The 72,089-nt window shown below is 38.6% G+C and overlaps 2 protein-coding genes and 1 long non-coding RNA gene across 4 annotated transcripts in view; all 3 read right to left on the minus strand.

Moving 5' to 3' along the window:
- The window catches only part of xaf1 (XIAP associated factor 1), a 3,537-nt gene extending 1,311 nt beyond the window's left edge, over positions 1-2,226 (minus strand). The window contains exons 1-5 of one of the 2 annotated variants that reach the window (XM_007562566.2): positions 2,081-2,226; positions 1,358-1,493; positions 1,187-1,243; positions 258-480; positions 98-165 (exon numbers count right to left, since the gene is read on the minus strand). In XM_007562566.2, coding sequence (XP_007562628.1) covers positions 98-165; positions 258-480; positions 1,187-1,243; positions 1,358-1,493; positions 2,081-2,118 — 522 coding nt within the window. In that variant the 5' untranslated portion in view covers positions 2,119-2,226. The remainder of the gene's footprint in view (positions 1-97; positions 166-257; positions 481-1,186; positions 1,244-1,357; positions 1,494-2,080) is intronic. The other variant, XM_007562567.2, reaches the window with a different exon arrangement.
- A 2,752-nt stretch (positions 2,227-4,978) lies between these two features.
- ecel1 (endothelin converting enzyme-like 1) lies at positions 4,979-58,028 on the minus strand. Its single transcript, XM_007562568.2, has 19 exons — positions 57,838-58,028; positions 49,608-49,776; positions 48,652-49,517; positions 47,396-47,464; positions 45,101-45,211; positions 44,914-45,006; positions 42,660-42,784; positions 27,589-27,811; positions 23,216-23,314; positions 22,682-22,756; positions 20,056-20,159; positions 19,195-19,253; positions 17,482-17,533; positions 14,498-14,565; positions 13,953-14,077; positions 11,512-11,577; positions 10,300-10,395; positions 7,608-7,684; positions 4,979-7,477 (listed from the first exon to the last, which is right to left on the minus strand). Exons 3-19 carry the CDS (start codon positions 49,495-49,497, stop codon positions 7,378-7,380), a joined length of 2,388 nt encoding a protein of 795 aa, XP_007562630.1. The 5' UTR covers positions 49,498-49,517; positions 49,608-49,776; positions 57,838-58,028; the 3' UTR covers positions 4,979-7,377.
- A 3,688-nt stretch (positions 58,029-61,716) lies between these two features.
- LOC103145216 (uncharacterized) lies at positions 61,717-62,271 on the minus strand. The gene is made up of 2 exons (XR_476998.2): positions 62,036-62,271; positions 61,717-61,957 (listed from the first exon to the last, which is right to left on the minus strand). It is a non-coding gene; the product is annotated as an uncharacterized LOC103145216 (long non-coding RNA).
- Between the last annotated feature and the right edge of the window lie 9,818 nt (positions 62,272-72,089).

The following is a 72,089-nucleotide window of genomic DNA, read 5'->3' on the forward strand; positions in this document are numbered from 1 at the left end:
AACTGCATAATCCACATTAGATCAAACTGTGAATTGGACACAGTTTGGTCCAATTCACAATTTCTCAAGGAAATATAATGGAACATGTTTAACATACCTCATGACGGTCTCTCTCTTTTTCCAGAAATGATCTCCCACAGTATCTACAGCTCACTGTGTTCTCCACTGAGACAAAGAAGAAAAGCTCAGGTTAAGCAGGAGGGAAATATATTCTGGGCATTAAGTGAGTTCAGGGCTGAACTGGTCCATTTCAATACTTGTATTTAATGCACTGCTGAGAGTTTGAGTCGAGTCCTCTTCATCGGCAGCTGAGCAGGTTGAACTGTGCTCTGACTGGTCACTCAGTTTGACGTAGCGACCGCAGTCCTTGCAGAGCTCCGTGCGACTCCCACAGACCACACTGTGCTCCTCCAGCTGCTTCCACGGCACCTCCAGCTCACAGAACGTACACATCTGCAGACGCTCCGGACACTCCTCCGCCTGGAAGCAGAGCACAGTTGGAAAGATCCATTTGCTCTGTCGCACACGCTGATACATTTACTCTGTGTCATGATCTGACAGGAAATTGTCTTTTCAAATAACTCCCAACAGTCTGCATGAGCTTTCTGATACTGGTGGCTAAGACCTGCGTCCAGTGAGATCATAATGAAGCGTAATAGTCCATCCATACAGACAAAGCTAACCCTTGAAAAATAATATCCAAGCAGTTCTTTCTGACTGATATTACACTACTTAACTACTTAAGTAGTTGAGGTTTACTTTTTATAAACTATATTTAGGAATAGCATAGTGAAGTATACTTGGCTTACACTGAAAAGCATAAAGAGAGTTCACTTAAATTGGTAAATTCTAGTCATTAACTGGGCTTTGAAGCAAAGTCCATCAGTTTTCAGTCAGTTAAAGTCAATGTGAGCCAAAAGGTTCATGTAGAATTAGAGATCTCAAAGATACAGCTGTTTTTTTTAACCATAGATTTTACTTTTGTTGCGATATCATCTATTTTCATTTCATTCCTGGCCCTAAACTTCTTTAACCTCAACTTTTTATAAATGTTTCAGTCCAAAGCAGCAAGACAGGATGTATTTGAACAAAACAAATGGATGTAGAAAGACATCAAGGTTGAGATGTGAGCTGTTCCTCCACATGACATTGTATTGAACCTTCTTATTAGTTCAAAAGAACTCACCTCATGATCCTCAAGGTGACACCGTTCAATCTTCTTGTTGCATTTGGAGCATTTCACCTTTAGATGGACAGAAATGGTTCAAAAAGAAATAACTACATAAGCGTCATTCTGCAGGGAAAATGTTGGAAAAAAACAAAGTGGTGTAGTTTATACATCTGGGCGGATGATCACCTTGGTGTGCTGCTCCTCTCTGTGCTGGCTCAGCTGGTCTTTGGGGACAGCTTCATCACAGTCAGGACAGACACTCAAAAATCGTTTGCAGTGGGTCTCATGCAGAGGGAAGTTGGCCTCTGCCACCTCCTTGTGGCTAAAAGAAGAAAAAAAAGCACAAGCTCAGGAGAAAAATACTTAAGGATAACTTTAAATTATTTTATGACCTGGTAAAGATTGAGAGTCTTTGAACCAGGAAGTTCTCTTATCAAGGACCGAAAGCTCCACAGGGTTATATCGTGTAAGCCTAAAAGTGGAGTCAGGAGTTATTGCAGTGTCACAACAACATGACTCCCTCTGATCAGAGGGGTAGAAATCATTTAAAACTTGAAAGTTAACTTATTGTTTACTCTGACCAGCTGTTTCACTGAACTACAGAAAAGTTACCCAGCGACTCCAAATATGTCATTTCAAACTTAGGCCACACAGAAGTGAAACCTTTCTTTTTGCACCTGCGCTCCTTTTAGCCCAACAATGCATTTAACTTTCAGAGCATTGAAAGTTAAATGCTCTCAAACATTGAACTTCATGTTGGGCTGAGATAAGATTAAAACGTGAACAACTGGTTCTAAAACCAAGGCGTCTACACCTCAAAGATCCGTATTGTATTCAGGCTATTTATGTTGGTAATAAAACAAAACGTAAATCATTCATCGTTCAATGCAGTTCTGTGTCAGTTCTTACCATGTTTCACAGGTTCGGGTTGGTTCTGTGTTTTCCATCGACAGCTGTTGCTCAGAGTGGGAAGAACTGTCTTGAAATGTCAACGCAAAGTTCAATCACGTTTCTCCGAAACAGAAAGTGAAATCATCTGCTCCGTCAGGCTGCACGTACTCCGATTCACCAGCGGGAGGCGCTGAAGGCTCTTGAGTGGTGGTTTGTATTGACTGCTGTATTTACTCACATATTAACGTTTCAAATACCAAAAAGTCAAATACAGTTGCTGCTTCCGGCTTCACCAGGTGTGACGAAAGAAACAGAAGCACAGAGTTTCTAGCAGACGCCCTTTATGACCAATAATAACTTGTTTTTTTTAAAACAAGAATCAATTCACCAGAATCTATTCTTTAGTTATGGGGAAATTATGGCTGCTTATTAGAACAGCACCTGTTAAAATTCTTGAAGCAAAACTGAAACGGTTTCAGTAATCAGTTTTGTTTTTGTCCAAAGTAAAAACTCAACAGCTGAATACATTCTCACATCTAAAAAGAAAGCAGAGCTTTCTTTTTATCTCTACTGTTTCTTTCTTTTTATCTCTGTCTTAGGTTTTGTGAGTTGAGTAGAAAGATTTTGGGTTTGCTGTTGCACGTTCCTTTTGGCTTCTCTTTTTTGACGAAAAGAATCCTCATGAAACAGTATGAGAGAAAACTGAATTTACATTTTAAAGCAGCAGGTTTCTCAGATAAGATGGGTTGTAATTATTATTATTTTTTCTTGTTTAAAATTAAATTCCTGATTTAAAAGAAACAGTTAATGTCATCTGACTCTGCTGCAAACCAGTTGCTGAGAGGATATTCTCAAATCCAGACATCATCTGTCCTAAAATGTGTTATTGAGTTATAATGGTGCATAATATTCCACAATTCAGTTTAATTAGAGAGCATCATTTCATACGTTGTCATAAATGTTTCTGAATTCATAGTTATGGTGATATTCAGCTCCTAATTCTTCTTAAGTCAATCCATCTCCTTACAGTACAATGCAGTCAAACTGAGCTGATTATAAAATAGGAGCTGGTGTCAAAGGTCACCGTCCGTTCATTGGTGGTTATAGTGATGTGGAGAAATTCATACAAGAACGCAAAAACAAAGCACACTTTATATCTGCATTTATTTGGTTATGGGCTCCAACCTATGAACTACAAAATGATAAACAAGAGGATTTTAGATTTACGTTCAGTTCTGATGAAAAAAGACAAGGTAGCAATAGTCCCGGTTAAAGTCATCAGGTTTCCTCTTTGTATGAAATACCACTTCAAAAGGATGGCACACTTTACCTGCTTCTGGGAGCATCAGATCATTTCTAATTCTGCACACTTGTTTTTTTTAGGGAAATATGAGAAATTTTAGAATCAAAATGAGAAAAATCCCTGCAATTCTTTTCTAGATCAACCAGCTTCCTAAATCTCAATTTCTCAACTATTTTCCAGAAGATCTGAGATGCATGTTCCCATAGGTAAACGTTTTTAATTGGAGCCTGAACAGAAATCAGTCATGTTTCCATTTTAACACAAGCATAAAGAAACAACGCAGGTGTTTTATCCTGGTTAAGAAAATGACAGTGATTTTAGACTGAAATTATGCCACCAAACACTGTTCTGCAAACCTAATCTTCTATACTGGGTCTCTTATTTGTAGGGAATCATTTGCTGAGTGATTTACACATCAGTGTAAATATGCACGCCTCCACAAAATCTATTAAAAATCCATAGTGCTGACTGAGCTGCTTCTTCCTGATGCAGTACACAGATCACTGGAGACAGGAAGATTAAATACTTTTTACCAACTTTTGCTTTGTTTACAATACATGGTAAAAAAAAAATGCTGTTTTTATGTGGCATCGTGTGACAAATAAAAAATAACTAAATGTTTATACTATTGCAAATTGTGTCGCCTTATTTTTGTGCTCACACACTTAATTGTTACAGAATGGCAAATTTGAAAATCTATTTATTTATTAAAAGTGAGGACATTTACTGATTATCAGTCGATCAATGCAATTGTTTTGAATACTTTCCTTTAAGCCCAGGCCACTGGAAAGCCTGGGCTTAAAGGAAAGATGTTACACAGCGACAGTAAGAACAAGTTTATGACGTTACTGCTATGTTATTGTCTTTAATGAATACTCTGATAACTTTGCTCAAACAGAATCATTTTTAATCCAGAAGAATATGAAATATGTTGTCATTCTTAAAGAACAACCACTTTATGCAGTTTTTTTGAGTTTTATAACAAGGCAAAGCATAAGACCTTTGCAAGAAGAGGATGAATACATTTTCTTCTGTGGGATGCTATTTTTGTAGAAACTATATTAAAAACACGTAGATTCCAACCTAATGATAAGAAAAATAGATCTAAAAAAATATGTGCATCTGTTCAACGAATAAAACTGCTAAAACTTGCATTTATTATGTTATTTATGTTTAAAGATATTCACTGGATCTTTGGACATTTCACAATTATTCTTAACTACATGGGTTAAAATAATAAAGAGCCACTCCAGCTCAAATACATTGCAATTTGCTTATGTAATGTTGGAAAAAAAAAACCAAAAAACCCCAAAACAAAACAAATATATATATATATATATATATATATATATATATATATATATATATATATAAGTTCTTGTGGTGTAACAACTTATGCAAGGCTCTGTATGTTGTATAGGACAACATCCTAGCTTGTACAGATTATGTTGTATTGATTTCTGGCAGGTTTTGCACGTCATAAACAACCCAGAGGCAGAGTTGGAGAGGTGAACTTTCAATGCCCGACAATGTTAAGCCAAGTGTTTTAGTTCACATCACTCTGAGCTTGAGAACCTGGATGAAAACGCAGTTATTTAACCACCTGGACACGGTGAGTGAGCCTTTGCCTTTATTAGAACATTAAACAGCGACCAACAGAGAGGGAAGGAGAGCAGCCACACGTGGGTTAGCAGCTGTACACTGAGGCGCATGTGTGATCTTCCATGTTAATTGATCAGAATTTAACGCTGCTCTGGATGGAAACATGCACTCACTTCAACGACCGTTACATCTGATATACGTCTTCACTGTACAAAGAGTCTAATCATTCATCTGTTTTGGCATTAACAAATTCTTCATAGAAAAGTAACACTGTGTACAAATGTATGATTCTTTATAGTTACAGTTGGACTTTATTGTACAGGGTGTTGGGTTTTGTGATGAGTTACATGTAACATGTGACCTCCAATAGATCTTCTGTTTTGGCAGCAAGGACTGAAGAGACGATTTCTCTCTTTGGTGCTGCGTGTTGCTACAAATCCTGAGAAAAGTACTCAGCGTGAGTCAACAGGTTTAAAAAAAAAATCTTACAAACACTCACAGTAACGAAAGACCAATGCAGGCAAACATTAATTACAACAGTCGAGACGAGCTGGACACTGACCATTGCTCTCCGTGGCCACAAGAGGGCAGCGATGCAACACATTAAATTCCAACCCCAGAGCGAGAAAACGCAAATGTTTTCTAAAAACTGCAGGTTCCCGACTCCAGGGCCTTGCAATCCACATTATGTCATTTTCTGTTGTTGTGTTGGAAAGGATAAATCCGTCCAAAGTACTTCAGTACATTCACATACAAATATAAAATAAGAACATCTTTTTTTTATTTTTTTTTTTAACTGTTGTTAAATTAGACTAACCTTTTTCTGGTTAGATCAGTTATGGTTACCAGAATTATTATTTATATTTGCTAAAAACTATAATTATTAAAAAAAACAACTTTAAAATGAAAGGTTTGCATGAATTTGTTTAGTATCTGGTGGACTTGCCTTTAAACTGTTTTAGGGTTTCTTCCCATGAGGCTCTCACAATAGTTTGGTGGAATTTTAGCCAATTTTATTATATCATATTATTACTTATTTACCCAAACACAGTTTTTTAAACTCTGTCTGCAAATCCACTGAAATCAGGGATTTCTACTGGCCACTCCAAAACTTAAACTTTAATGTTCTTTGTAACTAATTGTCAGTATAAAATTAGTTACAATGTCAATTTGAAAAATCCATTTGCTACCAAATTTTAACTTTCAGGCTGAGGTTTTGAGATGTTGCTTTAATATTTACTCATGATGTTCTTTCTACAAAATGCCATCAATTGTGTGAAGTGCACTTGTCTCAATACACACAACATGATGCTGCCACCTCTGTGGTACACAGTTGGGATGGTTTCACTGGTCACAGGACTAAACACTAAAATCTTTGTCCTTCAGTCCATTTGCAAACTATAATCTTTTTGTTTTTTTTTTGAGTTGCTTCTGGAGAGGATTCTTCCTTACTCCCCATGCTGGTACAGGACTCATTTCACAGCAGATGACTCCTCTACAAGCTTCAGTCAGCATCTTTGCAAGGTTTGCTTTTTTCCTGGGGTCGATACAAACATTTTACACCAAACTACACTCATCTTTTGGACACAGAACCCGTCTCTTTCCTAAACAGCATGTTTATACTTATGCCTCCATTTAACTTGGATGACATCGTCTGGGTTTCTTCAAATTCTTTAATATCTTCCACGCTGTAGTGAATTGAAATAAGTCTGTTAATCCTAACTGATTCAAAACAGAAAAAGTTCAGTGAGCTCTAATACCATACAGTAAGAAAAACAAAACAAAACAAACGTGTACGCATCTTTTCATAGTGTATGTAAACATGTGTTTTCTCTGGAGGATAATAAAAATATGAATTTAGCCACAGCAAGGTTACTATGAGGTTTAATTTCCTGGCATGAGAGCAAACAATTTGTGAACTGGAAATGGTAGTGAGCCTGAGAGTGACGCCTGCAGATGGATACTTCCTGATTGTTTGGCTGACACTAAGATGCTACAGATCCATATTCACTCTAAATTGACTATTTTTTCATTACATATGAAATAAGTCTTTTTCATACAAAAAAACCCCCAAACAAACAAGAAAACATAACGCCTAACCTGAAACACAACTCTATGAATCCTAAACATAATGTATGAGATATCTGCCAAATAGAAAAATAGATGATTTCAAAATAAATGTCAACATAGAAAAATATTTATAATCACATGATATTTGTACACAAGCTACAGTCACATGACTCATGCTTGGTGAGACCAGTGGTACGCAGTCACTGACGGTGATGATGATGTGGATCCATATGCAGAGGGTCTGAACACTGCTTCCTCCCTGATGAGCTTCGGGAACGTGTGATGTGTCTGACGAAACGGTGAGTTTTGTTTGGATCTTGAAAATGGAGGGTCACTGGGGTCACCAAACAGAGCACTTTTCCACAGGGTTCATCGGAGAACCCTTGGGACAGTTGAAAACACGGGCAAACTCATCAAACTGGGAAACGCTGCCAAGCACCCTGCAGGGGAAGCAAACAGGACAAAAAAAAAGAAGTTAAAAGTGATCCGGAATGTGTAAAATATCGCATTGTTCATGAATGTTTTATAGTAGAATTATTTTTCAAGACCAACATTTGATAAAAATGTCACCTGCAGTGCTCTGGTGCATGCTTGTCAGTGAGCAGCTGCAGATAGATGGACTGAGATCTTCTCTTCATGCACCAGTTCTGACAGAAAAAAACAACAACACAACAGTGGCTTGAAGGGTTTATATCACTTTGGAGCTGGAAAACCTAAACACAGTGAAAATATGAAAGACTTTTAAATCACAGTCTACCTTTAGAATGATTTTTCTAAATAGTAATTTTAAAAACCATACTAAGATGACAAACTGGCTGTCAACAGAGAACAAGCTGTTTTCTTGATTTAAAAACAAACTTTTTTAAAGACATCTCAAAAAAATCTATGTGGTGGCTTACTGGCAATTCAGAAAAGGGATGAACTGAGAACTCTAAGGGGTAGACCTTTTGCTCATAGAATATTAAAAAACTGGAATCAGGCAACTAAAAGAAAAAAAACAAAAAAAACCGGAGATTTTTCTTTAGCCTCGTGTGGCCATAGTGTGATGCACTGATGTCAAAGGTCAGTGCTCCAAACATCATGTCATCACTCTTCCAACAGCTTTTGTGTCGTTTGTATTTTACGAGCTTTATTTCTTTTTATTTGTGATCATGTAAAATAAATATACAGATCAAGAGCTACAGGCTGGAACAGAATTGAAATGAAAAAGCTATAAAAGCATGTAATTACAGTTAGTTTTATTGCATTGACCTTATGAGCATCCCTGTACCACAATAAATTAGAAAAAATACCAGAGCTTCTGCATCTGTAGTTCTGGTCACTTTATGCTTTTCTTGATATTTTCTGCTGTGCTTTTACTTAACCACTTTTTATGGTGTTTTAAACAGCTTTTCTGCAATCGTGATAAATTCTTATGCCTTTTAAAGATCAGTGGATGATGTTTTTTAAAGGCAGGACTCGAGCAAAAGTTGACGAGAGAAGTGTTCATACATGGCCAAAAGTTAAGGCAATCGCATGTGAAGAGTGGCTAGACGTACATTAACACATGGAAAATTGATTTCTCAGCTTGGAATAACTAAGAAAGACATCAATTAAAGATTGAAACTCTGCAGGAAGTTTAAATCTTCCTGGTTGTGAGGTAGTCTGACACAATGCTGAATGAAGAGTGGGATAAAGACGCCCAGCAGGGCAGACCAGAAACAATCCAGAAGCAATTAGGTGATTATCTTGAGCATCTTCCAGCATAATGAAGCACCACGATGAGAAACACACTTCAGACCCACAGCCAAGTAAGGCCTTAGGTCTGACTTGAAGCTGGAAGATAAGCCAAAGTCAACAAATTGTGATCAACTTTAAAGTGCATCTTTATGGTTCTTTTACATATATATATAAAAAAGAAAACCACAATCTGAGGCAAAACTGTAAATATGTTTAGAAACAACTAGAGAGTATTTCAAAGAGTTAGATCAACAAAAATAGCTTTGTTTCTTCTTTGTTTCTTGAAAGAATACGCACGCCTCGTCCACCTGAGGTGTTTGATGCCTATAAACTAAACTTTAGTCTCATCTAAACTCACCTGTTAGAATTTTGCCAACTTTATACCTTTATTAGTTTGTGAATGATGGCAAGATAAAAACAAATAAGTGTCATCGTTCAGCTTAGCAGCCAGGAGCTGAGAGAAACTGGTCTTTGTGTCATGTCATAATTATACCCCAGAGAAACAAGAAGTCAGGAAACAGTAGTTCCTACTTCGATCTCAGAATTCTGATCAACATAAAATAGTGATAATTTGAAAACAATGCTCATCCAATATTTAAATATATATTAACAAAGGATTTTAGAGATATCAATAACTGTGTGCCAAAAAACTAAAATGTGCTCAAGGGTTAGCTTTAAAGGTAAAGTTTTTATGTTTAGAAATTTCAGAGTGGGATCATGGTACTGTAACATAAAAAATAATTAGTTTAAACGTTTCTTTTTCTTTTTCTAATACTTTCTAATTTTCCTCTGTGTACAGAAATGTTGACATGAAAAAAATGATCTAATACAGCTTTCTCTGGTTCACGGTTTTCTCTTGTTGATGCGGTCGAACGCTGAGCAACTGTGGTTTGACTTTTTCCTTAGGTGACGACAAATCAAATGGAATAAAACTCTGCTATTTGTTTGTGATTAATACTTTTAAGGTCCTCATGTTGTGATGATTACATTTCTCTTAACTTATTTTGGTTTTGCAGCTACACCTAATAAGTCTTATGTTTATAAGACACGTGTGTCGGCCTGCTGTGCAGGTTGGAGGGTCGGATTCATTTTGTTCGAGGTGATTGCATCGCCTCAAGCGTTTTTATTCACACTCGCATATGACATTTCAAATGAATGTAAGCACATATTCCTGATTTTCATAACACTTCCCCCAGGGCAGGAGTTTTAAAAAATGAGCCTAAACACACCACGTTGCATTCTTAAGTGTTTTCAGATTCCGCCTCGGTTACATTAAGCTATGAATTTCAATGAAACCACTGAATTTCAATGATGACACGTAATACTTAAAAGGATCAGGGGTGGTCTAGCGCTCGGAGACACCGTGCTGTCATCAAGGCTCTGCTGATTTAATCCCTCTAATACTTAATGTATCTATCAGCTAATGCTGGTGTGTGACACCTACAACCTGTCCTCTACCTTCCAGCTCCAGCTGAGAGTGGCACCTGATATGATTTGATATGTAAATGTAAAGAAAAACAGAGCCGCAGACAAACTTCCTCACCTGTGCAAAGGCTATGAAGAGCAGCTGTTCGTGGGTGTATTTTAGCTTAGGGAGGGGCCTCTCTGGACCGTTATCCCGCACCCATTTTTGATATGCCTGCAAGGAGAAGTGAAGGGATAATGACTGACAGGAAATAGAAAAACAAATAACCTTCGAGTTAGATGTTAGGATGTTTCTCACTTTTCAAAGGAAAGTAAGAAAATGGATGTAGCAGAAAACATTCAAGCAGGCTACAAAATACATACTAATTTATTTTACTGTGATTTTATATGAGGAATCTGCACAAAGTAGTGCAGAATTGTGAATAGAAAAGCGTGAGATGTATTTGTATCCCGTTTGCTGTCTCATCCACACGGTTTTTAGAAAACCACAAAGAGGGTTTTTCCCCCTAACTATTGCTTTTTTCTTACCACTCTTCCATCTCCGCAACCTTTTCCCTGACCTGTTTATTGTGTACGAAAATCTTCATGATGCCATTTGCTCACCAATGTACTCTAACAAACAAGTGAGATCCATTAATTAGTCACAAGGAATCACATTTAGCTTATCCAACTTAATTTATTCTGATTATTAAGTTGTCAAGTTAAGCAAACACAAATAAAGTAGTTTTGACAAATTACGACTTGTGATCATTTACCACATTTTTTTTAAGTTGGAGGCGCATTCTCTCTTCACAGCATTTAAGCTGAGATTAAATCCTTCAAAAGTGGAATTGATTTAGGAACTAGGTAACTTCTGCAGACAACTGGTATTGCTGAATTTTATTTAGAGGTGTCAAAGTAATTAAAAATGAATAAAAATGCATCCCATTCTTCTGAAAAATCTGTATTTCCTTCACAATTATGTGCCACTCTGTTTATCTGTCACATAAAATCCCAAAGAGCGACATAAGAGTTTATGATATTAATGGAAAAAGAGGTTTGAATGTTTTTTCCACGGCACCGCATGTGAATTATGTAACTGTAGGGGGATTAACTTTTGTTTTTACCAGTATTAAATACTCCTCAGTTCAGTGGAGACCTGATATTCTCAGAGAATTATACAAGATCCACATTTCTCTTTCTAAGGAAATAAAAATATTGAAGGAATGAAATTGAACTAAATCAGATGTTTTATCTCGAGTCTAGTGCAGTTCAGCCTTTCCTCATTTAATGAAACAAACTAGGGTGGTTCATAAAGAATAATTCAATCCAAACGCAGGTTTTTACTTACATAGTACGATAATTTTAGTCCTCCCATGTCGGCTATGTTCTCTCCTAATGTCAGGCGGCCATTCACCTGCACACACAGGAAGGACGGAAGATTAATAAACAGTAAAAAGGACTGTAATATCAAGTTCACTGCGACCAGGAGATCTGTGCTACAAAACACCGGTAAGTGCTCCAGTGGGGCTTGCAGTTTTGTGTGACTCACGTCAAAGGTCACTTTGACTCTACATGTCAAACCTTCATGCTGTGTATAATGGAGTCAAGTTCACGTAGCTACACCTGGAAGCAGGATGAAACAGAGAGCAGATGTTTTTGTTTTGATTTCGTAATTTTAAAATGATGCAATAAATTGGACATCGCTCTTTTGTTAAGTGTCGTCATATTAGTTCTTGGACAAATATTGTGATTTCTTGGAACCACTTCCTGTTTTATTTCCTAAGCTAACACTTGTTAGCTAGTTTTGACTTCATGCAGTCGTGGCTAAAATGCTTGGCAGTGGCACTAATGTTGTTTTGCCAGTTTTGTACAATTTTGTTTTAGATTTATAAGATGAATGCATTTCAAATCATTCTAAGTCAGAGATTTATTTAAAAACATTAAAAAAAAAACACATTACCCTGGTGAAAAATAGTGAGCTAACTATTTACTTGAATTTAATCAAAAGCAGAAATGTAGCTGTAAGACAGTCCAGCTGAGTTCAATTTATCAAACTAATCACTGGTAGATTGCTATAAAAAGAACAGATGTCCTTAAAGCATCATCAGCATCTTCAGTTAGAAATGGGGCAGCGCTGTTGCCTAGCAGCAAAAAGATCCTGGGTTCACGTCTCAGAACTGCCCATGGTCTGCACTTTCTCTCACGCGTTGACAGCTGGAGACATTCCTAAGTAGGAATGAGCAGCTGATGATAATGATAGTTGTTTACAATAGTAACCTTTAAAGAAAAATGTTAAGCCTTCACCACTTCACACAAAAGCTCTCACATATAAAGAAAATGCTGCTACGAATTTAACACGTGACAGAACTTTGTCAAGATGATCAAGAAGTGGAGCAACAACGAAAAAAAAACAAAACATTTCTTCCAGACGACCCCACTATGACAGTATGTTCCCACCAGAGCAGAGCTTGTTCAGAATAGTCTGAACAGAAACTGAAATGAAGGCTTTCAGATAGTTGTCTTGTTTACAACAAGGCAGCATAAACCATGTTATGTCCAAGAAAAACATCAAGAATGGAATGAAACCCTGTGAGACGTACAAAGATGGACAAATCCTTTCTAAATGGGATTTTTGAATATTTACGTATTTTATAGTGGGAACTTGCCTGCATTTGTATAGTACTTAATCAAGTCAGATTGCAGACTGACAGAAGTGAGGCTGCCGTGCAACCGGCGTTGAGTCCTCTGACCAGTGCTCTTCATCATGTTGAATTCAATTCAATGTGAAGTATGTCAGATCAGTCTGATTCAGTTTAGTTAAACTGTAAAGAAATGCAGCTGAATTCAGTTAATTAAAAAAATTAAATTAGTAAAAAACTGTCCTTTGAACCAGCAGATGGGCTCAAATCCTGAGAATCAATATAATGTAGTGATGTCTGAATGTTTTCCAACATGACAGAACATGGTGTCACAAGAAAAAAGTGATAACTAAGAAGCTCAAATAAAACTGTTATTTACCGATACCTGTTATTTAAATATGATATATGTTCAAACAAACTGTGGTTTTTCCTTTAAAATATTTTGCTAAAACTTAGGACAGAATTCAAATAAAGATTATTGGTGTCTAAAAAGTACTTTAATAGCATTAACACGATAAAGAAAGCCAACAGAAAAACAAAACTAATCTCTGTGTGTTGTTTTCTAAATAAAAAAAATTGTCATGAGAGCAAATTGAAGCAAAATAATGTTTACTGTAGAGTTGAGAAAATGCAATACAAAAATAGTGTAAAATTTAAAGAGGGAATCTGAAACTACAGTATGAATCTTATCATGTTAGTACTGATTGCATACTGATATAGACTCGGTATCAATATTATACTGTAATTTGACTGTTTGCATAATTTTGTTGCTGATAAAACACTTTAAACTTCTGAAATGAACATCTTTATCATCTAAAATATTGAAAAACATCTAAAATTACTGAAGCCACAGAATAAGTTCAAGCCGTTTGTCCACCAGAATGCTGTTAACTCTGCACCTCTAACAAATGAATGAAGTGAAACTCAGAACCGGGACGGTCGAATCAGTCGTATCACAAGTTTTAGTCGTATGTTGTGAGAGTCGCCTGCCTCCATTAAACAGGACAGAAATTAAGAATTTACAAGTTATTTCAACAAATAGAATCACTATATCTCAGTGAGAGATATGCACAAATATCAACTGCATTATGAAATAAAATCAAATGCATTTTCAGTCAGTGTTACTTGTGTTGTATGGATTAAAACCCACCTTCTGGTTATATACAGTGAAGTTATCGTAGAGCTTGACGATGCATTCGGCCTTTTTCTGGAACTTTCTGTAGGACTCCTGAGTCCACCACTGTTTGAGGTTGCCGTAGCGATCGTACTGGCCCCCTAGGGACATGAACCATTGCATCACTAAGATGAAGGGCAAAAGTGAGGGTGGATGTTGAATATTAGCATGAAGTCAGCATAATCTATAACTTTTTTCCACAGTCAAAGAGCTGCCAGACATGCTGTCGCTCCAGATTTTGGAGAACAAATTATACTGCAAGTTCCCCTTAGTTTGTTTGTAGATTAAACCCCTTTATACTGCAAGCATAAAATGCACCATCTTAAGAGGCTTATGTTGTTCAATTGATTGCTAGGTGAATAGCAGATATCGAATGAGCGTCATGGTAATTTTTGACTGGGATCAAAAGTTATAAGTAAATAATAAAGAAGCACAGTGAGGATGCAAAGTAAAAAAATGGCAAAAAAAAATAACGTTTGTTTTATGCAATAAAATATGGACAGAGAGGTTTTCATTCTTACCCCAGTCATCATAACCGTGTGTCAGCTCATGGCCGATGATAGCTCCTATTCCTCCGTAGTTCAGGGATCTGGAAGCAGAATGGGAAAATGGAAAATTACTGAGATTCAAACTTAATCGAGCCGCTGTGCTCACAGTGGTAACTGTTGATGAACTTTACAGAGAGTTAGATTTAACTTTTTTAAATTTTGAGTCTGACATTATGAGTTCAGTTTGTCCTGATCTTATTTAGCCAACATACAGACGTTCCTATGTCACGGTTCCAGCAGCCATCTTGTTTGAAGAACGGAGTGATCACATGGTTTTGTTGTCCTTGCATCACACCCTCATACACAGACACACACTGCCACATTATTATATTTATGACATTTCCAATTAGAAATCTAGTAAATAGAGCGGCACTTAGAAATAAAGTGTTTCAATGATTTCAATTGTTCTTTTAATAAAATCTATTGTTGTTTTTGAAAAGTTTGTATTTTGTAAGATTTGCTAGTTCAAAACCCCCTGATGTTATAACCTTGGTATTGAGCACTTTGAGTGTCTTATTGTGACAAATTAATCTAATGTAACTGACTGGTGGTGCAATGGGAATAATTTTATTGATAAATAATGCTGTAAGACATTTATCAATATTTACTAATAGCTACACTTTTTCCTTACACTTTTCTTAAAGTTGCCCTCTAACAGGCATTTCCCCAACATACAATTAATATCCTACTGATTTTTCAAAGTTAATGCTATTTACATGACCTCTTTAAAGCTTCTGGCAAAAAAAGAAGCCATTTGACCGATTTAAAGTGTCTCATTGCTGTCAGTTACTTGGCTTTCTTTGCTTGTGTCCCCTTGTCCTCATTGGAAATTCTGCTTAGCCAAGCAGGATTAAAAAACTGAGCAAATGAGACCTTGCTTGAATCCATGTGTTCTGGATTTGTATTGAATACAAATCAAAGCAATGCCACCTTTTTATGCTTGCATTAATTAGAAAGGATCAAATATATGTTTCACAAGGAATGCACAAATCCATAGAGGGACTTGGAACATAAATCTTAATTTCCCTAGTTGTTGATTGGTAAAAAGAAAAAAAAAAAATGGCACAAATCACGTAAGTACCCAAAGGTTTCCAATGTCCTCCCCAAAAAGCCTCACACTGCCCCTCCCTCTCCCTGAACCCTGTGTGGAGCGGGAGAGGTGTGTGTGTGTGTGTGTGTGTGTGTGTGTGTGTGTGTTGTACATGCAGATCCAGAGAGCGATGAGAGGGCAGACTTAAGGCTATTCACATGGCTACATCTGAAAATGACTTTCTGACAGCTAGTCGATAAGCTGCCTCACACTGGGCCGACTCCCTTGCTAAACTAACAGGCTGTTTGAAGCTTCATTATGCTCAACATCAGTGCAGAGGTGTGAGTGTGTGTGAGAGTCTATATGGGAGGTTGAGGCTACTGCAGTAATAACTTTACGGTGACGTGTCTGTGTGTGTGTGTGTTGGTTCGGTCATTAATTAAAATCAATTCGCATGCATAGCTACCACTAGCAAAAGTAGTGGTGATAACCTCTAATGAAGACATAAAAATGTAAGGAAAAGCTGAATGCGCCAGCCACTAGGTCTAATTAGTTTAGGCTTGTGAGTATCTAGTTGTTCAGGAGAGTTGTAAAACTACAGGTGAGATAGTGTCGGTAAATTTCAGTCAAAATTAAAGCTAAAGTAGTTAACTTTTATAAACAATATGTTTTTGTTTTGTTTTTGTTTTTCATATTTGTTAAAACTGTCACTATGTTGTAACAGTAGAATAGGAGACAAAAGTCAAACTCCTCTGCTTCTTCCCTGTGGTCCTACTGCCATCTGTAGAAATGCACTGCTTGGTCAGGAACAACCAATCAGAACCAGGAGGAGGGTCTTAGTGCTGTCAGTCATTCTCATGTATGCACTGCTCACACCCTGCCCTTTGCTCACTGCTGTGCTACAGCCGTTAATGGGGCTAGTTAGCATGGCCAACAATGATGGCAGATAAACAGCTTTACTGTAATGGTGAGTTGTTCGTCCACCATTAACATATTTAGCAGCGTGTACATGAGCGTGATTGTATTTCTGGAGATGGCAATAGGATCACATGAAGAAGGCAGAAAAGGGTCGATTTTTTCTCAGATTGTATGTCTTATATTATATTGTCATCATGACATAGTGACAGTATTCATAAATATAAAAAAAACAACATAATTTTCTGAAATAAAAGTTATCTACTGCAGCTTTAAAGGTATTACATTTGGAGCAGGGTTTTCTTTCTTGGTCAGCACACTCAGTTTATGGTGCAGTAAAAGTAGAATCACTAGTTTCTCATTCATTTTAGCATCGCTGATCATCTTGGTGCTTCTGCACATTTCTTAGACTCTGCTTCAGCTATTTTATTCTGTACAGTCTTTCATACACTGCATATGTGACCTTACTGTACAGTCTTTGTAGGATTGCTTCATTTAAAATGTGTATGTCTTCTTTAGTCTGCCTTTCACTTTGCTGCTGGCACACCTGGATGTCCTCTCTGAGTGACAAATAGACGATAATTCGACTCTATTCTGTGCTATCTGCTTATAATGACGATACGTTAACCTCTGAACATTACAAATTGTTGTAGCCAATATTTCTGTTACTGTAATTCCTTAGCACTTTATTAGAAAAATCTCATCTGATAGCGAAACTCAAGTGAGAGCATTAGATCAGGCAGCGACAGACAGGGAAGTGATCTTCTTTCATGCACCATCAAATTACTCGACGGACTTAAATTTAGGAGACGACCTTTCAATGACACCTGTTCCATTAGCAGTGGCTTGTTCAGTAATTGAGCTCTTGGTGGGCAGTTAAATTGGTTTAATCAGGTGTGCTGGGACGTCAGGAGAAGCAGAGGGTTTCCAGACTAACGCGGGTTTTAACGACCTCTGCTGCAGCTGCGGAGCGGCTGTGGGTTCTCTGTGGAGAGGCAGTGGGGATACTCACTGTGGAAATTCAGGATTGTAGAGGGTGGGCTGCAGGATGCCAGCAGGAAAAACTGTGAGACAGATAGAAAAAGGTGACATGAGAGAGTTACAAGTGTTTAGAAATTACTCACTCAATAATGAAAAGAAGACGGGGATAATTTGCTCAGGTCAGAACATGAATGAGGTGGTAAGAATACAAAAATTAACAAGAGATGTTTATTTTAATGTTCCCAAAAAGCAAAACTAAAGAAATCCATCTATCCATGAATATCTTTTGGATTAAAGAAAATGTATATTTAATGTGATGCAGTTCTGTGTTGCCTTTAAGCCATATGTGTTTTGCTTACACTTCTAATACATTGTCATACTATTGCACATCCGCCTTACATTTTAGTGGCACAGGAAAAATGAATAGCCTTAGTAAATAACATTCCTAATGCATTAACTTCTAAACTCTGCTATTTACATAAGTTGATCTTCGTCTAATTCAGGGCGTCATGAATTTTTTTAAATATCAAAAACGTCCAAAACATGCGAGCCACCGTTCTCACACACATATTTCATGTAACATAATGGAAATCCAAAGATTTTTTCACTTTGCCCAGTGATACATCTTAAAAGTGAACGTGATTGTTGGTGCTACATTCGGTTTATTTCAGTGACTGATTATCTGTAACTTTTATCAATCATTAGAATTTTACTTTTAGAAGGTCAGCTTAGTATGCATAATTTTGAAAAATAAAAAACAACAAGAAGGTTAAGATATGGAAAAGTAAAATATGCCTTTCTGATTCAGTTGAACAAAATATATTCCACACCATTGAACCAGACATGCACAGACTATTCCAACTAGGAGTACATTAAAAACCACGTAACTACTTCAAAGATGAGAACTTGGTGTTTCACAAAATCCGTTTCATTTTCTCATGTTCAAATATAGAGGTTTTAATCTGCCAGCATACATGGCAAGATAAGAAAAGGTGCTACAGCAGCTTATAGTAGAGCTATCTTCAAAACCGTTCTGGTACTACACCTGGAAGTTATTTTTTCAAAAACGCCCTGCAAAGGTTCACATTGAGAGGCAGAAATCTGTGATACAGCAACAACTTTTGAGAAAGCAGAAATCCTTAGTCTTAAAATCAAACTTGACTACACTTGTAAAAACTGTGAACACAAGGAAGGAAAATGAAAAAAAATGTGGATAACTTGAGAGGAGTAAGAGCTTATCTACTTAGAAAAAAAATATTCCAGTGGACTCTGATGACTGCGTTTGTCAAACTCCTTCTGTCCCCCAGCATCAATCTGTGAGCACGCCATTGATTTTCCTGGAAGAGATTGAATCCTTCAGGCAGACACAGACGGCGGACCGATCCTGGGAGACGATGAAGAGTGAAGGAAGGGGTGATAGCGCTAGGCTAGATTTGTTAAAGCTCAGGAAGGTGATACTGCTTGTTTTTCCTTCAGGGGTGCATTAAACATCCAACTGTTGTAGAAAGGGAGGAATGAGGGGGATTACAGTATGGGGAGATTTACATGTTTTGTTGTTTTGTTCCTCCAGAAGTCATTGTGTTTGACTTGCTGTAAACAGACAGCAACACGGAGTAATTGTCTGTGACTAAACACAGGAAGGGTTCCCTTGTGTGTGTGTGTGTGTGTGTGTGTGTGTGCGCGCTTGTTTGTGGCAGAATCCGGCACTTGTATGGCCATGAACAATGAAAAGTCATGCACTCACCCATTTGATTCTTGTTAGGCAGGTAGTAGGCATTAAGAGCCTGCGGGGGGAGAAGCCACCTGAGGAAAAAAAAAAATTGGACAAAAAAGGTTTTAGAGACAAGATCCCCTCACACTCTATCCACTCCAAACACACCAAACAGAATCACAAACACAGCTGCCTTTATCCCTCCAAACCCCCTGTTGAGATATCCACTCTGTAACATTCCACAGCTGACGCGCCTCTGTGCATACAAAAACATGGATGGTTCCTTTATGGTAATCCACTTAAAGCCAGTAAAATCGATTGGCATAGATCCCCCAAATGACTAACTCCGACAGACTAAGATGCCCTTGTTCCAGCTAAAGGAGTGATGGCTCTGCATGGACTGAGGAGAGACGGTGGAGAAGCGACAAGACAGACGATTTCTGTCTTTATTTAACACCGACAAAACCTAGTGAGTGATGGAACGTCCACTTTTTGGTGATAAAGAGGGCGTATGTGAGTGTGGGCTAACGATACCGTTGTGTCAAGCATGCTGGAATACTAATGCGCCTGTAATGTGTTGTCATAACAGAAATGCACTCAATCCAAGCCGAGCAGGGCTGTATTTTAGAAAAATGAACCGTATGTCCCACAGCACTCTTCTGCTGCCTGGCTGCTACAGATAAGTACGTCAAATGGATTTTCTGCAGCTGTTTATGATGATTTAGGATCTGTGTGTTTAATTTAGAGGTACATCAGCAAACATGGCAATAGAGAGATTTCTGGGAACACATGTTAGGCATGTTCGACACCTGAGAGTCACGCAGCAGGGGAAGGGATGCGTCTGAAACATGCAGGATAATGTTGGGAATCACAGAACTAAAGGGTGACACTCACGCCGTCTTGTCCACTTCTTCGTGTATTTTCCGGACAGACAGTTTGATGTTGAACTTAATGCTGTTGAGGATATTCTTGAAGTAGGTCTTCTTGTTCACATCAAACTGCAAAGCAAGAGCACAAGTTTATATGTAGAAAATAAATAAATATAACAAATTAAGATTTTAACAGTTTCTTCTTGGAAAAATTGCAATGAATTTCCACTGCATAATTACACTAAAAGAACATCTTAGATCTATTTTTATTTATTTATTTTTTTGCATTAGATTAGAAACTGGGATTTTAATATAGATTTCCCATAGAAGAAAATGTATTCATCCTCTGTTTTGCAAATAATTTATGCTTTTAATTATTATGAAACCCATACATTTAAGTGAAATATTATTTTTTTAAAAATGGCAACACATTTCCTACAGTACATTTTAATCATATTCATAATTTCTCTCTTAAAAACATCATGTAACATTTACAGCGCTGAAGTTTTATTTAACCGAACTAAAGACAAACATGGCTCTTTGGATTGTAGTTAGCAGATTCCTGATCTAAGCAGTACTTTGAACTCGACCGATAAACCAGAATCTTTCCATTTTTAGCTTCTTCGGCTCTAACCAATGAATATCCGGTAGGAAACAGAAAAATCTGATCTTTTTCTTGTCTTTGAATGCACCATGTGATCCAGTTTACAACACTCGTTGCTTTTACCAAGTGACACAAATGTAAACATTTAAAGTTTCAGGTGAAGTCAGAAGAAGCACACACATGTAGACAACATAATGAAAACTTGATTTTTGTCAAATGGTCTGTAGTTTATTGAGGAAGAGAGGGGAAATTAGAGAGAGCAAATATCAGAAAGACTAAGATTACACAAAAAAAAAGAAAAAAATCACTTCGGCCGACTTCAGTGGCCCCTGACACATTTTCGCATTTTCACTTATTTGCTAGGTAAATAAAAAAATTGAATTGTGATATAAGATACTAATAACTTTGCTTCATCAGAAACTATTCACAAATAAACTTAGCAACACACAGGAAAAATTTCACAGAATTTCTACTCCACATTTCTAGCAATGCTAGCCCTGCGATGTCAAACTCTGCCTCTTTTTTTTCTTTGATTGGGAATTTTTTAAAACCCTGTCTAGTAGCATCTGGATCCCTTTACTGATTCTAATATAAATACTGATGACAACTCACAGCAGGAATGTTGGGGGAAAAAAAACAGTAAGGCTAGACACTATCTCACTGTGAATCTGCCTTTTCACTTTGGACAGGCATCTCTCCAAGCTTGTTCTACCTGCTTCAATTGGAGAGGATTGATAAAGTGAAGCAGTTTTTTTTTTTTTTTTACTTAGACATTTCAAAACCTGTTGCAGATGTTGTAGGCAGTGCACACCAACTCACAAATTGAAATGTAGATGTCGAATTGAAGGGCTATGATAATGATTGAGTCCCATGAGGGAACTCTATTTGCATAAACTTACTTAAAAACATGCTGCAGGATTTTTGGAGAGGAAACTACTCAGAAAAGTAACAGCAGAAACTCAGGTTTCTCTCCCCTAATAATATCTTCCCCAATGGATGGAAACTTTAGCGGATTTGTGTTGATGTGTCGTTAATAAAATTAGTAGAGCTAATTCTCAAGAAGAAGTACAATGTTTATAGGTAAAGTTAGATTCATGATATTAATTTGAAAATCAAAGCATTTTGCAGAGTTAGCCGGATGTGACACTGCAGGTTGCAGTTATTCATAACAAGTTGAAGGTAAAATATGAACATAATTACACTAAAACAGCTGAGATTGTATGCAATTGTTCTGTAGCTAATGTTTCCACAAGCTTCCATGCTTTTTGCTATTATACTCCATCATCAGGACCAATTCCTATAGCATAATTAGCTTTCAGAAAAGTTCTGCAATCTCTGTATACTTGATTTACATCTACACATTCAAATCAACATTTGTTGACTCGAAACTACACTTTCACAGCAACAATTAATACTACTTATGCAGAGCGAGTATACCCTGTGCTGTAATTGGTCACTACTGTTGCTTCTAGCTAATATTTTGAGTGGAAACCTAGATGGTGTTCCCATGTCAAATTGTTATATCTCTGAGAAAATGTCCACTGTCTTGCAAAAATGATTTTCACAACTGCAAACCTTAAAATGCAATGTGAAAAATCAGAAAATATCCAGGTGTGTAAATATTTAAGTAGCTGCTGTGTCCAACCACTCTGAGTTTGCCTCTCCCAAGGAAATTGTTAATTCTAGTTTTCATGTTTAACACTTTGATGCAGAATTTTAATGAAAATCCTTTATTTCTTTTGAGTTATTTGTCAGCCGTCCTTTATAAGCATATTGTTTGACAAGAGTTTTATTTGGACCTGTCTGAATCAACAATCCTTGTAACTGCTTCTTTATTATAAATGGTCCCATCACGATTCTGTAAATGATGGTGGATTTTTCTCTAACTGAGTTCAATCACGATGATGCATGACGGTTCCACCTGAAGATAAATCCTTCCAGTGCTCAAGAGAGAGAGCTGGATGCAGGGAAGAATGACTGGAAAGGATGATGTGTGGGTACTGGATGACTGCATGGGCCAAAGTGAAATAGGAGGTCCATGACTCACCCCATATTCCTGATCAATGAGTTCATCTTTGAGCAAGAAGTCTGGGTATCCCGTCATCACCATCATGTGCTTGAGCTGCGAGATGGGAGAAAGAAAGAAACAAATCGGTCAAACAAAATTCCACATCCACTTTGCAGCAACTGAATATTCCACATATGTCCCTGGTTTCTGACCCGCTCTCTTGTGCGCATCAACTAATCAAGCAAACCCAGTCTAATAGGATTACAGAGAAGCTCTTTATATTCAGCATGCCCCTGTAAAAGGATTATAACTTTAGATTGTAAAAGTATTAGAAAGGATATCTTGCAGTGCAGACCTTAAATCAGCACCACAGAGAGATCCGGATTAGGCAATCCTCACTTCTCAATGTCAAGCCCTTGATGTATCCTATCACATTTCTATCTTACCAAGCAATCAGTCAGACTCGTTCAAAAGAAAAGAATCACAAAGAAGTTATTAAAACCTTTTCAAGTACTAATCGGATCTCACAGGAAGTCGTGTTTGTGATTTCAAGGTTCAGTTTAGGATTCAAACCTTTGCTCTGGCAGCCTCCTTGGTGGCCTCATCCATCCAGTCCAGTTCCTGCAGCCGAAGATCCAGGGCATGTTTTATGTCCTCCACCAGCTTCTGTACCTGGAGGGAAAATAGAGCTAGTTAGTAGCAGTAAGTTTATAATTAAAGTAATCATTTGTAGGAGAGCAGGAAGCAGGGACATCAATAGGATTGAAGTATAGGCTGAAGGAAGTCATACAAATAAACATTCTTGGCTATATATCATTGAAAATCATTTAAGGTCCTTATAGCTGGTCCAGTTTCCTTCTCCCCTACTACTGCTCTACTAAAGGCAACTGTACTGATGGCAGACTGGCCATCTGGCGTATTGGGCATTTTCCCGGTGGGCCGAAATGCTATTAGGGCGGACATGGTCTGACCAACCCATCACCACTAGCCTAATAACACCAGGCTGGCCCAATCACATTAATAAATAAATACCAGGCCTTTTCCTTTTGGTCCTGTCTGCATAATGCATTCTGCTGAGAAAAAAAAAAAGTAAGTGCAACAGTCCACCGGCCAACCACTTCCTCGAAACATGAACTTGATACAGAGCTTTGTTTGCTACAGAACCTGTAAGATGGACTGCTTTCAGAAAACTCGTTGCTATCAAATGAGTCGACTAAAGCAAGCCAAACTTCGGTAAATATAATACAATGGGAAAATCCATCCATCCATTTTCTGTACACCCTTGTCCCTAGTTGGGTCGGGAGGAGTGCTGGCGCTCATCTCCAGCGAAGGTTTCGGGCGAGAGACAATGGGAAAATGTCAAACAAAAACTTGATTTGCTCTATTAGTTTGTATTGCACGCACCGGAAGCACTGAGTCCGAAACAAAATAAAACTATCAGACACCATCTTTCCTGAGGAAGAGAAAAATACAGTTTCATCAAGAATTGAAGGTGGGCTCCTGGAGACCAAACACAGTTAAAGCTTTCTGTGACATGTTTAATACTCCCAAATTAAAACAGAGGGCTCCATATTTATAAAAGGCACAGATTAGCACTGGATTAACACAAGATCACCGTCTCTCATTTTCCTGCTATTTGTTTTATTACCAAATGTAAAGATGTTGGGTAATTGGACCTCCCAGTTTCACTCCCAGCCAATACTTTCATCTGAATTTATCAACAACATATGCTCATTAACACTCTTCATATTTTTTCATATCACCAGGGGATGTGAATAAATTTAGAATTAAAATGTGTTTCAGGTTATTTTTGGTTTTTATTTTCTTCAGTGAGTGGACTTAATCAACTTTTACCTTGATCTGTCTGGATTAGTGACCCGTTGATGTAAAACTATGAGAAGCAGTTATTCAAGTTAAAGGTGGTAAAAAGATTACTTGTAATGGGCGGATAATATCAAGAGCCCATTACTGGAAGCATTTCAATCTAAGTTATAATTGTCCAAACTGGGTAACAGTGGAGGTTTGTAATAGTAGCTCATTTGCCCATTCACCCTGATTGATCCTTTCAGCAATGCTCTCCCTTTGGTTAGGATGAATAATGTTAATTATTCACTACAAATTTGTAAAAAAAAAAAAAATAATAAAAAAATAAATAAAAATAAAAAATAAAGTTCAGAAAGCATTTAGAGCTGATGGTGGATTTCAGAATTGGTAAAATAATAGTTTTGTTTCTGTCTCACAGTTGGTTGGAATATTTCAGCTTACTAATAAGCATTTTTTATATGGAAGAAAATATGAGTCACCAGAATCTGAATAAGTACAAATACACAACATTAAAATTTCAGTGGCATTTTTTATTCAAATCCTGGTGACACACACAGCTCTGGAAAAAATTAAGAGGCCACTTAAAATAATCAGTTTATCTGATTTTTCTCTTTATAGGTATATGTTTAAGTAAAATTAAAATTATTCTACTGACAGCATGTTTCTGAAATTCCAAACAAAAATTTTGTATTTATTTGCACAAAATTTGACATGATAATATTCACATAGAAACAACAATACTAATTTTAACTCAGGAAGAATTCAGGAATTAATATTTGGTGGAAAGACCACGATGTTTTCAATGGGGGTCAGTGCAATTGTCTCTCAATTTATCCAGAGCTGTTTTTACTTCCATAGCATGAACACTGACTGCATTTTTCATCGTGCTAATCATGCTAACATTAAAAAATATTTCCAATCCAAAAATTTATTGATTTTGTCTTTGATGTAAGAGAAAAATGTATTTCTTTATTATACAGTGCAAGATAGCTTGTGCTTTAAATATAACAAACGACTGACCACTCAACATATCTGCTAATAGTTTTTAAAGAGAAATTAGAGAATGTCTGTATCAGCAGGTCACAACTTAATGAGCCTAATATGAATTTTGCCAGAAAATCTGAGTGTCTGCACAAACAATATGTTAACACGTGTTAGCATCTCTGCTTCTGAAGATAAAGATGCTGTGAAGTAGCTTTGTGTTTAACCTTTCTTTACCTATTTAGATGTGTGCTTTTTAAAATGCCACTCCTACGAGATGTCTCTACATTTGCCAATCACCATAACAAGCTTAGCAAGAAAGCCAGTCTTGCGCAGCCTTCTGTTGTTCAGCTGCAGCTCCTGAAGGCTCATTAATTCTTGTTCATGCTGAGGTAAGCAGCATCTGTAAATGAGTGAAAGCTGCACACAATGTCACTGGCCTAAGGTAGGCTACCTGAGTGATGTTTAATGAGGTCGGCTACCTGTGTGGTCATGACAACAACAGGCAAGCTAAACAAAGAATCAATCACTGCTGGCATGGCCAGTGACAAAAATGCAGCTCGTTCACTCAAACCTTTCCATCCCGTCCACACAACACAAGATTTACACGCATCAAGCTTCAAAACCATTGTTGTTTTGAGATGTTAAGCAGCCGCTGCTAAATGCTTGATCATGAAAAGCTTTCATCCCTAGCAATAATCAAAAAGGCTTCATTAGTTTGAAGCACTTCTGAAAGTTAGTTTTGTTATCTGATTAGGATCTTAACTGGAACGTAAGGAGCTCAGGAATTTAACTTTCAATTAAGATACCATCCAGAAAAATTAATTAGCATCCACGGCTTATTTAGTCAAAATGCTTCATGCTTTAAAATTCAGTTTGGTAGAAATTTAAAAGGTTATTGAAGAACAGAAATGCTGTATAAGAGACTACTGTGATGATGTGAGTAGCTGTATTGGAGGAGGCGAAGGAGACACAGGGTGGGGTTTAAAGAATGAACATGGAGTTATAGAGATTGGAAATCATGTTGGGATCCATATCTCCATGACCTAGAACAGACAACAGACAAAAAAAAAAAAAAAAACATGGAGGAGTACTCAGGTGAAACAGTAGTAAATGTCAAATGTTTGGGACTGACCAAGGCAGAGAGCAAAGTGGAAAAAAGCAGCAAACAAAACTAGACAGGGTAGATGCCTGAGATTAGTGCTGGTGGGATTTCAACATCCCAGTTCAGCCATCAGAGCCATTGAGCCGTGCCAAAATACTCTGCTGGACACCGTCTCTGCAGACTCAAATAAAGATAATACAATGATGACCTCCAAAAGGAGGAGAATGAAAATAGATGTTCATAACAATTTTGCTGAAGCAAAAATATGTTTCTGTTTTTCTATGTTTTTCTACATTAGCCAAAAGAGATTTAGTTTTCTATTAGAAACAATCTAACTGAGGGTATGATGTGGGCTGCTGAAAGATATTTAAATACTTCCATTTCAGAAATGCTTTCAGTTTTACCTGGACCTGGTCAGAGTGGACATTTTATTACAGAACATTTTGAATTCAGGAATACCGCTAAGTAAAACAGAGAGTTATTATTCACCAGAAAGCGAGCGCATGGTTATGTTTGTATTCAGACTTCACAGTGTGAGCTGTCGTAGCTGCAGGCTAGAATGTGTTTTGACAAAAGCTTTGTTTCTATAAGTTTTGTTATTTTCTGCTGTCAAAGCTGATTGTGTTTTTGTTCACTGTTAAATTGTGAAAAATGATATTTACCGCAGCTTGGTAAGAACTGCCCTAGAAACACAGGAAACACACTGGGTCCTTCTGATAATGTTAGAGTGATTGTAGCAAACTTGGAACCTATGCAAAGTCCTTTTAATATGTTGGTTTAAGTGTTTTTTAGAGATTGATTTAAATTAATTTAAAATAGCCAGAGTAGCTGCCAGCAGAGTAAGAACATTTTAGTGGTTCTAGAACAATAATTGTTGAAAACTTTCATTTGTGTAACCAAGTGTATGGTCTTTCTAGTCAGAAAAGTGACCCAAAGTGTGGAGTATTTTATGACACATGAAAACAAGTGATTTAAAAAAAAAAGGATTAAATGAAAGCCATCAGACGGAGAGGCGTGTGTCTGCATATATTCCAACCTTGACTTTGCTCTCTAAAGAGAAGTGCTTCTTGACAAACAGCGCCCCCAGAGCCATGCCGAAGTGCTTGTTGGCCTGAGTGAGGCAGAGCCGGCCCAGCTCCAGCTGCTGTTCGGTGCCGTCGATCTCTCGAGAAAACTCGTGGATGGTGCTTCGGAAGGCGGTGGACAGGTGCTCACTTAGCGCTGCCACAATGCGCCACAGCATGTAGTTATGCAGAACCCTGAAGAGGAGAAAATAGATACATTATTCGTCTTTTGCCACAACGTTTCTTCTGTCAAGGGTTTTTTGAAATAAAACCGTTTTTTGAAATAAACCAAAAATAAAGGATTAAGTGAAACATTATTTTAACACAATACTTCCACTTCCCATGACATACATCGTAAGCTACACATGTCAGGATCGAAATGTCGATCATTTCCTACCCAGTGACTTCGGGGAATATGTCCATCTCTCATAACCCTTGAACCAGATTATCTGGAAGGAGAAAATGGCTGGATGGACTTTTTACCATCACCATGCTTCATAGTCCAGGTTTGCTTTATTTGACACTGCTACACTCCATTTGATGCATCGCTGCTCGCAACAAAACTCAATAAGTGTTTACATCCATGCTGGTATGTGTACAACTCTACTCAATATGAATAACATTTCTGCTGGTGTCTGCACATCTCTGCTGATGCAGTTATTTATATTTTACAGACATGCATGTTTTGCACATTTTGAAATTAACCAACTCAGTTGCATGTTCTTTAGGACTGGAGTACACTATGTTTTTTAGAACTACACAGTATTGATGTAATTTATTTTGACCTTACTCTAGAGCAGTGTTTCTCAACCCTGGTCCTCACCGCCCCCCTGTCCTGCATGTTTTTAGGTATTTCCCTTCTGCCACACATCTGAATTGTATTAACAGGCTTCTGCAGCACTTGATGATCATGCAATCATTTGAATCAGCTGTTCTGAAATAGAGGCACATCTAAAACATGCAGAGCAGGGGTATGCTGAGGACCAGAGTTGAGAAACACTGCTCTAGAGTATTTTTATTTCATATTCTGTTTTTTTCCATTTTTTTTTTTTTTACATTTTATGTTCAGTTTGTGTCTAAGTATTTGCTTTAACTGCTGCTGTTGCACATAAATTGTTGGACAACAAATTATATTTCTCTCCTATTCTATTGATTGGTAAGGGACTCAAATGATGTATAAAAACTTCAGATGTATTTTTAGAGAACATTATTAAGCAAATAGCATCAAGAGAACCAAGAAACACACCTGACAGGTCAGAGACAAAGTTGTGGAGAAGCTCAAAGCAGAGTTTGATATCCCTAGTTGTGAAAATCTGGAAGGCCTTGGTTCATTAAAAAATAAAAACAAAACAGCAAACCTAGCAAGACATGTGAGACCAACATCTAGTTGTGCACTTCACAAATCAGGCAAGAGTGGCAAGAAGAAAAGCATTGTTGAAAGAAAGACATAAGAAGTCCCCATTAAACTTTGCAGCAAGTCATGTATGGAGAAAACCATGTGGACGAAATTCCTCCAAAACCAGACTTTTTAGCTCGCAGATAAATACTATGTGTGGGAGAAAACCTGGAAGCCTCAACACCCCAGGCCCATTATGGCAGCATTATGCTGTTGAAATGATTTTCTTCAACAGGACAAGAAAGCTGGAAGGAAAATCCTGCAAAAAAAAAACAACAAACTGCTAGGGGCTGGAAAATACTTCATGGTTGCTACAAAATTAAACAAAGTTTAAAGTATGAAATATACAAACTTTGAAATGTGGAAAAAGGCAAACTTGGAATTATCCGTGCTACTTTATGCACAGCAATTGAAAATGAGATCTTCACAAGTCAAAATTTTTATTTCAAGGGAATGTCGTGCTGATTTTTCTGAATTATACCTCTGAAATCCAGACTTTGTTAATCATCTATCACTCATTTTTAATTTTAGCAATGTTATCCTACAGACGATCCTTAATGAGTCTGTCTTTTACAGTACTGCTGCTCCACCACTGCATCGCATCAAGAGCTGAGGGATTTAGCTTCATTCCTGTTGTTAATCAAACTTAAAGGTTTGTATATAGAAAAACTACACATTAACATTTTCCTTGAAGCTATGGAACTTGAGTTGCAATTAGGCTGTTGTGAGACAGGTTAGTTTTATTCAACTGAGGCAATGTCATTACCTTAGTAATCCTATTTGGTGGCAGATTAAATGCAAATAATTTTGATAAATCCTCTTATAAATGTGAAAAGCTTCATAGTGTTGCCTGAGGATGCATATTTCTTTTAGTTTACTTTAAGCCCAAACTGACAAATCTGCAGCTAAATTCACAGCATTGGCCAACTACAATACCTGTCTTATTTTTCATATAAATTGTGAAAATACGGGAATTAAAATAAGGTGTAGCTTCATTTAATTACTTATTTAATTCACGTGTTTTTGAGTCAGGATTCTGTATCTTGAGCAAACCTCTTACTACTTCTCTCATGTGCAGAGTCAGAGAAGCACTGCTGGACAGTGAGAAATCAGCGGGGTCCAGCAGTTAAGAGCTCCCTCCGATCCAGACGGACTAACAGGAGCGAGGCAGCAGAGGGCTGAGGAAAATGTCAAGCAGAGGAAGAGAAAATGGATCATTCATGTACGTATTCAAGCTGCGTCTTCTGCCCCCCAGACGATGCAGCGCTGGTGTGTCCTCGTGCTCCCACTGGGTCCGTGCATCCAATCTGCCTCGCAGGGACAAACGCCCCCTGCTCCTACTGTGAAGCTGCATGCTAAACTTCAGGCATGTTGTTGTTTTTTTTGTTGTTGTTGCTGTTTCTATGAATAATTTTGCTTATGCATGACAGATGTTAAGTCAAAAGTGCCTTGGCAACAGCACCCTGAGGTCCAACAGCAGAATTGTGAGGACAATTTAATTAACAGGCAAAGAAAGAGGAGGGAGGACGGAGAGAAGTGGGTGGTTTAGTAAATGACTGGACTTCTCGTAACAGCTGAGGACAATGAGCTGATGATAATATATTTATTAGCGCAGTTACTGGTTTGACTTGCTCTTTCTACTGCAGCTATGCCCAGTATGAATATCTAGTGGTGTAGGTTTAGGAGTGTGTGTGTGTGTAAAGTAAAGCCATCATACTTATGTGGAAGTCATCTATATGATAATGGTGAAACTAAGACATGTATCCGATGCGTTTCTGGGGCCGGTGGTCGAGCAGCTTTATTTGAAGCATCTCTGAAGAAAAGTGACGACAGTCTGGGGACACGCCACAATGAGGTAATTATGATTAAAACCAACCCCGCGAAACTGTTTAATTTATAGATGTTTGTTATTCAAGGCTGTAAAACAGGAACGCAGTTGTCTTGGTGTTCGTGGGCCTTTCATGTTCTTTGCGACTGCCACATTGGGATCGTTGTAAGATAGCAGCATATGATGCAGCAGGTGGCAAAACAAGAATAACTGTGGAGCTCTCAGGTTTGCTTTGTTAGATTTCTGCCTCGCTCACCAAATTGAAAGGAAGAAATACTTGTTGCAAATGTGACATAAGCAAGGGAAAATGTTCTGTGTGGCTCACACGCAACCTGTATTCTGCTTCTTGTGGAGCGCGGCCAGTCGGATTCAATATTGTTATCAGAGACAATGCTGACATCAATCTTAGACTGAGTGCGAGTTGAGGCCACCGACCAATTCACCAACCCCAACGCCATGATTGTGTTGTTGATGCAGGGCATATTTTGAGTTATTTTACTCTGCACACCAAAACAATAAAACATATGGATACATTACATGCATTGCATGTCAACTGATGCTTCAAATATGAGTAGATGGATTTCATTGATTCTACAAAACGATTAAAAGGTTCTTGTTATGGCCAGAGTCTATTTTGGAAACGGTTGGAAACGGTGTGCTATTAGGGAGAGAACTCTTCAGTTCTCTTGTGCTTCGGAGATATTTTGGTGTTAAAAGGGAGAAAACGCCAGACAGGCGTCTCTTACAGCCTGTGCTGGTTGCAGACATTGAGAGCAGTGGAAGTTGTGTGGGACTCTTACAGACAACTGGAGCTCCATAGCAGCAACACAGAGCTTCAGAGGAAGCATGAGGGTAACTAATGCAGAATATTTCTCTCGTGGATGTACCATGAAGAGTGCAGGATCAGAAAAACTTGGCAGTCTGTCGGAAGACTGACACAAGATGTAGATGTCTAGAATATAAATATGGGGGTGATGTTAGAGTTAGCAATGCAAACAGGGCTAATGAGTACAGCTGCTCATCATAAAGAGGTAAAACTGTTTGAAATTTCTCCATCATAAGCTTTGCAGTATGTGTCAGTAAAATAAAAAACTCAATCGTTTTGTAGCTTAATGCAGTTTCTCTCTCTGAGATCAAGATTGGTCAAAATACACAGTTAAAGTGCTTTTGCTGCTGGATGATGTAACTTTCCAGACCATTTTATAACCTATACACCCCATTAAAGCCACAGAGTTGAAAACAGCTTTTAAAAATCTGAAACTTGTTGTGCTTCTTCTTAGATGTTTGTCTACAGATTTAGCAGCTTTCTGTTGCCTACCGTTATCGTGCAGACGTGAAAGAATAATTCTGTGGCTTGTTATTTAATAATCAAGTACAATTCATGATGCATGCACAAAGTAGCAAAGTAAGCATGTTTTGTGTAAATTATTCATACTTGGTTTAGGGTCGGGACCTTAAAGCATCCATTTTGATTCATTACTTACATAGATTTTAGCATGTCAAAGATTTTAACACAATTAGTCACTTTTTTTTTGTACATACAAAAGTACGAAGTGGAACCTTTGCATTTATGTGTTTCTGGTACACCCGTAAATCTGACGCACAAGCAACATCGTCATTCTCTGTAAACCTGAGAGGTGGTTATGTTAGACAACCCAAGTAGATAAACAGTTTCTAAAGTACTCAGAACATCCGTCCTGCCACCAAAAACCATGACATGTTCAAAATCTGATGTTAAATTTTACCTTCAGCTACTTATCTTCACCACGTCAAGATTTATAAGTTCATTGCGCTAGTACTAGGTGATTGCATGACTCTGGGAATAGACTAAACATATTTTAGGCCAAACAAAGAGAAAACATTAGACATTTTTTCTAAAGTGTTCATCTTATTTTAAGACTCTTTTTCAGATAATTTTTTTTTGATAATTATTCCATGTTTTATTTATTGCTGAGCAGGTAAAACGGAAAGAACAACAAAATTATTTTGCTCTTAATTGGGAAAAAAAATGACCCTGAAAACTAAGCTCTCAGATTTTGGCCTACTGTGCAAAATCTTTGGACACCAGCAATTTAGGAGTTTGCATATTTATGCAGAACGATTGTCTAAAGCTTTTTAATATGTAAATATAATTTCTTTCAAAATAGTTGAATGTATAAAAAGTTGTGAAATTATTCATCAGCCTACTTTTTTACGTTACAAAAATCTATCATTTTAAAAGACGCGTTTACTGCATCTTCTTTTGCTGCTAGAAATCTTGCATGGTGCACAAACTGAAACTGTCTTAGAGCAGATTTTGTTCAGAGAATAAGGAGCCACAGCAGAGGGGAATGAAAGTGTCTGTCAGAGAGCTGCACAGTTTAAGCAGTATAGGCTTTAATTACCACAGAACTGAGTGAAGGCTCATTAGCTGAATGGGTTTTAATGGAGCTAGTTAAGGAGATGAAAAGACACTGTCCCTTTGCACTACATTAACACATTACTGCAGGTAATGACCATGCAGGTAATGGAGGAGGGAGGGTCTCCTCTATTCCAAACTTCAGTCCAGCTACGCTTTCATTTTAGATGGACACTTAGGGGGCAACTTTCTGAGTTTGATCTTTCCGAGTGTTAAATTAGAGTAATTAGAGATATATGCTAATTCCCAGGCTGTCCACCCAAACTCTACGCAGACAGAAAAAGGCTTTTAGTAAGACTTTTATACATAATACCTTACGGTAGCTGAACGGCATGTGTTTCCAGCTCAGGAGGCCCTGCTGGGAATCCAACTATGACAGCTGACAGCCACCGCAACATAAAATCTACTGTTTGGGGAAAAGCTTTCTCAGAAAATACTTGATGGGCCCAGCAGGGAGTGAACCCTCAATTGCTGCTGTTTTACATCTCTGGATTAGTCATGAACACTCACACAGTGCACTCAAACTCACCTAAGTAAACACACAGCGAACAGACTCCCCCTGCTAGGCTTCAGATTGCAAGGCCCAAACAGACAGACCCACACACACGCTGGATCCTCACACTCGCATACATACGCACTCATGAGTGATGGGGAGAACAGACGGTAGTGGCGAGGGAGGGAGCTGAAAGCGGAGGAGGCGCTGGTGTTGTCATTATGCTTTCCCCCTCATTGGAGGTCCGCTCATCTGACTAATGGATTGGCTGCATTCACAACCGCGAGAGGAACAACACACATATATACACACACACACACGAGAGGGAGAAAGAAGAGGAGAAAAAGTGATGGATGGATGAAGGGGAGACATCAAGGGGTTACAGCTATTGTCAGTAGACTTATATGACAGGAATTTTATCAATCTGAAAGCATGAGGATGATGGAGTGGGGGAGAAAAATTAAGAATTTGTGTTGTAACGATGGAGAGGATGATAAAAAGCTTTAAAAAAGGCAGGAAGCGATCTGAAACAAAAGGCGAACATGCAACAAGTAATGAATTAAGAATATAGTCACATACTGCTTTAGTAACCCTATCCATCGGGATTTACAGTTTAAAATTATTCATATCCCCCACAGACTCAGGTTTAAAATAATCTTCATTTAACCAAGAGCTTCAAAATGAAAATTATGATGTTTTCTACATCTAAAGAAAGAAAGTCAGAAATGCTGTGTTGCACTTATTTTAGTCATTTTCTGCTTTAGTTCAACACAAATTGCGGCCCAGAAAATGCTGGTTGGTTAGGATTTTCTGAAGTGAATCTCTGTGAGGTTATTGTCAAAAATGCATTTTGTCACCTGTAGTAGAAAGATGTCATATCACTGAGTTTGTTGAAAATATCAATGAGTCCTGGGAGTGATTGAATCAATTAAAAACAGCTCAGAAGACATCCGTCACCCAAGCATTAAGGGACCTAATTCTGATGACTTCACAGCAGCTAACTTCAAGAACTCAAACTCAGGCACTGACAGAGACAAAGAGAGACAATTGTTCCATGAGGACACAGCATAAAGCGTGCGTCACGGCTGAGCCATGAAGAGTCCTGGCCCAGTTCAAATTCTGCACCTTGGAAAGCAAGTCGGCTGCTCTCAGGACGCACCGCAGTTTGCTTTTTTGCCATGGGGCAGTTCTTCAAGATGCTATCATCCACCTTCTTTAGGGAGCACTGTGGGGATCATGTTCTTTGATTTCCCCGGTGCTTATGACACAATTTAGCCGGAAAATACAGGTGGATGCTTCTACACCTTATTCACTACCTGACAGAAAGGCTTCTGTGTTCAAAACGGACAGGTTGTGCATCATAGAGGGCGATGCCTCGCTCCAGAGGATCATTAAAGCTCGTACAGTCTGGTCATTTACTGAACATACTGATGACCCTGGAGCTGTGGGCTTTGTCATTGCTGAGTACCGAACTAGTGGAGTGCTTTGTGTCACAATGAAAATACGATCACCTCATCTTGAAGGTGGAAAAAAAAGCAAGCTTGTCGTGTTAGAAGAAGGATCATAACCCCATTTTCTTTTCATCTTAAAGGGCGGGTATGATGAAAAATCAATTTTTTAAAGCTTTAAGTCATGCTGCAATGTTATTTCCTCAAAAACATACTTAAGTGTTGTTTTGATTCCTCCATGCATGTTTGAGAAATCCTTTAATCTCCCCTAACAACCATTCAGGGCTGCATAAATCCTTGGCAGCGCTTTGTGGAAAAAAGCTGCATATTTCCACAAAGCTACTCCTTGGAGCTTCAGTCTCCAGTTGAACTTTCACCCCACACAGCACCCCTGTCATGTGATCCCCACACTCGGCTCCTCCAGACTAGTGGCAGCAGTATTTAGGGACCATCTAGTGAAACTGCACGTCTGCTGAGCTCTCAAGAACAGTTATAAACCGCATTAATGAACAGATTGGAGAAGCTCTGTTGTGATAATGCACTGAAGATGTAGTGTTGGAAAGAGTAGGAGCTCCTTAAAGAGACAGAGGTCCATTTATAAAGCATCAGACAAGGCTATGATGTGAAATCAGATTTCTTTCAAGTAATTTTTGATGCATACAACATTCTCATAACAACTGATGGTAATATAGTTACTTCATTGTGTACCATATGCCTGGAAAATACATAATACCCTCCGTTAAGAGGAAAGGTGCAGCTGTTCACCTGGACAACAGCTTAGAGAGAAAATGCAACACTGAGATGCCTCGCTTCCACCGAGCAGTACAGCATGGGTCAGTGAGGTTCAGTACACTACTTTATGGTCCGCATCCCCAAGAAAGCATTTCCACAGCCAGTTAGACTCTCACTGGAGCGGTGAGGTTAAAGCAGAGTGTGACGTGATCCACTCATGACCCTGGAGCTGTGGGGTCAAGCAGTGAAGTTTTTCTGTCCCCCAGTCAAAAGACTTTGTGTGACCCAAGTAGCGCTGCATTAATTGTACTGTACCGTTGTCCTACAACAGGCAGGGGCCCAGGAATGGTGCGGTACGGACTGGTTGTATGGGTCGCTTTCACAATGGCAGCAAACTGGACCACACCGACCCATGCCGTACTGCTCAGTGGGGAGTGTTACAAATGTTTTAAAGAAAGAGCAAGAAAGACACTACATTTGAGGCTTAGGAGTTTCAGTGTTGGCACCAAGATGTCGCGTAAACCTTCCTCAAAGAGTTTTATTTTTCCAGGATCAGTAAAGCAAATGGGAGAAAGAAATGGAACAATCTGATAAAACATTGGCTCTGTGCTCTGCAGTCTGATGAATGTATTTTTTTTTACTAATAATGTAGTGCAACAATTTAAGAGGTGAATGAAGTATCTATTCTAGAGTATCTTTGTTTGACTTGCACAAGCTGCATTTTATCACTGGTTCCCCTCAGCAGCAAAATGTCAGACTTGTCCTTCTCATATTAAAAAAAAGATCAATGCTAACCATCTTTGCGAACTTTCATATGTTCAACATTGCTCTACATTAATTTAAAGGAATCAAAACTTTCAAGAACAAACTCCTCATATAGTTGCAATAAGAAGGCAACGTGGATGCATCTCTTATGAAGTTTTCTAACGTTTTATAAAAAGAAAAAAAACAGACAAAATAAAAAATGTACTTTTGTTGTGAGGATATTGAGTTTGTTTAATTAGGTTATTATTTAAGGTCCTAAATAACACAAATAAGACAAAATATAAAAAAACATACCAATTCTATTCTCCCAGTCTGTCTAAAATTCCAACAGTTTATCTTTTAGGAGTCAGAACCAGGTAAAAAAACCAGTCCTGGAGTTCACCGGGGATGAGGTGTAAGAAAATATTAATTGTTACAAGAAGCTGAGAGAGAAAATGAAGATTTGCAGGAGTGGCAGAGATGAAGCGTAGATAGAGTGAAAGGAGAGTTTGCTTGGGAAATGAAAAAGAACTGAAAGGAAAACGATTTTATCAGACAGAGTTGTGACAGATGCCGAGAGACGTTTGGAAGGAAGAAAGACAGATGGGCACAACGGGAGGAGCAGATGATTGGAGAAAAAGTTTGAAGAGGATAAGAGAGAGGGGGGGAAAACTTTGAGTCAGGAGGACTGAGGAGAAGTCAGAAAGAGGGTAAGGTCCTACTAGAGTAAATTATTAATACTGGGAAAGTAAAAGTGCAACATCGTGGCAACCCTGACAAGACATGGAGGAACACAATGGCACTTAAAACCACAGGACAGCAACATTAACTAATATGAGTAAGGGTAAACAACAAGCAGGGTTTGGAACATATTCAGTGCATGTTTTTACAAATTGTGAAATTAATTTGACTCAGTTATACTCTCAAATTCAAAACTTTTAAAGAGTAGAAATGACTGGAGATTTGGTTAGGTTTATTGAAATGTATAAGGTAGCAATGTCTGCGTTATTATACAATACAGCCACTTCATAATGCTTAGTGCTGAAGTTTGGGAATTTTTAAATATTAATTTGACATGGTTTTGATATTTTAACAACTGACTGTACCTTCAACTTGCATTTTATATCTGTGAGAAGTTTTGGCAAAGCGAGCTACTTATCATACTGAACAATGTGTACACTGACAGAGTTCTGGTTCAGCCGATGTTTCTTTCACCACTGTAGCTTGATGTTCCCAAATGGCCAAGTTTAATCAAAGCTCGCACTCTGCTCTAGGAAACAAACCTCAACTAGGAACCAACTGAAGCTTCTGTAGAGTTTCACCAACCAGACAGGCACAGGAAGAGAGGAAAAAACTACCAAACACACTTCAGTTTACCAGTGATCAATTTATGCAACTAAGGCTGGGGAGAGTCAAGTTTTCCAAGGTGATGCATGATGATCCTTTGAGCACAAAGTGCTTGTATCTCTAAACCGGAACCCATTTCTGCCAAACGCTGACTGAGTGATAAAATGGAAAAAGCATACCGTCAGTTAGACACTCGTGGAGAAAACAAATGACAGGTAGAGAGGGATGATTGAAATATAGAGAAGAACTCATTACAAAAGCCATCAAGAGGGATGTATGGTTGGACAGCTGAGAGGCAGCATCGGTAAACAACATGGTACCAGACCTAGAGCAGCTAAACAAGCCTAATGGATGTGAAAGCAGGAATGGTACCGCACTAAGCAAAGTGGATTATCTTGTAATAACTGGGCAAAACAACCAAAAAAACAACTAAATTTTAAGATAACATGCGCATAATTGACAAAAAGGAGAGCAAACTAAAGAAAAAGAAAATTAAGTAGAAATCACATCATCAAGATAACATCAAATTTGCCTTAGAAAAAAACAAAAACTGTTTTTTGGAGGGTAAATACCTCATCAATCAGTTTCTTTATATGAAACCAGCTCACAAAAAATGCTTTCTCAAAGCATTTAACAACAACAAACAAAAAAAACAACCCCAATTTCGATTCAGTCATACAGTCAGATTGATTCTAGTTATCAAATAGTACAGTATGCTAAATTAATTCTTCAAAGTAGCTTAAAAAGTTTCCAAGGAAACCCAGTAGACCGCAACCAGTCACTGACTTGCAGCATTCGCTACTCTTCCTCTATGCAATATTAATGAGTAATTTCTGTGTAACATCTCTATGTATGACAGTATTTGCACGTATCTTGGTTTACCCGAGAAAAAAAACAGGGAGACAGAATGCAGTGTCAATCACGTCTTGAAATGGTAAATATTAGTTAATTTTCCACAAATTGCAGAATACAGTGGATGGGGTTCATTTAAGATTATCTTGTCCTGGGAACAGGCCAGGCTGTCAGCTGGCCTGCACTAGAGCAGTCATAATTAAAGCAAACAGCAGGTACAAAAGATTGACAGAGAATCTGTGCAAACAGACTAACTTTATTACATTTGTAAATAAGTTTCTTTCTTACTGAATTTTTTTTTTTCTTTTACGTGCAACCACTGTGCTCTAAAGAAAATGTGCCTGGAGAAGCTGGTGTAACCATATAAAAAAAAACAAATCTCTGAAAACAAGACTAAAAAACAAGCTTCTGACAAATACTCATGTTGCTTTTTAAAGGCACTTCTTTCCAGGATGCATTTAAAGAAGCAGCTAGTTGCCTCATGAAATGAAAATTCTCATATTAGGATGAAACAGAGCAGCTAATGTATGTCAAGTGCACATGATGTCATTAAGACAGCCATCTTCCACAGAACTTACAGTCAATGTTCAAGTCATCCACAGATGAAATTACTCAGCCTTCTTATGAGAGTGCTGTTATTATGCAGGAAAAGGCTTTGTCTTTATTTTGATTATTCCAGACTATTGTGTACTGCCTGCGTCAAGATTATTTGTGCAAAGTAAATGGAGCTTTTAGCCCGAATTCTTGTATTTTTACTGTGAAACCACCATTTTCTTTCCCCATTAAATTTGACTTAAATGGAGACGTTCCTGCTCTCCAGCTCAGCCTAGCAGGGTGAACCTTTTACTCCAGCTGCCCCAGAGGTGAGGACAACTTCTGCTTTCCAAGAAGGCATTCAGTTTCCTAAAAAGGGCTCAGACAGCAATGTTTTCCACTGCTGTCTCTCTATGTTTCACAGACAACTCCAGCTATAAGGGGATTTGGGAGACAGAGGCTTTGTTTACACAAGAACGCCGTCTGGAAACTGCTGGTATTTTCTGATGTCGATTGGGGAAATGTTCCAGAATTACATGGCTCTACATCACTGTAGATGAGACTAAGAACCCTTAAATCCAATGTCATGCCAGGCCACTATCTGGCGCTGTTATTTTAGCATCTGGCGACAATCCTGCTTTACCTCACAGGTCTGTTCAGTATCTGCATCACCTGTGTGCCCTTTCACACCTGCAGGGAACTTCATCCCTCCATGGGGAGAGTTCCCAAAAAGTCCTGGTTTCAAAAAGTGCCGATGTCAGAGACTCCGGTCACTGGAGATGTGCAAACAAGCGACTGGATCACAACAAAAATGTTACAGTTTCACTGAGAACCAGTTCAGTGAAGAGTTTAAACCTATAAAAATCCAGCAAAGAGAAGACCAAACATAAACACACCAGTGTTTATGTCGTGTTAATTGACTTCAGTCTAAATAGGTGATTAGGTGAAGTAAGTACAGTGCAGAAGTTCATTAGACTATAGCGAGTGCTGTGCACTGCACATTAATGCGCACACAGCTCCGCCCTGCTCCGCTCCTATCAGTCACACATCCCAGATAATTTGCACTTGACTCGCCCTGCAGTTACATCAAGTGACAAGATGGAGTTGGAAGATGTAAAACAAAAGCTAAAAACACCAGAAGTTACACTGTTTACTCAAGTTATGCTCTAAACAAACTGTTGTAATTAATATAATATGCCTGGTTTACCTTGAGCTTGGATCTATAATTAAAGCTAAGTAGTCAGATCAGATTGGGTTCGGACAGGTTAGGCCTGATCTAAACTCTAGCTCAGTGTAAACGAGGCCAGAGAGGGACCAGATCAAATGAGCTCAGAGGTTACATAGTCAAGGACAAGAAGCAATCAGATTCTTTCTTCAGAAAGCATAAAGAGATCCAAAACACACAGCAAAGCAAAAATATTGGTGAAACAGCACATTTTATTAACAGTGAATATTAATCTGTGTTTATTAATTTCCCTACAAGTTCATATGTTGAGCAAGAAGGAAGTTGATCGTGAGCAAAAGACTCAAGCTGCTTGTGACAAAATCGTTTGGAAACCTTTTCAGACACCAAAGGTTTCTGCTGGTCTTTGTTATCTGCAAAGATTAGGCAAATTAGTCAGCTGACATTTCAAAACGCAATGATAACCACGCTGACCTTTTTGAAATAGATCTGCTCATTCCAGGTATCAAAGTGCAGATGAATGATCACTGCAGAAATCTGAGTTATGGTTCCTGGTGCAGGTGAAGAATGGCTAAATGTCCAGTGACCTGTGTCTCTGCCACCTTAGCAGGAAGATTTAGGGGACAGTTCTCGCTTTTTAAAACCCATGTCAGGTAAGAGACCCATGCCTGCAATTGGTGTCAGCAATCTTCAAAATTAATATTGTTTACTTCATTATCCATTGTCCAATTCTTAACTCACAAAGCATAAATATTTGATACAGTTTGCCTATTATCCTTTTTATTTTTAAATCTCAGACTGCTCTTACAATTATTTGTCCTAACTATACAGTTTTTGTCTTTAATTACAAAAACATATTCCAAAACACACATTTTTTTTAAAGCAACAATCACATTAGAATGAACTGGACAGTAAGACAATTCACAACCTTGACTTGTTGGGTGAGTTTTCAGAATTTTATGTTAATTTTTAAAGCACTGCTGAGTGTGAAAATGCGACTGATTAGTGGGCAAGAACAGAAACCAAACAAACAATCCTTGGCACCAGTTTGGGGTATTTCATCCTCAGAAAACCACTGAGAGCCCACAGCTCAACAAAGAACTTTTTCCATTGATCACTCTGATAAGGTAATCTATTACTGCATTAGCTGATTAGTTTAGCTTCCACCAACAAAAGCCATCAGTCATCTCCAACCATAGTCTGACTTTTGTCAATTTGCAATTTCATACCATGACTTTAAGTGGAAATGTTTCTGGTAAATTGATTATATATCTTGTGTATAAGCAATCAATATGTTATCCAGCCCCAGATTTGCATAAAATCAATCAGAAGTTGCAGGATAAAACATTTGGAGGTATGGTCGAATCATTGAGAGGAGGTGAAGGAATGGCAGGACTAAATGAGACGGTAGCGTCATGAACCGGCCATTCATGAAATTACCAAAATGTCTAAAGCGGTTATGTTGTTACACGGACATGCATCCTGCCTCAGACAGAAATGACAAGCAAGAAATCCACCCGCCAGTCATGCAGCCAGTCAGCCATGCATGGGGGCTGAGAGCCATTGTGTGTATGTGTGGAGCAGAGTGACTATCGGCGAGCTGTCACTGGCTGAAACACACACCCTGACGTGCAGCAGCCCTCTAAGGCCTCCCCTGAAGTCTGTCAAGAAGAAGAAGGAGGTGAAAGTGTGTACATGCACGGGGGTCTGTTCATGTGCCTCTGTCTGGGACTGCAGGAGGTGTGGAAGGTGTGGGTGCAGATCAATAATAATCAGCTGCAGTAGAACTGGAAGTTCACCCAACAGTGACTCTCTCCAAACACGAATATATACACAAATACATGCACAGCAGCACTAAAAAGCTAATCTATACATCTGGTGACTGGTGTTGTGCTCCAAACGCCAGTGACAGGCCTCAACCACAGGCAGCCCACACACACACACACCCACACACACACACACATATAAAACAACCCGACTTTAAATTGAATGAGTCTAATGAAATCAATTTTTCCATACACTTCCCTACCATCATCGTACTCTCCCCCACCCTGGCTCCACACTTAGGACTTCTTTAACTTTCCTCACCTCTTTGAAGTGTTCTTGATGATGTCAGAGACTTTCTGTATGTAATCAGTGGCAAGCACTACGATCTCTTCGTCTTCAGAGAAGTTGTCGTGGAAAATTCGGTCCAACAATCGCTTCCAGTGAAGCTGTGGAAGAAAACCCAAAAGTCTTACTTTCCCTAAAAAAAAAAAAGCGACTTTCATTAAAGACCTTACTGGCTGCATTTATTTACAGTCATGTAAAACACTGCGGTCAAACCGGTCATTAAGTGGTGGCTGTACATTTTAATTCCTCTAAACTATATTTACACTTTATGTCTGTGTGATGTCAGCATTTCAAAACCTGTTCAAAGCTTCAAACACAACAAAGCAGATTCTGGTTCTTCACATGCACATGGAGTCTGGGGTTTTCATAATATCCTTACTAACTGTGCTAATTGCTCATCTGAGAAGCTAATGAAAGTTAATTGTTGTGCTTTTGTTTTTAAAAAGGTTGAACCCTATTTTGGAGCTAGTGCGCTCCCGCATATGCAACATTACATCCACTCTGCTCCTAATATGCATAATTAATAACGGCGCATGGCACCTTTGAAAGCTCACAGCGTCTGAGGTTGAAGTGGTCAGAAGACAGTTGCTGATAAATCAGAATCATGTAAAATTGGTATTGTAAAACAAAGCTTTCCAAAAAAAACAGAAATCGGCCACATTCTGATTGGTGATTATCAACAGCTGATCTTAATCTGCTCTGCTTCAGAAAACCTCAACACGATGTGTTCAAAGTGAGGTAAAAATGTCAACGATGTTTTGCCACAATGCCCCCTTTACTGCTAACCAGGCATTTTCCCATTGAGAGCTTTGGTTTTATTTTATTTTTTATCCAGTTCTTTCTGTTTAAAGATGTAACATAACAGGCATGACCGCTTTCTACTTCCAGGATATTTTTGCATCATTGTGTTCTCCCAGATTATCTTTGTTCTTTACAAGATGCCAGCGACAGCGATGTAGTTTTTTAAAATAGCATAAAATACTATCCCTTCTTGCTCTACTTGCTGCCTCAAGCTGTCACTCAGCTTTTGTAAGATGAGGGAAAAAAAACCCTGAACTCTTCCCCCTATTTTCAAAGCATTCACAGCCATTACTCGCCACCTTTGAAGTGTCCCCCAACACTGCTTTTAATGTAACTCCGTTTTACAATATACATATACAATACACAGGAGAGTTAGCGTATCAGTCTGCTGCAGACTCGCTACTGAGAAGACCAACCTGGCCAGTTAATGAGGCAGCAGCGAGGAACTAGTAATTCATTCCGAATAAATTGCTGCGACAAATTGCCTTTAAGAAACATCATCCAATCTGCTACACAACAGTCACGCTCTCTCACACCCCCTTTATTGACACTTGAGTTAAGCCTTTGCAAAGTTTTTATTGCAGCTGTTGTTTGCTGATCTCCTTAAGATCAGCTCTGTATCTTTTGCCCAGTTTCCATTTCTTCCAAGTCAACTTTCATCCATCCTTTCCAAGCAAGGAGAGACACCTCAAGAGACTCCTCCTCCTTCCTCTCCCGCTGTTTTCCTCCTAACCTTTACCTCCTGTTCCTTTCCTCCTACTTCTCTCTATTTCTGTGAATACCCCCCAATGTGTCCTCATTTTTCTCTGTTTCTTGAACATTTTCTTTCAATCTGCATCTCAATCTGCTTCCCTGCTTCAGCTTTTGAGAGCTTCTAAGGCGTCTCTCTTTCTGTGTGTTCACTGTTTCATTGTTTCTTAGCCACACACACTAACATCACTGCCCAAAATGCTCTGCTGGAACTCAAATTTTAATCCATTACGTAAGTTTTTGTCAAAAACATCTGTATGCGTACAGTGCTGTGAAAAATGATTCCCCATCTGAAAAACCTTTTTGTTTTATTGTTTATTCAGATATACACTATAATTTAAATATCAGATGACGATAACCCAATAGGGCTATTGTGCCTTAAACCATAAGGCTTGGTTGGTTTGAGTAGCTTTTTTTCTCAAAATTAATAAAATCCTCATTTGAGAACTGCATTTCGTATGTACTCATGCTATCTTTGATTAAAAAACAAAGCTGATCTGAAAAAGTTTCATGACAAAAAAGGAAAAAAAGAAAAACAGGAGACAAATACGTTTTTCCTGCAGTATGTTATATAAATGCCTTGTCTGTGTGTGTGTGTGTGTGTGTGTGTGTGTGTGTGTGTGAGTGTGTGTGTTTCCATGCGTGCGTGCATGTGTGCGTGTGTGTGTGGTGCGCTCACGCTAGGTGCGATGCGCTGCAGCTGCCTAAGGGTGATTCGGTTGTACATTGTGCTGATGTCTTTCCTTTGGTCATCGTACTCCGACACAGTTATCTGTTGAAAGAAACACATGGTTAAACAAAGCATATGCACAAGCACCACCATGCATGATTGCACGTGTGCAAAAGGCTGTGCTCTTTCAGCTCACATTGGCCAGTTGGGTCTCCAGCTCTATAATCTCCTTGGACTTCTGTGTGGCATTGTGAGCGCCCAGCATGCTCAGCAGGCGCTCCATCAGGGCTTTGTACGCTGCCAGGATCTGGGAAATACAGTGACATCAGCGCTGACGGACAGGAGGTGCCACGGCGACAGCACCAGTAATGACTGGTGGCGATGGTGACATGTGGCAAAGTGGAAGGGATAACAAAAACACTGTGGGTGGCTGAAGAAAACAGGTGGGTTGATGAAGAAGGACAAGGGGAGAGTGAAGTGGGCCAGATGGAGGGGTGAGTAAAGGCAGAGAGGATTTAGGGGGAAATGGTTGAATGAGGGGCAGCAGGGAAAACAATCAAGGCCAGTTACAAAAACAGCGATAAATATTACAGGTGAGGTCAGGAGGTCAAGAAAGAGTGGAGAAGGAACTCTTAGTTTTCCTGCAGCTCTCATTTTTTTCACAATTTGTTATAATGGGATCACCAGCCTCTCTGTATTTATTTGGAATGTTGTTTAAAGCCAGCTAAATTTTGAAGTGGAGAAAAAAAATTACTCACTGTTTATTTTTGTTTAAAAAAACTTCTCCTATATATAATAAGACTTGTATGTATTTATAATCAGCTGCCCAACTCAACACTTTGTAGAATCACCTGCAACAATGGCGCTCCTTCTCCTACTCATAAGTTGGATTTGATGCGTCCCCAACCTGAATGTTTATGTTATTTGTTCATAATTATGTTATGTGGTTGCTTTGAATTAAGGCAGTGGTTTTTACCAGACGGAAATGTGTGTGCAGGATACCGGGTGATAGGAGAGTTAGGAAGGAATTCAGGACTTGACAAGATGTAGAGAGATGAACTGAGCTGTTGAGTTTTAAGCAGCCACAGTAGGTAATGATTCCTTGAAGCAAACCAAGAGATCTCTGTCAGCCAAAGAAAGGACAGGACTGGGGGAGGATCCTGCACTCACATAAAGCAGACAGGCTCTAGCATAAACACGACCCACTCGGTATGAACGCTGGGGGTTCTGGGAGATTTGTGAGTATGCAACTTGTGCACAAGGCAGATGCAGTGGAAGAGCCCTCCATGTTGGTTTGAATAAAGCAGACAGACGCCAAGAGCAGTGTGATTATTTTTATTTTACTCTTTTTCACTCCCTGCTTAGAGCATTTACCAATTTATTGTGCTGTATGACTTCCCTTTGAGAAGCTCTTGACATCTGCGATACAAAATTGGTTCTGAATGAAGATGAGCTGTTATCCAACACTGAGGCTATCACAACAATTCAGGATTCTTACAAAGAGCTTAAAGTCAACAAACATCCTACTTTACCTGAACCTGTTCCTGCGATGTCAGGAAGTGGACATAGTCTCCCTGCATGTCTTTCTTGAACATCCCAACCTTTATCTGTCATTAGTTCACTCCAGCCCTGTTTAGCCTGCTTAAATCAAACTCTGGTTGTTTGCCTAGAAAGTCTGATTCGGTCGGGGAAGTGTGAAAGCAAACTCTGGTCCTCTTAGAAACCAAAGTCTTGGTTTGGTTGAAGGGAACTCTGGTACAGTTGAAATGCATAATATGAATGGCAAGCAAATAGGATTTGTAGTGCTGCAAATTCTAGGTAAAAACAACCAAAACAAATGCAGGTGTGTAGTGCTGGCATGAGAAATGGCTTGTGGCCTTTTACCAAAGATAAAAGAGAAATCCTACAAACGCTAAAATCTAATTCCACTCCAGTTTTATTTACATTTCTTAAAAAAGGAAGTTGGACTCATGTCTTCTTCAGAGATTAATTTCAAGGTGCAGTGTGAAAGCAAACTTTGCCAGCTGAAAATTTAACAAATGTTGCAATTTTGGTTCCCAATCGAACCAAGTCAACTGGACTACCAGGTGTGAGAACACCCTTAGATGTAAAGTGACACAAACCAGAAGATAATGTTTGTGTTGGTTGCTTCTCATTTTCTAAAAATATATCAGAATAAAGGAGGATAAAACATATGTAAGTCAAGCTTTTCAGATTTTTAAACAATGGGACATTTTTTCTTCCATGTTGTAATTATGCAATTATGTTAGTCTGTCACTGAAAAGCAGTAAAATGCATTGAAGTTTGTGTGTGTGAAGAGACAAAATGTAAAAATGTTGATGTTTCAAATGAATACTTTTGAGAGGCACTGTGAATGAGTAATTTGAGCAAAGTAAGGGACTAAAATAGGTGAAATGAAAGGATTAAAATGAGGGGAAAAGATGACAGGGATGGCATAAAAAAAGAGGCAAGACCACTGAACTTTGTTCACCTTCACACTATCCTCATCCTGACCGAGGTAGAGGCTTCGCTCTGGCAGAGTCAGTCCCTCTTGATCAATCTGCAAAAGCACGGAAAAATAAAAAGTTAAGAATTCAATTTGATGTAAATTTAAGTATGTTTTCCTCTATGTCTCCCTGTAATGTACACCATGGATGCACATTCAGATCTAGTCAATGACTGAAAGCTTAGCTGTAACGCCAACTTGTCATTCAACACACTGAATGCCTAATGTCAGAATTATTCATAACATTTAATTAATAATTCACACAGTTAACCAACTCTTATTTTCACACATCAGCCAAGATAAAGACTTTGCAGTTTATTGTGGAAAACATGATTTGTGGATTTTGGTTGTTGTGTTATTTTCAGGTTAATTTAACCCTTCAGTTTTCCCACTCCAATTCATTTGCCTATGAACTCTGAGATTTAATAATCGCTCATTATAACGTATTCAAAATGTGACTGGATCAAAATTACACATCACCAGGGGTGTAAGTCTCATTGAACGAAGTTTCATGTTAATAAAACACCATTTTTCTACAAAGTGATGTATGTCAAAGTTGAAGTGGTGTCAAGCTGATTTAGTAAGGCGAAAATTAGCATAAGCTATGACAATGAGCCCAGATACGACTACCCGAGCCTGTTTTTATTGTTTGAGACATTTATCTTGAGTTAAGAAAGGAATTACTTCTTAAACTGCATTGTTTTGTTGACTAATTTAATAACTGGCGAATATGCTGACCTTACATCACACATTTTTAGTCTTACTGGCTCAAAGGGCTGTTCCTCTAGGCTAACATTACCCAGACATGCTCTCTATACACACACACAACCCGATGAGCGTGTGGTGTGGGAATTTGCAATTAACATGACGTGAAATTGTGAGTTTAACATTTTTTATCAGAATTAGCTGTTGATTCTAAGCTAATTGGTGATTTCACAATTTTTATAAAAGAGATCTGGACTTTACCTACGACCCCTGAATCAAAATCTAATCATGCTGACTGAACTGGGTAATCTTACACTGAACAGAGGTCTCATTCTGAGATCCATAAAACGTGTAAACTTTTCCCTTCCTCGCCAAAAAAATGACATTATGCATTTTAAACAGAGCTTTCTCAAGACAGCAGGGCTTGATAAGGTAGATGATTATGCCATTAAAGTTCCTAAAGAGCCAATAAAAAGACAAGAGCAGACAAATACAGATAAGCCATTTATAAACCCTAATTAGTTTTCTGAGCTCACCCTGATGGCGTTCCTGGAGGAGTTTTTATCGTCCACATTGACGGTGAGGGAAAAGAAGACGGCAGTGCTAAAAACCCCCTGCGTCCTGTAGAGCAGCTCATTAAAATCCGGCCTCTGGGGGGCGTCCTCCCTCTCCCACCCAGCAGGGCCCGATGGAGCTCCCTCCAGGTCCCATCCTCCACAGCTGTCTAGCACCTCTGTCATGGGTTTTGACCCCAGTTTGTCAATATCCTTGATGTTGATGCAGGACCGATAAAACTCCTTGACCTTCCGCTCTGCGGAGTCTGGCCCATGTCTCTGAACCGGCTCCAGAAGGAGCTGCTGCAGCTTCTCCTCGTTTTGCTCGCCGATAGCTGTGATGATGCCATAGCTGAGCTTGTCTTCGGGGATACCGTGGCGCCTCAGCCAGCCTCCACAGGCAAAGGAATAGAAGTCCTGGCAAGGCTGTATGGTTATGTCAATATTGGCCTGAACGAAGCGAGTCGCCCGCATAAGGGAGCGTTTGTGTTGGCAGTCCTGCTTGCAGTCCGCGTCATCAAGTGAAATGTACTTGAGAGCCAGCATGCTCCCCAGGATGAGGCACATGCCTGCAGCAAAGACCAACGCAGACAGGAGGCAGTTCTCCCTCCTACTCCAGCGAGGAAGGCCCCCGCTGCTGCTGCTGCTCAGGTCTTTGTTTCGGCTGTTTGACCAGGTGTTGCCCCTCCCTCGGACCACATGGCGGTCCAGGCTGCCCCCCAAGTGAAGGGTCATGCCATTGCTGAGGATGTCGCTGCTGTAGCGACCGCCATATTTGATTTCCTGGAACTCATCGTAGTGGGCAGTTAGGGAGTATGTCTTCTCCATCACAAAAGATCTGGTAGTAACTGAAGGTTTGAAGGGAAAAAAGTTGGGATATTAACGTTTTTCTGCCTTTAGAATAATGTCCTCATGACTAAAATGTGTCTAAAGCCTACCTTTTTTATTCTGGTAATGCCCACTGTCTGCTCTTTAAGTCAAAGCCCTTTATTGAAAGAGACTGGAAACCTCCTGGTCCTGCTTCTGGTCTCTTTCTTATTCACTTTCTCTCTGGTGTCCTTCCATTTGTTCTCCCGTCCTCCTCCTTGGCAATCAGTTTCAGGTCACCTGTCAATAAAAATAGAAATGAGACAGAGGAGGGCTGTAACTCACAAGAGAAATAGGAAATTGAATCCAACAGCACAACAACAGAGAATGACAGAATAACATCCGTTTTGCCACATCTTTCCCTTCTTTGTCTGCCTCTGTTTGTCAGCTCAAGCTGCTCAATTGATTAGTGCTAGTCATCCCACAGGGGACAGAGAGTATCCCTTGGGTGACTTAAAATTGCCTGCAGATCACTGGAGATGGCGAGCAAAGAGCTGGACATCAGCTGGGCCATGGAGAGGTGTTACAATAACCATAACTTGACTTATGTCAGTCCAAATTGATGTAAACTAATATTACTGCAGGGGGACTCAGACTTTATTGCCTCTGTCGCATCAACAGGAACAGACAGATGTTCTCAACCTGTCCGCCATTTATCAGTCCAGCAAAGCTGCTTATTTGGGGTATTAAACAAACAAACAAAAAAATAGGTCATTTTCACAACAGGATGCATCGAGGACCTGGTTTAATTGGATGAAGGATGGGAATTTTTATTTGCCTTCATGTAGCTTGCTCAGCTCCTTCAGACTAGTGGCAGCAGCAGAAAGCAAACGCCTGGTGGAGCTGTGCATCTGCTGAGCTGATCACACAGACTAATTCTCCCAAGAATGTTCCTAAACTATTAATGGAGAAATGTTGCAATGATGTGTTGAAGTCGGAGAGTCACAAAGAGGACAAGCTTCTTAAAGGGACAGAAACCTAATTTCAGGGGTCAAATTCCAAAGGCAAATTTCTTTTCAATCATATTTGATATATGTGCAACATTTTTAAAACCAAAGATAGCCCATTTCAGTTCATCAAGCTCTGTTAGGCATGTGTGTCTGCATGGTTGTTTTTCTTGTGTGAATTTGAGCTCTACCTTTATGGAGACAGAGATTTAATTCAAAATATTTCTAATGTGTTGATTGATTATACTTCAGTTAAGGAACTAATTGTTTTTCAATACTTTGTAACCTCTATGGCTTAAATTTAAAAGCCAGTATTGTAATTTTCTTCTGTTGATCAGATCTTGCCAAAGGCACAGCAGAAACCTTTACTTTGATCCAGTGTCGTTTTCTAGGGCCTCTCCTAGAAAACCAGCCCAACCAACAACCATCTCCTTTAATGTTGTCTCTAAAAGGACAAAATCGCATTTCCAGTGTAGAGATGTATGCCAATGAATATCCTTGGTAGGGAGATAATACTTTTTGGTTTACTCTTAACTACTCCATCATAAGACTTAAATGAATTTTATGCCATCATATTTCAATAATCTCAGTGTAAATTAGTCTGCAACAATTATTTTCTAATACATTTACTTGTAAGATATTTTAAATCAGTGATTTATTTTATTTTTCAAGCTGTTTTAGTCAAAGTAATAAAGTTTTTCTTGGAATTGCTTAGAATTACAGGTACAACTGAAAATATTGTCAGGCACTTTCAACAATTAGCATAGCTCTGCGTATTGTTTGCAAAATGAAATATATTTGCAAAACTTACACACTAAAAATATTATATTTGTATCACTTTATTCACAGGTTGCTCTGCAAAATCTCCTGTGTAGAATTGTGCAAAAGTGAGATCCTGACTTTGGGCATACAGTTCTGCAAATCTGGTAAGGCGTTTCCCTACTTACATGAAAGTTGTAGATAATTCTTGCATTCTTTTCCCTTATTCATAACCCAGCCTTCATCAGTTCAAAAATCTAAATTTCTTATTTAAACAGGTGTAAAAGAGGCTGGGAATCATGCAAAAGAGTAACATTTATTAGGTCTGAGCTACACTACACAAATATTTGCAAACATTAAATGCAGAATTTAAGTTCTTTATGTAATTCATACTTCTCTCTTTTGATGTATTATTAAGTTTACTTGTGCAAGACCCAAATTCTCCAACAAAGGGAATTGATTCTGTCCCACAGAAGACAGTGTTCAAAGAATGACCTAGTAGATTAAATTAATAATCACAAACAAACAGTTGGAGATGTTTTCTTTTTTTGGCACCTAAGCTAATTAAGACTTAAGGAGTTTAAAAATTTAAGGCATTTTGAAACAGGGGATTAAAAAAAATGGAAAAATAGTTTTCATTATCTTCATTAGGGACAGACTTTTTGGGATGGCTGATGTTAGTGGAAAGTGCTGGATGATGCATTATGTTAATCAACTGTTAAAGAAAGTGTGTGTGAGAGTGTCTTAGTGTGTGTGGAAACCCACTTGCTGAAAGCTCTGAAGGCAGTTCGTAAAAATTGATCCCTGCTATTGCCACTGAGAATGCAGGTCTAGCTCTTGATTTGTTTTACAAGCTGTTGGTTGACTTTTTTAAGTGTTGTATAAAGATAAGGAAAATACAGCTAAGGAAAAGTGGATCCCACGTTTTATTCTATGAGGCATAATAATGAACTCTGTAAGATTAGTGGATTATTTAACAGCTAAATACAGGAAATAAGGATATTTACTTTTACTCCTATAATAAACTTATAACAGTCTTTATTTAGCACCTTTCAACAATGCTTTGCATTAACTAAAGTGCTTTACAATAAATGAATACAAGGCACAATAATTCATATATAACTCGTATTTATATATATGAATTAAATCAAAGGCTCATAAAATGAAAGAAACTCTACTTGTCATTTTTAATTTAAAAATAGATCTCCAATTTTACCACATTTTACACAGAGTGTAAATGTAGCGTTTTCTTACTACTAACAACGATTTGCTTTTCTGTCTTTGCTTTTGTAAATACCTTTAGCTTTTAGTTTAGAACCATGTGCATGTGACTTTAAAATATGTTTATGGCTTTTTGGTATCTAAAATGACCTTTTCTGATTATCATAATCAAATAAATGATTATTTTACTTTACAGAGAATGACTTCAAACTTTTAAGAGCAATCATAAAACATCAGAAAATGCTTACTAGGCAATAAAAGTGACATATTTCTCAGTACCAAAGAGGAATCTCCCTTTCTGCCAAAGGCTTCCCTTCTTACACTCAGACTTTGTTCATCTTCTGTACATAGCCTGTGGAACCGTGGTGACCTCTTGCTCTTTACATCATTCTAACGCTGCTCCAGACTTGCAGGTGAAAAGTCTAGAGCAGGATAAACTGAGTATATCAAAGTGAGAAGAATAGGAAAGAAAACTCAGTGAGATTCAAGGATTCTGTGTCTGTGGAGAGTCATTATCACTCCACCCTATCATCCATCAATCTTCTGCATTGTTACACAGATGCACACACCCCATGAGAATCATTCTGGGTCCAGGAAAGCACAGCCACTCACACAGACTCCTGCCCTCTCTTCACTATAATGTGAAGGAAATTGGATTGCAATTCAAAATATGAAGCAACCCAACTCTCCGTGCAACTTCCCTCCTCTAGCAAACACCATCTCTGTGTCACAACTCCTTAAGTGTGATAATAAATTATGAGACACACGTGCACACACAACAGATGATCGCACGCTGGGTGGACATTTAATGTATGGCTAATGGATTGGATCTTGTGGGTACCATCGCAGTGAGAGGTTTGCGTGATAAATGGCTATTTACCAAACATGACGGAGCCTAATATCTGAGAGTTAAACTAATGCAGCAGCACACTCACACATGCACGCCCTCTTTCTCGCTCTTGCTTGTCACATGCACCTTTAAGTGCTGCACTGATACAGCACAGCTGATGCACAGCTCCTTAGCAGTTGTCAAAAAGTCACCAAACATCAGTTACTTATTGATATAAAGTGTGGCTTTTCAGGGGGAACAGAGATCCCGTTAACACTACGTTGACCCTCCTCCATGTATGAATACCCATTAGTAGTCCATTAGCACAATGATTTGCAATGATTTGCAAACTTTTCAGTGTTTGACCCAAATAAATAAATAAAATAGACTCCTGATTCCAACTCCTAGTTGAGCATTTATACTAATTAAAAGAAGGAGTAGGGAAAAACAAGCAGCAACAACAGCTAATATAATGCTTTTTTTTATCATTTGTAAGTAAATACTGTTTTTTCTCTATCATTTAATTTGCATAAATACACTTGACTAAACAATGGAGCAAGTGGAGCAACAGCTTCCAACATTTTAAAAGTTGTAGATCATCCTTTTTGACCCAAACAAACAAGTCTGCACTTCCTGCAAATCTGACAAAAATAAAAACAAATAGACAATCTCTGTTAATTCTCATGACACCCTTCTAAAAAGGTCTATATTTTAGTTTCACACACTGAGTTGATTCGATCCTACTCACCCAGCTGTACCACAGTTTGATTTGGAGAACAAAGTCATTTCTGCTCAACATGATCTTTTCTGCGTGACAGTTTACAGCCGTGGACAGAAACGGCAAAATGAACAGAACCTGAATCAGCTTTTAGGAGTGCATTTCTCGCAGTCACCATAAATCAGATAAAATGCAGGAGAAAACCTCTCAAAGCATTGCAGGTATGGACCTGTGACCAATTTGCAACAGAGTCACTTGCAGCAGCAACAGGCCAGCGCTCACGGCTGTCGTTGCTCTCACCTCAGTTTGGTACTAACGAGAAAATGGAAATACTGACAAAATGACAAGATTCAAATACTTTGTAAACACTGCGATAATACCACAAGTTTTAGTCAATAAAAGCTGTTAATTTGGGCTCCACTTTGAAGCGCTGGCATTTAACAAAAGAGCTGTATCACATTTCTTTAATGAGTCTGGAACAAATTTGATCAAAATCTAAATAGTTTGACTGAAACCCGCACAAGCATTTTTTGAATGTATTTTTGGCATTAGAACCATTTTATAATTAGAAAATATTTTTTATTCTGTTATTTTATTTTACAATGGTTGCAGATTAAAAGCTAGTGTTTATTTATAAAAATGTATTTTATTTGCAAAAGCAATAAAAAAAGGTCATTTTAACTTTATGAAAAGAATTGTGAGAGTTTCATGTTGTGTATCCAAACTGTTTCATTCATTATTTAATTTTTAACAGATACACAAATTGCTTTTGGTCTTAAAAACTCAGTATGGCTGTCATTTGCTGCGACAAAAAAATAATGATTTATTGTTGCAAAGCTGAGAGCAACAAATTCATGAATTTCTCAAAGATCAGACAAAATGTCTCAAGAACTAGTTGCGACTGGGGAAGAAACGAAAACGTTTTCTTTAACTTCAACAAGAAACAGAGCGAACTTTAAGTCAGAGAATAAATGTGTAAAATATGGATGGAAATGTTAAAAGCTATTTTAAGAATCACGGTGGTTGAAGTTCTGAATCACGTTGTATCAATTCGTGCTTAATTTAGAAACATCTGTGCAGCACCAGGTTCACATCACTGTCACACAGACTTTTGATGGATGACAATTTTTAGATCATAAAGGTTACCTGTCACATAATTCAGATTCCTAAAATGAGAATATCACTTGTTCTTGGCAAATGGAAGCTGATTATGGTTTCGCTTTGGAGTCATGGGAAGCTGAGACTTTATGAGATCCAAACTGCTCCCTGTGGTCTCGTAGATTTCACTCTGATGATGAAAGTCAGTTGAGGTTAAAACTGTCTGCTAACTCTTCACAGCGGAGTCCCAGATTATATGATATTAATACATTAATAATAACTCTGCCACTCTTCATCTAATCACTGGTCAGAACACATCATGCTCATGTTTTACTCCAAGCAGCAACTGCAAGTTTTCTGTGAGGAGAAAAGAAAAAAGTTGCTCTCTCTTTGCTGCAGTTTGTAATGATATTTTGTGGTACCCAGAAATAAGGGCTTAGAAGCAACCCTCTTCTTTTATCTTCTCTCCGCCAAGTTGCATCACCTGCAAGCCCTCTATAAATGGGTTTATTATCCCTTAATCAAAATGGTCACCGAGCTTTTCCCCGTGAGCAGTATAGCTACGACACTCGGAGGGTTCAGAGTGAAAGTCAGCCCCCTCGAGTCTTATCACCAGTCGCCAGAGGCTGCAGCAGAGCGCTGCGCTGCATTTGTATGGGCTACCCATTTGGACACACTGCTCATGAGTACTAACATCCTACTTAGAGTTGTACTCAAGCAGAACTTCTTCTGCGGAGCTGTTTAAGCATGCATGTATTGAATCTTGCACACAAGGTGATTTAAAGCATTTCTAATAGTTCAATTATTCTCTCTTTTTTTATTATAACATAACAATAGTTGAAAATGACAAGCATCAGATTGTGATACTTTATTAGAAGACCCAAAGTGATAATATGTCTTAGATGAAGATAATTTCTTATATGAAAAATATAATTGACGTATCAGGGTTGACAGTAACGGTAAGTTATGTTAATGAAGTCAAGTCTGTCCTTTTGTTTACAATGTAGCCACTTCTGAATCCACACTGATGCAAATCCCTTTTGTTGATCCATCCTTTATTTTCTGTGAAAGTGCACGACCTGCTTCTGATCTGAGTTGTTACACTGTAAAAATGAATGAATGAATTTTGGACAGCATTAAATATTAGTCGTTAAAATTAAAATGCAATCAAGCATATCAGTTTTTAAATGCAATATCTGATAATTGTTCAATTTTAAAAACACCAGCTTGCTCATTTTGATAACAAATCTTGCCTAAACCTTAAATAACATGTTACCAACTGTGGTAACGAGCAGAGAACAGTAAGCTAAGACTGTTATGTGTTTATGGGTTCTAATATGAAAGTATAAAATAATTTACTGAACTTCCAGCAGACTTGTGATTGAGACAGTTTTTTTGTGTTAGAACAAGAACGTAAGCTTGAATCCACTTTAGCTGGTTTCAAAAATGAAATTTGGTAGCTGGCTGAGCTCCTTAATCTTGAGCCAGTCAATACCAATGAACAGCGCATCTTGTCAGGGGAAAGATTTACAAGTCTCCCTGGCAATATAGATGACAATAGCTCATTTCTTTCAGTTTTTTATGTTTCTTTCAGCTTTTTGTTTCTCTTTTAACACAGAATACCAACCAGATAACAAAATGAGAATAATAGTTTGTTAGAATTTTATTTATGCTGCATCAATATTTAGATGTATTGTTTAAAATTGACAACAGTTCTGCTAATAATTACACCAAACGTTTTGGGTAAATGTATTTCTAATCACCGTAGTTCGGTTATGAACATAATTTAAAATTGAAGTTAAACAGCAGTAAAAGTGAGAGCGCACACCTACTGAGGACTTTAACTCTGACGCGCCTGTTTATTCTTTGACTCGGCAGCATGTTTTAAACATTTACTTAATATTTCTTGTTCCAGTTAACATTTTCTGTTTAAAAATTGTAAGTTCAAACTTTGAGAGATGTAAAGGGGTTTCGGTCAACTTTAAACAAGGTTGAGTATTACGCGGAGAGAACCATCAGTTCAGAAAATTGGATTTGCTTTACAAACACATTTTCCAGAAGTTCCTGTAGGGTATAAAGATTTAAAAGAAACAAAGAGGACGCATGACTCTTCTGTTTGTTTTTCTTTAAGCAGTTTGGTTTTACACTCGCTTCGGTGTCCGATCTTCTCCTTGGCGACTGAACTGACAGCGCGTAAAGACGCACCTGGGGGAGGTGGAGGTCTGGGGATCCAACCTCATTGCAGTACAAACACTTTTAATATATATTCTATCTGAATAACTACAATTCACAAATGTTTTCCGATGATCTATGAATTAATAACTCTGAAAGGACGCAACGATTCACGTTGGAAACAGGTTCGCTCGCAAATTAACTCATTCAGAGAATTTAAGTGTGGCATTCTGGATGTACAATAAGAGCAGAAAGTATGTAATGTTTAGTCTAACAAATAGACTCAGTCTCCATATGAGCAGGTGGCTACACAAAAACTTCGGTCGCTTGCGCATCCTAAACTGAGACCATGTGCGCAAAGACAGGAGCGGACCAGGGCACACAGTCTCCGACTTATTCACTTTATCTCTGGGCGCTTCCACTTGTTTCACCATCATTCTCTATCATTTGAACCCCATCTGCCGTGTCTCTCAGGCGGCAAACCCCCAGAGGAGCAGCCTCGGTGGAACGTGAGTGTCCGCGGAGTGAAGAAAACTTGTGGTACTAAAACGGCTTACCTGCGCTGAGTGAATTAAAAATCCCCGCACGGAATGTGAAACCCCCCCACTTCTGGGTAAGCAGAAAGATCCAGTCCACTGAGGGTCCAGCTGGATTATCCGGGACCCTCCGGAGATCGGCACACACCAGGATCCGCGGCGCTTTCTGCGGCCGCTGCAGCGCACAGCCTCCGATGTATGAGGACAGAGGAGGAGTGAGGGAGAGAGGGAGGGAATGCTTCATTAACAAGGTGAGACGCACACACACACACACACACACGCGCGCACACAGGCGTGCACGCATGCACATCGATGAGTGCATGTTTAAAGAAACTGCACCTCAGGGAGTTACAAAAACAAACACACCAGTTTTTCTACATGAAATGCTAAAATTCAATTACAGTTTTCATACCTGATGAAAATAAAGGTTGGCCCACCACCAAGCCTCTGGATAAAATCAATCCATTCACTGATCTGCAGGTCATGAATGTTCATTTGTTATCTTAAAAACTTCATTACTCATTCCTCCATAACTCTGGATTTATGTTTAGGGTTGTTGTCCTCCACCCCAGTCTCTCTTGTCTACAAAGTGTTTTACAGCTTCTATCAAGGCTTATTCCAAGATGTTTACATGATTTAGCACCACCCATCTCCCCATCAACTAACCATCTCTGTCCCAGCTGGAGGAAAGCATTCCCTCATTATAATCCTACCACCACTACTTTAATGATGGGAATGGTGTGTTCAAGGTAATGTTAACTGTTAGTTTGCAAGTAAAACAACAGTAAATAAAGTTTTAGTCACATGTGACCAGAATAAGTGTTTCCAAATATTTTCTGTTCCCCTGCATGACTATGGTTAAATTCCCATTTGTCACCACACCATGATGACCAAATTTGAGGAGTGCATGAATAATGGTCCTACTGGCAGATTCTCCCATCCTGAGTTGTCCATTTCTGCAGCTCCTACAAAGCAATGATGGTTCTCTAAGGTGCTTCTCTAATGGTCTTCTTGCTCACCCCTAAGTTTAGCTTGACACCATTGATGGTGTGCTGGCTTTTCATTTTTGGATGATGAATCGAGTAGTGCTCTAGGAGATGTTTGAAGCTTGGAAATCATAGTAAACATTTGGAAAAACTGTTTTCTGTTCAGATGAGAGCAAAACATCATGCTGCTAGGTAGCTTTTCTTTATTAGATGTAGAGCAGAAGATGATAGCTGATGGGAAGTTGGGTCAAGCTAAATACAAGCACAAACTCATTTGTAGAATGGACCAAGCAATGGACCAGTCAAAGTCCAGGCCTAAATCCAACTGAGGATCTGTGGGAAGACTTGAACAAATGATTTCTACAAAGTGTACAGTGGTATTCTGTTCTGAGGACTGAACAGACTTACACGGCACACTTTACAGATTTATGCTTGTAAAAATGTTAGATCTAGTAAAAGCTCACAATTCACAGACTATTTATGTCGGTCACCTTTCTAAAATAATGGCCTCAGTAAGTTTTTGCCCAAAGTATTTATTATTACCTTTAATATCTTTTGGAAAGAAAGAGGTGAGGATTCCCCCCCCCCCCCACCTAAATCATTTTTGGCAATAAAAGACTTTGGCAATTATTTTAGGAAAGTGATGATATACGTTCTAAAGTAGCGATGTACTAAAACCTTAAAGGTTACACTTTTTGCAACTCACTGCAAGACTGACAACTTGCTTTAAAATTATTTCCTAATTACCTTTTCTTTGGGTCCATTCCGCTGCACTCTTCCCACCATGCAATGCACTGATTTTCCTAACAGGAAACAATAATGTCAGGCAAACCAGGCCTGCTGGCTTGTAATTCGGCTCAGTGAAGCAGTGGATGTGGGCAGCTGTCAGCCTGCATGTAAGCAGGACACTTGGCAAAATTATGCTGCAACACATGCGGCCTACAGACCCAGAATTATAACAAGTGCCCCACTCTCATGAGTGAGAGAGGGAGGGAGCAATGTGCTGATGAGGAGAAGGGGAAGGCAGTGTGTGTTTCAGTCCCTCAGCTCTTTGATTCATCCGTATTTGATATTGGGATGTTATTTACACACCTGCTGCCACCGGGACAAGCAAAGAAACCCGTTCACTTCTGGCCTTAATGTACACAAAACCACTTCCCAGTTAGAAATCCAGACTACCTCATATTGAGACAACAGGGACAAGATCTATGGGCCATGGGGATTGTTAAAATGGTTAAACTAAATACCATACAAAAAGGCTGGTCTGAAAAACCTCTTTATGCAAACATACCATCTTTTGATGGTTATCCAAGAGTTTCAATAAGCTCAATACTGCAACGCTATTTCTGAGTTTCTAAAAATATTCCTTTGACCTGGTTCACTTGATTCATCAAGATCCCTAATGAAGCTGAAATCTCAGAGAGATGAGTCCAACACAAAGACTATTGTATTTCAAGAACTTAGAAAACTACGCTAATTGATTTCAAAGGAATACACAAACCATGGTGGACCACATTATAACACACTTGTGCTTCCTGTCCAAAGGCTAAAACAGAACTGGATGGTTAGCCTCCAGGTAGCTCTTGGGTTTAGTTTAGCTTAAGATGGATGGAGGCAGTTTGCCCAAAAGGTACAACTTGGATAAGACGAGAGGAGACCTGCCTGCTCAGCACCTGAGCCCCACCCCACCCTGTGTGTCCACCCCCTACATCTTCCTCTCAGACAGACTAATGGGGAGCTGGGAGCACCATTTATATTGATTGTACCCCTACTGGGACCCTGCCCCAGCTGTCGGATAGGCTGATTCCAGCCTGGAGGAGTTAAAGCAGATGTGTGTGTGTGTGTGTGTGTGTGTGTGTGTGTGTGTACCATTGTAAAGCATGGTTAGATATTTTGCTAAATTGAGATTTTCTACAGCATTTTAATCTGTCCTCATCAGACTCAGATTTAAGTGGCAAAAGGTTGTTAAAATGCTTTCTAAATATAAGTTTTAAAAACTTGGAATATGTGCACTGGATATATAGATTTTAAAAAAATGTGGCAGAGAGTGAATTTGCACCTTCTCACAATCATCTCAGAGTTTCTCTCATCACAAATGTGCAGTTCAGCCAGAAACTGAGGATGGAAACTTTGGATTTATTTAAGTTTGCTGTGTTGTATGTTTTAGTTTGAGTATATATTTTTTATATTTGTGTTAAACTTTAGGCCATTACCCACTCAAGCCAGAACACACTGAATGTGCAGGTGTTTCCCTATCAGATGCAGTGGCATAGAAAGACCAGATTGACAAGGCAGCAGGCACAAGCAGAACAAACGAGCAGCGAGGGCATAGAAGGATGGGTGGAAACAGACCGGCAGGAGCAAAATTCAGGGACGAGCCCAACGGCAAAAGGAGACATGCAGCAGGAACTGGAAGGGGACAGCAATGAGCTGCAGAGAAAAGGAATGAGCATGCCAGATGAGAGCAGTGCGGAGAGAGAACAAAGTGGCCCGTAGCAAAATATAATTTGTTCTTATTGACCATTTATAGCAGGAGTCCTCGAATCCAGGCCTCCAGATCCAGTGTTCTGCAAATTTTTAGATTTGTTCCTACTTCAACATGCCTGCATCAAATGGCTGAATTCAGTGTGCAATCAACTTCTCCGTAGTCATGCTGATGACCTGATTATTTGACTTGCTTGTGGTGAAGCAGAGCCAAATCTAAAACCTGTAGGCCTTTGAGGCCTAGATTTGTGGATCCCCAGGTTATAGGTTTGGTTGATTGCTGTAGGGGGACACCCAGAAATCAGAGGGACATAATGTCCATTTAAGCCCAAGTTTTCTCAGACAATTTTAGTGTTAATTTCTTAGGAATAATGCAAAGCACTAGTTTGTATAAGGTCTTACAGTTCAACGAGTTGAACTCAAGATGTAAATCACAACCCAGTAATGGTCAAAGCAATGTTTATTGAAACAGTAGGAAATGCATAAGCTGGAATGTAATGGTCTCTCAGCAGCAGCCATCTGGTCAGACTGTGAAGAAGATAGGATGTCAGGTGGTTTCCTCAGATATACGGTGACTCTGACCTCGATTGTCTTGAATCCCTGGAGGAAAGCAAAATGTCCAAGGATTGTTTCACCCAAGAACACGCTATACGCTGGGAACTGTGTGCGCTCTATGTTTTGGAGAAAGAAAAAACTTTAGTAGAGAGGTAACATGATTCACACGCTCCACTACAATGATCTGCCCTTACCAAGAGGAAGTGAATGATCCATTTGCTTGTAATCTTTAACTAAATGGTGGGTCGAATAGTTGAGGCCAGCAACAGGCAGACATGGAAGGCAGAACAAGGCAATAATCAATATTCAGGCACATGAAACTAGTAGAACAAACATGGAGCAGGCAGAGGTGGAGGTCAGGAAGATGACAACAGGTTTGGAACATGTTCATAAGAAAGGCCATGGGACAGGAGTTTATATAGGCAACAGCACAGGTGCGTGCAATCAGTAATCAGCAGCACGAAAGCAGAGGCACAGGTGAGAGCAAAGAGCTAATCAGCAGCAAAGGGAGGAGCTGTGAACAGAGTAGCAACACGAATCATGGCAGGAAACAAGAAATTTATGACAGTAGGTTTATGAACAATGTCAATGAAATGTCAAGTCAGGCCAGTGAGCCATTTTCAATTGTTTCAGAGTAAACTCTACAGCTGCAGTCAATCAGCTATTGTATAAATATATGTCCTGTAAGTAACAAATTCACATTAAAGAAATTTATGGCATCACATTCCTACCAAAAGCCAGAGGAACGTATAAAGCGCTCACTCTTTGTTTCAATGAATGGTATTGCGGCCACGTTTCAGCTCTGTGTGTTCTTGATTAATACATGCTTAATGCGCTCCTTGGATTTTTGGCAGGAATGTGAAGCCATACAAATGATTTGATCTTAATTCCATTTCTAATTGAAGCAAAAGGCTGGAGAGCTTTGACAACACTTCTGTGTAGGTTTATGAGTGAGAGTGTTTATGCAGAACAATGTATTTTTAAACTCAATACGCAAACTATCTGCCAGCCATGCTATTGAAGATTTTCAGCTTTAATTGAGGGTCATTGTCCTGTTTTATGATCCATTTTCTGCCAGGCTTCTGCAGCCTTGCTGATAATTTTACATTTGACACAGGAATTGACTCTGTAATCCCAAAATTATCAGCCCTCCACCACCAGGATTGAAAGTAGGTATTTTAGCCCTGATGTGCTCTGTCTGTTTTACTCCAAAAATGGTGCAGAACCCAGTGGGCCAGCAGCCTTACTTTGGTCCGACATATACTGAAAATATTGTTTGAGAAGTAATACGATTAATTGAAAAGTAACTGAGAATCCAAGCCACACGTACTTTTTCCTAGTACTGATGTCAGCTTGTGAATATGGCTCCAAAAAAGTCATATTCATCTTCCAACTTAACATCCTTTCACTCAGTATGACAGATTGTATGGAAATGGCCATTTAACCCTGGTTGAAATTGATGACAGGCAACAGTTGCTTTTCCCATCTTAATACTGATGTTTTTCCATCTTGGTATAGTAAAACGTCTTCAAGCAATAAATAAGCAAACTGCTAAGACTCCTGAATCTTTAGAGGTGGTCACATTTACTGATAATGCAGTTTATTAATCAAGTGCATTTGATTATTTATGGAAGCAGCGCGAGTGTCTTACTCCTAACCGTGCCTGCATGCTGCTGTAGAGGGGAGCATGGAAGGTGCAAGAAAAATTAAAATCCAATCTCAACGTCTAAAAGAGGTGGAGTTTTAAATAAATATGACTGTATAACTTCTAATTGTCTTTGCATATTGTAAAACATTTCTACAAACACTCCACAAACAAATGCCTTGAAAAACCAGTCTCTGCTTTTTAAAATTATTCTTATTTTCCTCCCACTTGGCCTACACTTGTAGTCCTCAAAGATCTGAGTCTTATGTTTCTAAAGACACCTGACCTTTCATGTGGTACCACTGTGGGTGCCAAACACAACACAGCAACACAACCAGGTGGGAAATATGTTGACAGAAAAACAACAGACTCATTCTCACATGATAATAAACCTACAATATTTATTCCAGTTTGTAAGAGTAGACCGATCAGCATCAAACCATCAACTATAGAAAATAAATAGCATACTGACCCAACATTTTAATTAAAAGACATTTCAATAAGAGCTGAATAAAAAGTAAAACCACAATATTCTGCTGAATACATATGAGCTCAGAGAAAATGAATCTGTGGACATATAACTAAGCGTGAGTTTTCACCATTGTAGAGGTAAACCGCACTTCAGTTAGAGTATAAGACTTCCAACAGTTTATGGCAATAACATGTTCTTAAAGATATGGACTGCATATGTTCAGTTCAGTTCAAATTAAACAATAACTACATTAAATTTACTTTAAATAGCTGCATGCTTTTCCGCCTTATGAATGTGCCAGACAGCATACACAGAAAATCTCTGAAATGTAAATAAACCCTAAAGCAGATGGACAAGAACTTGGCTTTCAATTTTCTTCTCTCCAGCCACGTTCTTCCTGACTTCTTTGTTTTGTGCATATCATTCTTTTACTCATCTGTTCTTGTTTATTTCCCTTTCCTTTAGGTCCAGATTGTGCAGCCAGGGACAGCATTTGTAAATAATATCTTCTGCTGAACATGTAGAAACCAGACTTCCAAAGGAATACAAATGTGTTAGATTTACAGTCACCTCTGAAAGAATTCATGCCCCTGGAACATTTTTCACAACAACCACAACCTTCAACCTGTTTTAATGGGGACTGAATATTATTAGTCAGAAAAGCCCTTAATGAATCTGGAGGGTTGACAAATATAAGTTGTGGATTTTAATGTTAAGTTTAGGTAAGATTTGTAAAAAGAAAGCCGTTGTTGAAAGAAATCTAAATGGAGTCTTATTTGCAGTTCACCAGAAGCTGTGTGGGAGGTAAAACAAACTTTTGATCCAAAGAGACTTAAGTAGTAGATATAAACTCCACTCTTTTCAAATTTCTGAAACATTTTGAAATCCATGTCTCTCTCTCCCTCTCTTTTTTTGTTTTTACTAAATACACATGTGTTTATGCCTTTCAGTGTGACAAAATGCACAAAAGTTCAAGAAGCATGTCAAAAATATTCCTTCTGATAGGAAAAGAAAAAAATGACAAATTTGTTTCCTGCAAACTAAGTTAATCCCCTCAATGGTTCCTGGAAACTTCTTGAACTACAGTTAAGAACAGAGACCATAAACAAGGTGAAAATCACAAACTCGGATAATTAGGATTTTCTTTTTCTGAGAAAGGCTTGAGAATACTTGTCTGCTGAGGAAATGTGCCCAAAAAGTTGCTATTTCCTGCAAACACAAATGGAACAATAAAGCATTCATACTAATGAAGGAATTGTAAAAAGTGCAACAAATGTTCCAGCAAACCATTCCTCCATGGAGCAATGGGTGCTTTTTGTTAGATTTGTGAACCAAGGCTTTTGTATAAAACTAATAATGTCCTTTCATTTGCCCCCTTCTCCATCCCTCTTCTACATCTTTTTTTACTTGTTCAGTCTCAAGTGTCAAAACCCCATTACACTAATTAAGTCAGCGGACCCTCAAAGAGCTCTCCTTCAACCGGAAGAGAGAGAGGCAACATGGATAGGATAGATATGCCGAGAAAGAAAGAGATGGATGGAGAGAATTGGTGGATAAGTGAAGGGAGGAGAAACAGGGAAGTAAACTAAGCAGAAAGTCACAAGAAGAAACTTTCAGACAAACACGGAGCCTTTTGACTTGAGGAAATAAGCAAGGCGTTGGCTTAGAGATGTTGCTGTAGTTAATCTAAACAAATAAGAGCATTTTCTACATGACTGGCAGCCTGCAGCAGCCTCTGCACTTACTACAGATTACTGACTTCTCACACCTTCACAACTTCAAAGCATAAACACGCATGCAACATTTTTTTTTCTGCATGGGTGCCGCACCCAACATTTCAACACATACTGTACTTAGATTTTTTTTTTTTAATTGATCAACAGAAAGTTGAGAATAAATGAGAAATAGAAGGAAAAGGACACTTGGATTTTATTTTAAATTTTTTTTACAGACACAAATCTGACAAGTGAAGGTTTTCAGTCATCCAATTTTACCTCAAGAGAAAATCCAGTGCAACCAGTTTCAGTTCAACCCACCATCTATATAGTCATGGCAGCCCACCTGAGCAAACAGCCTGGGCAAGAAGGGTAGTAACTACACTTACTCAGTTACTTGAGTAACTTTTTGGGAAAAAAAATACATTTAGGAATATTTTTAATGTGCATTATCTACTTTTATTTGAATAGTTTTATTATAAAATATTTGGTTCTTCCGTGAGTGAAATTTCTGACTGAATTTCATTCAGTCAGAAATTTTGGGGACAGAATATTCCCCCCATAAGGAATGGGGGGAATATTTATTTAAAATGGGGTTAAAATTTTTGTTTTAACCAAAAATTCACCAGATACAGACACACAGCTGCAGTTTTTATTAAAGTTTCATAAGTTTTACACTGAAAGAAAATTATTTGGATTTTTTTATTTTGTTGATTATTTTGTAAATGTTATTTATAATAATTTTCATTTTGTTCCTAAAAATACAAAAAGTTTCACATAATTTTATATTTTGGTCCATCTGATGATGCAATTTTAAAATATTACATGATTGATATTTTGAAATGAAATGAAATGAAATGAAATGAAATTTTATTCGAACATGATACAAATATAAAATAAAATAGTGCACAGTAACAAGAAGTGCATAAGAAAGAAGAGAAAATACAGATTTTTTTGTTTCAGTTAACATATCATGCTCAAAATGGGGTAGGAAGAAGTGAGAACTTATAAACTCCTACCCCTAAACTTACCCAGTACTTGAGAAGCCAAATACTTTTTTTTACTTCTAAATAAGTAATTTCATCGATGGCTACTCTTTACATTTACTTGAGGAAATATATGTTCATCAAGATGTCAGGGACGGCATCCGCTCAGCTTTAAAGCAGTTCACTGAATGAAACAAACCAGAAGAAAAAAAAAAGAGACAGATTGGAGCTGAAGGGGAAGTGGCACCAAATTGATTGGAGAAGGCAGAGACCTGATTAGCGACCGGTAACCTGCACTTTGAGAGGAAAAACTCGTGAACATGTGAAAAGGACAGGTGTCAGGACCCCATGACAAAGGGCCAGCTGCAGAAGAGCTATGGACACTGAAGGGTGCAGGAGTGGAGGCACCAATAGATTAGGAGCCTCAGGAGCAGCAGTGATCTCCTCCTACATTATTATTCTGAGCCTGTTGTTTGCACACAAAAAAAGCAACCCTCCTCTTTTCTTTTTCTTTGGAGGGTGATGTCATGCCTATATGGATCCTTTGGTCAGCTGCCACCATCACTTACATCTTTGTCACTGTCACCATCTGCACACACATATCCACTTAGCCTCTGAGCGACCTACATTTTAATGCACATTTGCTGCAAAGGACACAAATATATCTGTATTATTGGATGGGCGGAGCCAGCCCAGAAGGAACTGCAGTGGAGCAGCCACAGTTCAGGATCTACTGAGGCAAGAAGAGCTTTATGACTTGTTTAGGCTGACCAGCCTTACCTCTTGCAGCGGTGTGGAGGAGCAGTGCATTCCTTTTTAATATAGCAGAGTGCTTCCAGAGGTGGCTTACCATATGAGGGAGGGTGGGGCCATAAATCATTTCAAATCATTATGAATTCATGGCTGAAAGTGGAATGCTGCTGGGATGTGTATGTGCGACTTGTCTTTGGGTCCTTTTCCACCTCGAATCTAAAAACGTACGGCGTCCAAAAGGGACCCGCAGCTGAGATTTAATTACGGAACCGGCCACCAATAGAGGTGCAGGTAGGCAAACACTGATATGCAGCCATCACTTTTTCTTAAAAGTGCAAACCAGAGCCAATGCAGGTCTTATTACACAGCAAATATTCAGATGAGTGAGTGAGGAAGGAAACTTCATCAGGGGTGGTTGAAGGGCGGGGCAGAGCAAGTGGAAACAAGCGCTGCAGTAGCTTCCCCGTCGTCTGTCAATTGATTAAGGAGGTCATTTGAAAGTCAGTCTCTATATCTCTCTCTCTGCCACCCATGTGCGACCCACCCTGCGACCCACTCCCATTCCTCTGTCCGGAATTACTACATGAGCCAATTAAAGCAAACCTGCCAAGCGGCTCGGTGTTCTGGGCTCGTAATTTTTAACTCATTGTAATTAAAAGAGTTACAACAGCAGCAGCAGCGGCGGGAGAGAAGCAAGGATGTGGATGTGTTGGCTAATAAGGTGCTGTTTGACTGATTGACAGAGAAAAGGTGGGGCAGGGGCATGAGGTGAATGAGGGCTGGGGACAAAAAAATTGGCAAAAGTCAGAGTGTAGAGAGTGATTGAAAAGATGAGGGAGAATGAAAAAGAGGTGGAGTAGGAGAAAGCGTTGTGTGTCTGTGTGAAGAGGGAGGCTAACATGTCAACATGGCCCCCAGGGAAGCACTAACAAGATGAACTAATTGTGCCGGTTGTGTTCTCTTGTACAATCAATCAGTCATCCCAGAGAGGACACCAGAGGGAAAAAGGAGAAGATGTGTGTTTGCTTGAGTGCGTGCGTCTTTTTTGTTGTTTAGAAAACATAATGATGCAGAACAGTAGTAAGTTGCAAAGTTTATATCTGTTTAGTCATGACAAAATTTCATGTTGTTATTTCAACTTTACTTTTAAAGAATCATAATCCAGAATCCAGAATTTGTTATGAATGTGACCCTTTACAACAAACTTGGAAGAGCCAAATGCCTACTTTTAATTATTAGGAATATCATTATGGTGCTTTTTTGGGGATGAATGCCAAAATCACTTTGTTTTTTGTTTATTTATATAAACTGGGCTTTAACTCTTGCCCAGTGTCAAGGAACAAAGCATTTTAAGTGAAATACTCCTGCAAGATTATGCCAGAAGTTTCTTTTTTGTAAAAAAGTGAGTGAATGCAACTTGTTAGAGGTATTTAACTAAATGTGATTGGGGTATGGGCATATTTGACCCTGTGTGCCTTGTGTTGATTTGAGAAAACACAATAAATCCTAATTTATTATTTTTAATAAATATATACAGTTATTTGCATATTTATTTATGAAACAACATATTAAAAAAACTGCAATCCAGAGTTTGCAACAAATGTCAGGCCACTCTTTTACATCACTGTGGAGGAATTTTGTTCCACTTCTCCTTGCATAATTGTTTTAAGTCAACCAAAGAGGATTTCTCAGCATGACTTGTCTGTTTTAGGCCTGTTAAGACTGTTAATTTACATATACTTAGGCTGGTTTTTGTACCTTTTTTCCTTAATAGATCCAATTACAATTTTAAAATTGCACAAATTTGTGACAGAACCATTATTCAGTGAACTCCAAAATACACGGGTCTCTGTGTTAGAAATAAAACAATATCTGATGTAAAAACAAAGTCTGTCCAGCTTGCTGTGTTCTGATCTCAGCTCGGGACTGAAAGCAATTTTATGTCACAATTAGGACTTGTTAAAATATCACCTACTCTTGCCTACAAAAAACAGCTGAGTCTGGATGTTGGCATAGAAATGCTGCGGCACGCAAGTTCTTCATTTGCATCCTGTTCATTGCTGGTTGCCTGTTTGATTCTTTTATCCTCCCTGTGAGCGCTACTGTGGCTTTCAGAGCAGCAAGTCAAATGTACACACAGAGAGGTGGAGAGAAATGAAAGAAACCAGGAGGGATTAGTTAATAGTTACACCTCGTTTGGATTCTTTTACTTCAATTTTCCCTCCTCCTCTGTCCTCCTTCCCCACTGTGTCGATTTCCAAATTCTCCATTATGGGTCCAATAAAAAAGCGTGAAATGAGAACATAATTGGGTTTTAATTTGACTGTGGAGTTCCAGCTACCCACTGACAGAAGCTCATCCCGATCGCTGCTCACCATCACATTAAGACAAAGAAGATGAGAGTAAAGTGCTTCAATAAAATAACATTTATTTTTTCTTAAAAACTTCTGTTAACATGTAAGGGCTGTACGTTTTAATACATTTCATTGTCTTTGAGGAACAAACAGAGAGGAGCCATGGGTATACGTCTGCGTACCTATACTGAATATCAATTAGGGAGAGCATGAATTGGAGAAGCAGCCAAGAGGCCAATTGTTACTCTGGCAGAGCTGCAGAAGATTCACAGCCCAGGTGGGATAATCTGTTGACAGAACAACTTTTAGTCACAAACTCCAGAAATCAGAATCATCAAAAGTCCTTTTCACAGTTTCCCACAAGCCATGTAGGAGAGAGGTCACAGATCTCAGGCCAGATGAGAGCAAAATCGATTTTTTTGGCCTGCATGTGAAAGGGAAACTGCAAACCAGTAAGATCCAAAACATCATTTACTTCAAATGTCCTTTTTATTTACAGGTTCTCAGATGTAAGCAATAAAAATGTTAACAGATCTTAGAGTTTTTAATTCCCAAGTGAATTAAAAACTTGTCTGAAAGAAAACTAAATATGTGAACACTGACAGATACCAACTTACTTTGTTGTGGAGAATTAGTTTTCTCTAATATGCGTTTTCATCTACGTGTTAATGGTCGCAGCATTTCAGGATCTCTGTGTGTGATGGGAATCTTTCATTTTAATTTTATTGCCTTTTTAAAAAAAGGTCCAACCAAGAAATGGGTTTGTAAATTAACCTGCGGCTAGAAGACCTTTGTACGAAACAAAGGTTGGTTTGTTCTCTACAGGTAACACGGTTTACTGCTGTCCTTGTTGATGAATTGAACCTTCACGTGTTAGAATGACCCAGTCAAAGTGTTAACCCAGTGATAAATCTTGAAAACGGATCTCTACCGATGCTCTCAGCAAAGAAAATTAACCACAGTAATTCATTACTCATGATGACATTTGTAATACATATAGACCATTGTTAATTGTCTATGACAGAAATAAAGGTGAATTAAAAGTAAGTGAAAGAGTAAATTTGGTGTTTTATTATGAGCTCTACTGTAAGGTTTGTTCTAAACTAGTTACGTCCCTCTTCTCTACACGTTCTGATGCTTTTTGGTATTGCATGCCCTGATCTTTACCGATGCTCTCAGCAAAGAAACACATTAACAATTATGTGTTAATGTGCATATTTAATAGTATTTTTCCATCCACATTGCATCTCTTGATTATTCTCCCACAACTCTGCTATTTTCCAAAGCTATTAACTATCTAAATCTGAATATCTTAACACATTGTTGCTCATGTCTTTGTCCACAAACTCAATTTATTTTGTTGACTTAATCCTGGTTGGTAATTAGAAACAGACTTTAACAGTTCGTTAGTCATTTGTTTGCTTTATCACATAAGATAAACACATAAAAACTAAGGTGAGTCACACTTATCTCCGCCTCACCTCGCTCTTCCCAAATGTACTCGAACAGGAAATGCATAAATTCACAGAAATGTTGAAATCATACAAAAAATATATTTATTAAAGAGTCAAGTGAATAAATTGACTTTCTCTTATCATTATTAGTACTTTACATCTCATGATGACAAGTGAGGCAGTGCTTCATCAGACTGGAGTGCAATAGGTGTTTGGTAATTATATAAGCATGATTCATTCAAGGTCTGTTTGCTCCCGATATATCTGGTAACATTTGTTGTTTAATGCAGCATAAAATGTTTTAAAAGCTAAAGAGGTGGCCAAGTCAATAAGAAACTAGAGCTGAACTGTTTCATTGCCAAAACATCAAAAAGTCAGACAGAAGCAAGTTTTCCAACAAAACTTTGTGACTGAGATGAACAGACTTGTCATTATCAAGGGTCTATGTTTGCTATGAACCCAAAGCAGAAATATGGTTTTGAATATTTTATTTATGCATCTTAAGGCATATCGCTCATCAATATTAAGACGTATTGCATGCATTGCAGCCCTATTATTAAACAATCTTTGTTAAATATGGAATTATCCACTTCAGGTTTGATTAGTTTTGGTATTTCAGATCTTGAAAAACAGATTATGATATCAGCACAGACTTATTAGAACCAGTGAAATGGGCCTTTGGTTCAAAGGTCATAGAAAACCTGAAATGAGGCTAAAGGTTAGCCAATGGCTGTATTTTGAGTGCTGACAGGTGTATCTTCTTTTTATCGCTTAAGCCCCCAAAATGCTGCCAGATACAAGATGTGAAAGAGGTGGAGATTTCTTCAATACTTTTACCCAAATGCAGTCAGACAGCAGCACTACAAGAA

This window comes from Poecilia formosa, unplaced genomic scaffold (assembly GCF_000485575.1).
Source record: "Poecilia formosa unplaced genomic scaffold, Poecilia_formosa-5.1.2 Scaffold138, whole genome shotgun sequence".
Taxonomy (NCBI): domain Eukaryota; kingdom Metazoa; phylum Chordata; class Actinopteri; order Cyprinodontiformes; family Poeciliidae; genus Poecilia; species Poecilia formosa.

What these genes read in the sequence shown, in the direction of transcription:
- ecel1 (XM_007562568.2), bottom strand. Translation starts at nt 49,497, where the DNA reads ATGGAGAAGACATACTCCCTAACTGCCCACTACGATGAGTTCCAGGAA. An exon ending in TCATTGATCAGGAATATGGG is followed by an intron (nt 20,160 to 22,681) that starts GTGAGTCATGGA and finishes CTTGCTTTGCAG; the next exon opens with TTTGATGTGAACAAGAAGAC. An exon ending in TCACTGTATATAACCAGAAG is followed by an intron (nt 11,578 to 13,952) that starts GTGGGTTTTAAT and finishes CTGTGTGTGCAG; the next exon opens with GTGAATGGCCGCCTGACATT.